A 72,089-nucleotide genomic window follows, 5' to 3' on the forward strand; every position below is an offset into this window, starting at 1 on the left:
CTACTGACCTTGCCTCAGTCGCAGCATGTTGAACAGCCGTCGACCACACTGCTGCCTCCCTTACGCCGCGCTATTCAACAGGAAATCGCGGAGGTCATGCCGGAATACCACCAGCCACCTCCGGCGCTTGCGCCACTCAGTTTCGCGCAAGTTGTAGCCAGGCCACCCCCAGCGATCCCTGTGTCTGCCCCACATCCTTGCGCCGAAGTCGTCGCCAGACCACAGGCCTTCCAGGCGAGTGTGCCGGCTGCGTACGCCGACGTCATTCCTAGGCCGCGACTGCAGCCCACCATGCAGTCCTATCAGCCGCCGCCCCGTCCACCGCGTCTTGGGCCACGGATGGGACCCACCCCGGCGAACCGATGGCGCACTTCCGACAACCGCCCCATCTGCTTTGCGTGCGGTTGCGCCGGTCACGTCGCCCGCTATTGCAATCGCGTGCAGTCGCCTCCAGTCGCCTCAACCATGCCAAGCCAGTCGAGCCGCCCGTATTACGATTCACCGCAGCCTATGTCACCGCCGTCTCGCCCAGCGCCCTCTACCCGCCGTTCACCGTCACCACGACGCCGCTCACTGTCCCCGATGCGGCCACGTCTGGTCCCACGCGACCAGGAAAACTAGTTGCCGCAGTCCACGAGGCAAGGGCTGCGACGCGAACGAACAGTGAAAGCCCTCAGCGAAGCCCATCGAACGTGATAGACGTGTTTGTAGACGGTGTTCGTGCATCTGCCCTTATCGACACTGGAGCCGCTGTATCCGTTATGGACGCAAAGTTTAGCCGAATACTGCGCAAAGTGACGACGCCACTTTCCGGGCTCTCCCTCCGTACAGCCAGCGCCCAACGTATTCACCCTACAGCGGTGTGCACAGCCCGCGTCATGATTAAGGACACTATGTACGCCGTCGAAATGATCATAATTCCTGCCTGCTCTCACGACGTCATCCTCGGATGGGATTTTCTCTCCCGCCACGACGCCGTCATTCATTGCGCACCAGCCGAAATAGAGCTGTCACCATTCTCTAATTTGACGCCGGAAGACAGTCCATCGGGTGCGAGCAAGGTACTCGTCAAAGACGACATCAAATTGCCTGCAAACTCGTCAACGGCGGTGTCCGTCTACTGCGCCAGTCTATCCGACACCGTTGCACTCCTCTCGCCATATGACCGTATTTGCACGAGGAAAGGCTTGCTGGTGCCTTTCGCGACCGTTCATATCACTCAGGGAAGCACCTCTATTTTTGTAATCAACCCCTCCCCGTACAGTGTTACGTTGGTGCGAGGGGAATGTCTCGGCAGCGTGGAACCCCTCGAAGACGCACAAGTTATGGACGAACCCGATGACCCGCACGGCCGCAGTTCCAGTACGCTCAGTGCTGTTTCGACGTCTGGTTCATCACCCGCTGACGTGTTTGGCTCCACGATAGCTGACAACCTTACGCAGGTCCAGCGTTCCCAGCTTCTGGACCTGTTGGAAGAATTTCGCTCTTCTTTCGATGTCGCTCAAACGCCTCTCGGCCGCACCTCGGCCGTTACGCACGGCATCGATACTGGCGCCCACCTGCCACTGCGGCAATGTCCATATCGCGTATCTCCCACAGAACGCCGTGTAATCACCGAGCAAGTCGACGACATGCTTCGACGCGATGTTATTCGACCCTCCAACAGCCCCTGGGCGTCTCCTGTCGTTCTTGTGCGAAGAAGGACGGTTCTGTGCGCTTCTGTGTCGACTACAGACGACTCAACAAGATCACTCGTAAGGACATGTATCTACTGCCGCGAATAGACGATGCGATTGACAGCCTGCAAGGCGCCGAATTCTTTTCATCTCTCGATTTGCGCTCAGGGTACTGGCAAGTACCTATGGCTGACGACGCTCGACCGAAGACCGCCTTTGTCACGCCCGACGGCCTGTACGAATTCAACGTCATGCCGTTTGGGCTGTGTAATGCGCCCGCCACCTTTGAGCGCATGATGGATACCGTTCTGCGCAACCTGAAATGGCACACGTGCTTGTGCTACCTCGACGACGTCGTCGTTTTTGCTCCGGACTTTTCCACCCATCTTCAACGCCTACGGCATGTTTTGACGCGTTTGAGCGACGCCGGTCTGCAACTGAACCTAAAGAAGGGCCGATTTGCAGCACGGCAGCTGACAATCCTCGGCTACGTCGTGTCCAAGGACGGAATTCTCCCCGATCCAGGCAAACTTCGCGCCGTGACCGAGTTCCCGAAACCTACGTCCGTCAAAGAACTGCGCAGTTTCGTAGGACTGTGTTCCTACTTTCGGCGCTTCATTCGAAATTTCGCGACTATCATATCGCCTCTGACGAAGCTCCTCGGAAGTAACGGGCCCCTCCATTCATGGTCGTCCGAGTGCGACGACGCTTTCGAAAAGCTCCGCCGTTTGTTGACATCGCCTCCCATACTACGCCACTACGACCCTACGGCTCCTACAGAGGTGCACACAGACGCTAGTGGTGTTGGCCTTGGCGCTGTCCTTGCGCAGCGCAAACCAGGGTTCCCTGAATATGTCGTGGCGTATGCAAGTCGTACGCTTACTAAAGCCGAAGAGAATTACACCGTCACCGAAAAGGAATGCCTGGCGATCATCTGGGCCCTTACGAAATTCCGACCTTATTTGTATGGTCGCCCATTTGATGTGATCACCGACCATCATGCACTATGCTGGTTGTCGTCACTGAAGGATCCCTCAGGTCGCCTCGCCCGCTGGGCACTTCGCCTACAGGACTACGATATCCGCGTGCTGTACCGCAATGGACGCCAGCATCTCGCGCTCCCCCTTGCCTGACGACAATACCCATAGCTCAGTGCCTCACAATGCCGTTTCTTCTATCGACATTCACACCATCGCTACTGAACAGCGCAAGGATCACTGGATCGCCTCATTGATAGACATGCTGACTGATCCATCGGCAACACCATCCACTCGCGCGTTGCGTCGTCAAGCCCACCATTTCGCCGTTCGCGACGACCTCCTCCACCGACGCAATTACGGCGACGGCCGCCAGTGGCTGCTCGTAATACCCCGCAGTCTGCGTTCTGACATATGCGAATCGTTCCACTCTGATCCGCAGTGCGCACACTCTGGGGTATCGAAAACCTACCACCGCATTCGCCAACGGTACTTTTGGCGAGGGATGTACCGCTACGTGCAGAAGTTCGTTCGCTCCTGCATCGATTGTCAGCGCCGCAAAACAGCAACGCACCTGTCGCCGGCAGTTCTGCAACCTCTGCCTTGCCCTGACCGTCCGTTCGGGCGCGTTGGCATAGACTTGTATGGACCACTTCCTCTAACGTCGGCTGGTAACCGCTGGGCCATCGTCGCTGTTGACCACCTTACGCGATACGCCGAAACTGCCGCCCTCCCAGCGGCTACAGCGCGCGATGTTGCTTCCTTCCTGCTGCACCGATTCATGCTGCGCCACGATCCACCCCAGGAGCTGCTCAGCGATCGAGGTCGTGTCTTCTTGTCGGAAGTCGTCGAAGCCATCCTGAAAGTGTGCAACGTTGTTCACCGGAAAACTACTGCTTACCACCCGCAGACGAATGGCCTCACCGAACGCTGTAAGCGCACGCTCGGCGACATGCTCTCGATGTACGTCGCCGCCGATCACACCAATTGGGATGCTATTCTGCCTTTCGTCACCTACGCCTATAATACCGCCCCTCAGAGCACTACTGGTTTGTCCCCCTCTTTCTTATTGTACGGCAGACACCCGTCGCACACAATCGACACAATCCTTCCATACAAGCCGGATCCGTCTGAGTGTGCGCCTATTTCTGCCTCAGCCAGACTTGCTGAGGAGTGTCGGGAGCTTGCCAAGACGTTTACTACGCATGACCAAGAGCGGCAAAAGAGCATTCGCGGTGACACCACCACTTCTGCGCCCACGTTCCGCCCTGGAGCACTCGTATGGCTCTCAGTCCCTACCACTGCACCTGGCCTCTCTTCCAAACTGCTGCGCAAGTACGACGGCCCCTACCGTGTCGTCGAACGCACATCCCCGGTCAACTACCTGATCGAGCCCATTGAACCATCTTCGGACATGCGCCGTCGAGGGCGCGACATTGTCAACGTGGAGCGCCTGAAGCCCTATCATGACCCGCTCATAGTGACAAGCAGTTAGGTCGCCAGGCGGCTCCCTTTTTCGTACCCGGGGTAATTGTAACGAAGCGTTGGAAGTCTATGTAATGGGTCGCCCTCTCGGGCGCTCTCTAGTGGGTCGTCCCTTTCGGCTCTTCTCGGACAGCACGCTCCTCGCGCTCAGAGTCCGCGCTGTGTCTTGACTGTCGCCGCTGTGCTTCGTCGACTAGTGCCGTCAATAAACGCCTTTATAATGTATATATATATATATATATATATATATATATATATATATATATATATATATATATATATATATATATATATATATATATATATATATGTCGAGAAAAGATGATTCTAGGTCCGGGTAAATACACGCAGTGAAACAGACGCGCGTACGAAGCGATTTATTGACGTTTCGGCCGCGGGTCCGGCCTTCATCAGAATACAATGCATGGCATGAGTCCAGCTTATATACGTGTGCACATCAGAAAGAAGAAGATATGAAACTTACATGAAAGGCGATATATTGGCTTAAACAAACGCATGTCACTGGCTTTGAAGTGCACCTGATACATGTATAAAACGATTGCATTTTGCGGGCACGCGGTTTATAAGTACGCGGTTTATAAGTACATGATCGAATGCGTGCTATGCAAAAAACAGTACATTGGGCAAGCAGAAGGGCCTTTTAGACTGCGTTTTAACAATCATAAATCTCATGCTAACGCCTTGCCCCACCTGCCTATTTCAAGACACGTGCACCTCCCCAACCACTCTTTTGAAAACCTACAAGTCACATTACTCGAATCTAATTTCCGCACAAATTATGATAGAGAAGCCCGTGAATCATTCCTCATTTATAAGTTTCATACCGTCGCCTCTGGTCTGAATGAAAACGTAGGAAGACTGAGTTGCCTATCTGTGTAATCTGTATCACTTTGTCTAGTTACTGCGAGTTGCTCAGTATATCGTTTGTATCAGTTTGTTACGCAGCACCTATTCAACAGTGTCTTGTGTATAGCTCTTTCTCTGGTTATCTTCAAATATTTGTTTCTTTTTGCACCTTGCTATTACCGGTCGTGCTCCCTGCCATGCTATGCGTTTCATGTTTCGTACTTATAAACCGCGTGCCCGCAAAATCCAATCGTTTTATACATGTATCAGGTGCACTTCAAAGCGAGTGACATGCGTTTTTGACGCATGTGACATATATATATATATATATATGACATATATATATATAGTGACATATATATATATATATATATATATATATATATATATATATATGTATTTGTTGAGATTTACCACAACGGTGGTTTCAACACGGCGCTGGGCCTACGTAGCAGACGAAAGCGCGCGAATCCCCGGCGCTCTGACGTCATACAAGCGCCGTTCGCGGCGCCGCCATCGGTCGCCCACCAGGACACACGCTGGTCGGGAAATATGTCGTTGGGAAAGTACCACTCCACTGCAGGGGAAAATGAGGAGGGGCAGGCACGTAGCCAGGGGGGGACGCTAGTCCCTCCCCCGAAATTTTGATGGAGGGGTGTGTTTTACCGAAAATAAATAATGAAAATGGGTGTTTTTTTCTCAAATAGCTTGCACGTGACGTCATGCACGCAGCTTCTGAATGTACTGGTGCTCCACGATGGCGGTTTTGATGACAAACAAAATGCGTCAAAGTGAAAATGACGTGGCAGGAGCGTCTCTGTGCATGAATAACTAAAGAACCTGCAAGTGATGTTTTGATAGCATTAATGTGACATCGCAAACCTCGCGTCTCGAGCCACATGCTGGTGCTCCAGCATGGTGGTTTCAGTTAGGTCAATGGAAGCCAGGGTCAAGATCTTCAGCAAGTGCCCCCTCCCCCCCCCCCCTGAACAAAATTTCTGGCTACGGGCCTGGGAGGGGGAACGCACTTTGATAGAAAAAAAGCAGTCTGTGAACGAGTTACTGGTCTGAAAAAAATATAAAAAAGAAGGAAAGCCTGATATATGCTTAAATTTTAATTTATTTATTTTTTCAAATCGTCAGGATTCGCCCCGGCGTCTGCCTATGAAAGCTCACCGTATACTTGGAGCCTGACATGCCCGATGAGTTGGTAGGGCTTCTGGATCGCAACCTATCGGCAACAAAACCGTGGGCTACGATTTCCTTTTCCAATTTTCCGACAGTCATTGTGTGGGGAAGAACCAAGGTTTTATGGGCCGAACCGGAAGAAAACGAGCATTCGAAGCGATGAGTTCAGTGGCGAAGCTAGTAGGAGGTTTGAGATGTTCAACCCCTCACCACCCCGAAATTATTACATTTTGTATGTGAATATACATGCGCGCACTCATACAAACACACACAAGAACATAGATAAAGGGAGGTGAGACCCCCCAGAAAAATTTTATGGCTGCGCCCTGTGGAGATAGGTTTAGCACAAAGCTTACCCTACGAGGCGACCGTGAAGGGACGCGACGTTCTCCACTGCCGCAGCGAACAAAGACGCTAAGGCCGGGTTCGTCGACTCCGACATGGCGCAGAAAAGGCACTCGAAGCAGGATGTCAACAAACAACACGGGTTTATTAACCCAAGATGCAGCACAGTACGACAGTCACGGGCTTGCAGGCCGTAAAGGGAACTCCGCAAGACCGATCGAGTACGGTTGCCAGCGGCGCTACGACTATCACACAAAGGGCAGCAGTCGAGCACGCGAACGAGAAGCCGCCTGCTAGAGCAGCGCGTCAACCCCTCGCGCCAGCCTGAGAGCATCTGCTCGGGCAAGCCCGCGCCAGAGAGAAGCGAGCTCAAGGGGGAAGGGGGTTGTCACATGTGGCCAATGAGGACCGGCGTTGCGCAGTGACGTAAGCTAGCTTGGTGGCGTGAGCATGTGAGCATGTCGAGGCATGCCCGGACTCGTGCCCGCACGACGGGAAGCCGACGCATGGCTCGCACCAGACAAAGATGCCTGGCGCTGTCGCCGTCGTCGCCATACTGCCGATTAACGGCGGTCCCCGGCGCTCGAGCCGCGCGGGGCCAACACACGCGCTAGCTGGGGAACGAGGCGCCAAAGGGGAGGGCGCGCTCGATCCCCACATTCCCCCCTCCTAAAGACCGAGGCCAGCCTGTGAAAGAGGCTGTCCGAGGCCAAGTGGCAAGGTCAGCTCAGCCGCAAGGGGGCTGGCCAACGAGGTAAAGTCCAACAGGGGGGTGTCGTCTTCCCGGAGGTACAAGTCCATAGGTCGGCCATGGCAACACAAAAGTTCCACCGAAAGTTCCACCACAAGGGGAGAGCCCACCGCCGGGAAGAATGTCCACACCCCAGGAGGAACGGGGGCAAGACTGCACAAGGGCGGGCAGGCAGCCAGCTTGAAGTTCGCCGGACTGGAGAGGTTGACAGCCGGGAACGTACGAGGCGTGGCTTCAAGTTGCGTGCGGCAGCCCACTGCCGGAAGTCGCTGGGGCGGGGGCCACGCAGGAACAGCAGGCCTAAACAGCAGGCAGCCAGCCAGGAACGGAGGCCGGAGCCACCACGCTCGGGCCTGGGCCAAAGCTTGAGTGGGCGAACCAGTCGCCGAGGGCGGCTGCCGAAGCTGCCAGGTGGGCAAGGCAGGATGGAGGTGGCTGCAGGGCAGAAGGCCGCAGACCCCCGCAGGAAGGACCCCCGCAGGAAGGACCAGGGAACAGCAGGTCACTGGTCAGGAACGGGCTGGTGGCGCAGGGAGACGATTGGGCGACGCAGGAGTGGACAGGAGTGCCCCCGGCATAGCCGGCTTGCCAAAAAGGGTGCCTGCCTGACAGTGCTGCCCAACAAAGGGGGCGCTTGCCAGGTTATGGCTTGGACAACACGTCAGAGGGTATTTTCGGCCAAGAGGGCCTTCTACCACTTCCAGACGTGTGCCACCGCACCTTAGCGCTTATTCTCCATTCACTGACATGGTATTGCCACGCCCACTTCTTGTTTCATTTTATGTTTTTTGGGTTTGACCAGCAAGGACGGTTATCAACGCTCGAGGCTGTCCGCGAAGCAGTGTTCGAGAAGCTTCTCGATTGTAGTAGATCGTTTTGTTAAGATTTCGCGCCGCACGCGAATGTTCCAGCTTTATTGAGGGATAACGCCGCCAACAGCGATATCGCTGGAAAGTTCGATAGCGCCTGTATAAAGCCGACGCACTTGGCCGCTGGTCAGTTGATCGACGGTCGACGCTCTGTAAGACGCTATCAGTGTATTGCAGTAGTTTGAGTTTCAGTTTCCCGGCCACAAGTTCGGCCAAATAAACAGTTTCATCTCGGACGTGCTGACTGCTGTCTTCGTCGACGTCACGACCAAGTGACATCTGGTGGAGGTGCTGCTTCATGATCCGGACGCCACCGCGGAGCGCTGACCCAAGCCCAAGCTGCGAAGAAGACGACTCTAAGGACAACCCGGATCCTCGAACCGGTCGCCGGCAGAAGGGACTACAACCAGAGTACGGGCTCCTTCCCGAAAACGCCAGGCAGCCGAAGACCGTCACATCGACCGCCGAGACGATGACAGACCCCCTGCCGCCTACAACGGTAGTGATGCAACAGCCAAGGGAGCCACCAACTTTCCGTGGATCGTCGTTTGAAGACCCGGAGAGCTGGCTGGAGACGTACGAGCGAGTCGCCGCCTCAACCACTGGGACACTGAAGAGAAGCTGCGCCACGTCTACTTCTACTTAGAAGACGCCGCGAAGACGTGGTTCGAAAACCATGAATCGAGCCTTCAATCCTGGGACCTCTTTCGGACGACGTTCCTCAATACCTTCGCGAGCATCGTCCGCAAGGAAAAGGCCGCTGCTTTGCTGGAGACAAGAGCACAGCTACCGAATGAGACGGTCACTATCTACACGAAAGAGATGACGCGACTTTTCCGCCTGGCCGATGCTGCCATGTCTGGGGAAAAAAAGGTGCGCTTCCTTATGCGGGGAGTGAAACAAGACCTCTTTGCAGGATTGGTGCGGAACCCACCGAAAACTGTCACCGAATTCCTAAAGGAGGCTACAACAATTGAAAAATCCCTCGAGATTAGGACGAAGCAGTACAACCGCTCAACCCTGTCGACAGGCTACACCGAAGCGCACTCGCTAGGCACCGACGACCTACGGGAAACCATCAGAGCGATAGTGCGGGAGGCGCTGCGCAAGCTGTTGCCTTCAGCGCAGCCTCAAGTGGATTCGATCGCCGACATGGTCCGCGAGGAAATCCAGCAGTCGCTGGGCACCCCCTATGCAGCGCAGCCGCAGCTGCAAGCAATGAACTATGCTGCTGCAGCCCGACGCAACGCCCCCCCTCCTCGGCCGCGTCAAGACGCCTCGCCGCCGCAGCAGTTCCGCCGCCAGGCACTGCCGCCACCACCAACGACGCCATACCGCCCGCCGACAGGACAAGGATGCGCCCCCCGAAAGACCGACGTTTGGCGTGCCCCTGACAACCGCCCGCTCTGCTACCACTGCGGGGAGGCCGGCCACACGTACCGCCGCTGCCAATACCGACAGATGGGGCTACGCGGATTCGCCATCAACGCGCCGCGCCCGCAGCCAGGCGAACGGCCTCGCGACATTGACGACTACCTCACCGGAACACAGTGGCAAGAACGACGACCTTCCCGATCGCCGTCACCCGGCCGCTACATGTCACCGCGCCGCCGGCAGTACACGGGCCCAAACCGGGGCCGGTCGCCTAGCCCGTATCCGGGAAACTAAGGGCAGCAACCGATGGAGGTGCGGTTGCTGTACGACGAAATGCCGAAGATCCTCCGCGGCCGCCGACGACGACAATGCGACGAGACCTTCAGAACACGACGCAAACCGGACGGAGCCCTCACGACGACATTTCGCGGCCCGAAGAAAACCTGACGACGCAACGTCGAAACAGCGGGACCAATCGACGAAGCCGTGATCCGACGCCACGACCTAACCGCAACGCAAGACGACGGACTAGCGACCTCGATGTTCTTATCGACGGCCACAGCGTCACAGCTCTCGTCGACACCGGAGCCGACTATTCCGTCGTCAGTGGGTCATTCGCCACCAAGCTGAAGAAAGTAAAGACCGCTTGGAGTGGACCCGAAATCCGGACAGCTGGAGGCCACCTAATAACGCCGATTGGTGTCTGCACGGCGAGAGTCACCATCGATAACCGGACTTATCCTGCGAGCTTTGTAATCCTACAAAACTGCTCCAGGGATGTGATACTCGGAATGGACTTCCTAAGTGACCACGGCGCCGTTATCGACCTGAGGTCTGAGTCGATAACACTAACCTCAGACAAAGCGCTCGCACCCCACGCGACGCCAAGGAACCATGCACTGAAGGTGATAGAAGAGCAGGTGACCATTCCGCCGCGCTCCAGCGTCATTATTTCCGTCGGCACCGAAAAACCTGCGAACCATGAAGGCGTAATAGACGGCGATCAGCAACTACTCCTAAACCGTCAAATTTGCGTCGCAAGAGGTATCGCCGAGCTGCATGACGGTAAAGCAAAGGTACTGCTGACAAACTTCAGCCACGAATATAGGCACATCAACATGGGTGCGACGGTTGCCTACATCGACGAATGTGTAGCCGCCAGCGATGCTTTCGCCCTCTTCGATGCTGCCGAACCTGCTTCGACGAATAGAGGTCCCGAACCGGATTTTGACGTCAACCCGAGCCTTCCGAAGATCAAGCAAGACCAGCTCAAAACCCTGCTCCTGCAATACAAGGACTGTTTCTCGTCGTCATCTCGGGTCCGACAAACGCCCCTTGCTAAGCACCGCATTATAACAGAAGAAAATTCTCGACCACTCCGACAGAGCCCCTACAGAGTTTCGACGCGAGAACGTGAGGCCATAAAGAAACAAGTGGACGAAATGCTTCGCGACGACATCATCCAGCCTTCAAAGAGTCCGTGGGCGTCACCCGTGGTGTTAGTGAAGAAGAAGGACGGGACACTGCGCTTCTGCGTTGATTATCGGCGCCTGAATAAAATCACAAAGAAGGACGTGTACCCCCTCCCACGGATAGACGACACCCTGGATCGACTTCACAACGCGACGTACTTTTCGTCGATGGACCTCAAGACCGGCTATTGGCAGATCGAAGTAGACGAAAGAGACCGAGAAAAGACCGCTTTTATACCGCCCGACGGCCTCTTTGAGTTCAAGGTCATGCCTTTCGGTCTTTGCTCGGCACCTGCGACGTTCCAGCGCGTCATGGACACCGTACTGGCCGGATTGAAGTGGCAGACGTGCCTTGTGTATTTGGACGACGTCGTCATGTTTTCCTCGACCTTCGACGAGCATCTCCGGCGGCTTGAGGCACTACTTCAAGCAATCAAGACCTCTGGACTGACCCTGAAGCCAGAAAAGTGCCGATTCGCATACGACGAGCTCCTGTTTCTGGGTCATGTGATCAGCAAGTCTGGAGTGCGCCCAGACCCGCGGAAAACAGCTGCCATCGCCGACTTTGCGCCACCCACCGACAAGAAGGCCTTGCGCCGATTTCTCGGCTTATGCGCCTATTACAGACGCTTCGTCAAAAACTTTTCACGGATCGCCGAACCACTGACGCTTCTCACGAAGGCTAACGTGGAATTCAGGTGGGAAACGGCGCAAGTGCAAGCGTTTCAAGAACTTAAACGACGCCTGCAGACGCCACCCATACTTGCGCATTTTGACGATTGCGCCGATACGGAAATACACACCGACGCAAGCAGCGTAGGACTCGGTGCCGTCCTTGTGCAAAAGACTGACGGGTTTGAAAGGGTTATCAGTTATGCTAGCCGGTCACTATCCAAGGCAGAAGCCAACTATTCCACAACAGAAAAGGAATGCCTTGCCATCATCTGGGCTACGTCAAAGTTTCGCCCCTACCTCTATGGCAGGCCCTTCAAAGTTGTCAGTGACCATCACGCCTTATGTTGGCTAGCTAACTTGAAGGACCCTTCAGGTCGTCTCGCACGATGGAGTCTGAGGCTTCAAGAATTTGACATTACCGTCGTGTACAAGTCCGGACGAAAACACTCGGACGCCGACTGCCTGTCCCGAGCCCCCGTCGACGCGCCGCCGCAAGAGGACGATGACGACTGCTTCCCCGGAACTATAAGTGCCGACGACTTCGCCGAAAGGCAACGAGCCGACGCGGAACTGGGGGGCCTTATGGAGTACCTCGAGTGCAAGACCGCCGTTGTTCCGAAGGTATTCAAGCGAGCACTGCCGTCGTTTTTCTTACGAAACGGCGTTGTCATGAAGAAGAACTTTTCGGCATTTCGAACCGACTACCTTCTTGTCGTGCCCTCATCATTGCGACCAGAGGTCCTCCAGGCCCTACACGACGACCCGACGGCTGGGCACCTCGGTGTTGCCCGCACGCTCGCCAGAATACAGGAAAAATACTACTGGCCACGCCTTGCTGCCGATGTCGCCCACTACGTTAAGACTTGTCGAGATTACCAGCGACGGAAGACACCGCCGACGAGGCCCGCGGGACTTATGCAGCCAATCGAACCACCTCACCGGCCATTCCAGCAAATCGGTATGGACCTACTGGGGCCGTTCCCGACGTCGACTTCCGGCAACAAGTGGATCGTCGTAGCAACTGATTACCTCACCCGCTACGCCGAGACAAAGGCCTTGCCCAAAGGCAGTGCCGCCGAGGTAGCCAAGTTCTTCGTGGAGAACATTGTCTTGCGACATGGCGCCCCAGAGGTGCTCATCACAGACAGAGGTACCGCCTTTACTGCGGACCTAACTCAGGCGATCTTAAAACACAGCGAGACGAGCCACCGCCGCACCACCGCCTACCACCCGCAGGCCAATGGCCTCACCGAGCGTCTAAATAAGACCATCGCCGACATGCTGGCCATGTACGTCGACGTTGAGCACAAGACGTGGGACGCCGTCCTTCCGTACGTGACCTTCGCTTATAACACGGCCGTTCAAGAAACGACGCAGATGACGCCGTACAAGTTGGTCTACGGAAGGAGCCCGGCGACGACGCTCGACGCCATGCTACCGAACCTCACCGACGAAGAAAACCTCGACGCCGCGGCTTACTTACAACGTGCCGAGGAAGCTCGACAGCTCGCCCGCCTGCGCATCAAGACCCAGCAGCACACCGACAGCCGTCGCTACAATCTTCGACGACGCTTCGTGGAATACCAGCCCGGTGACCGTGTCTGGGTCTGGACGCCGATACGCCGACGTGGGCTTAGCGAAAAACTCCTTCGGCGATACATCGGCCCATACAAGGTTCTTCGACGTCTCGGCGCTCTTGACTACGAGGTCATCCCGGACGGCATTACCAACTCCCAGCGACGCCGCGCACGACCTGAAGTCGTTCATGTCGTGCGCCTTAAGCCGTTTTTTGCTTGTTAGCGAACCTGGGGACTCTACTTTTACCTTTGTTATTGTAATTTATTTATGTATGCACTTGTTTTTTTTTCTCTTTGATCTTTCACAAGCATCGGGACGATGCTCTTTCAGAGGGGGGCAATGCCACGCCCACTTCTTGTTTCATTTTATGTTTTTTGGGTTTGACCAGCAAGGACGGTTATCAACGCTCGAGGCTGTCCGCGAAGCAGTGTTCGAGAAGCTTCTCGATTGTAGTAGATCGTTTTGTTAAGATTTCGCGCCGCACGCGAATGTTCCAGCTTTATCGAGAGATAACGCCGCCAACAGCGATATCGCTGGAAATTTCGATAGCGCCTGTATAAAAGCCGACGCACTTGGCCGCTGGTCAGTTGATCGACGGTCGACGCTCTGTTCGACGCTATCAGTGTATTGCTGTAGTTTGAGTTTCAGTTTCCCGGCCACAAGTTCGGCCAAATAAACAGTTTCATCTCGGACGTGCTGACTGCTGTCTTCGTCGACGTCACGACCACGTGACAGTATGGAATAAAGTCCAGCTACCTGTCAGTGGGAGAAAGGTTGCTTACGTGCGTTTCCACAGGTTGTACCGATGGCGTGGCTTGGAGCCAGCCTTCTCACGGTTCTCCTGCGGTTCGGCGACCGCCTCCCCCCCTCCCAAGTCGTTGCTGCGGGCAACGAAAGGTTTGAGGTCGGAGACGTTAACTGGACCGCCGACTTGGCTCCCTTGGGAGTCAGCCAGCTTGTACACCAGAGGCGACACTTTGGTCGGCACTCGGTATGGGCCCAACCACTTGGCCGACAGGGAGGCAGAGATGCCTTTGGCGGCGTCACTCAAGACGTGATTACGCCTGAGGACGAGGTCGCCGACATCGTAGTGCACTTCCCGATGCGACCGGTCGTATTGAGCCTTCTGTCCAGCTCGCGCTTTTGCCAGGTTGGAACGCGCCAGGTCGAGGGCTGCATCCATCCGTGAGCGCAGTTCCGCCGCGTATCCAGACGGACCGGCTTTTGTGGCGGACGCCCCGCTGCCGCCCCGCAGAACGCGGTCCTAGGGGTTAGGCAGCTCTCTCCCGAAGTTGAGGAAAGCGGGCGTGTACCCGGTTGAACGGTTCACCGTAGACCGCAAGGAGAAGCCTATCTCGTTAAGACAGGCATCCCAATCCCTGTGTTGCTGCGCAAAGGCGGTCAGCAAGGGCTTGAGGTTTCGGTTTATCCGCTCAGTCGGGTTGGCCTGTGGGTGATACGTGGTTGTTTTGCGGTGCTTAATGCCAAAGGCAGGACACGCATCCACGAACACCTTGGCCGTGAAATAGGACGCATTGTCCGTGATCAACTCCGCCGGAAAGCCAAAGCGGGTAAAGACCTCGGTCAATTTGCCCCAGATTGCGAGTGCCGTTAGCTTCCGAAGGGGAAACAGCTCGACCCACTTCGTGAAGTGATCTGTGACAGCCAGGAGAAAAACATGGCCTCTCCGGCTTCTTGGCAAAGGTCCCATAATGTCACAGGCCGCGACTTGCCAGGGTTGTTGGCTGTCGATCGGCTGCATGAGCCCGAGAGGCTTGCCACCACGAGGCTTCACGCATTGGCACACGCGGCATGAGCGGGCGTAGTGAAGGACATCGCGCTTCATGCCAGGCCAGGTAGCAGAGCGGCACAACTTTTGAAAAGTCTTAAGGCCACTCGCATGTCCAGCCAACCGCGAGTCGTGGAAATAGCCGAGGGTGGCTTTCCTTAGACTGCGGGGTATCACCATCTTGAAAGACTCCTGAGGAGCTTCTTCAGATGGGACATAGCGCAGGAGAACGCCATCAGCATCAAGCAGATACAAATCCAACGTGCCCGCAGCAATACCAGTCTGCGTCCGGCACTCGGCGCCGACAGCAATACCAGCTGCCCGTTTGCGCCCGGCGGCTTGACCGCCACGCTCCGCTTGGGAGCTCAGCTCTTTGAGCCCGTCAACAATTTGCTGACAAAACGGATCGTCCTGCTGTGCCTTAAGTAGGTCCTCTCTGCTGAAGACGATGCCGGCGGACGTGACAGGGTCTACCAGGTATGCGTCCTCACCCGAGGCGGTCGACTCGAAAGCCGCTTCGCCGTCGGGGTTCGCGCCTTTCGACCAATTGGAGCCAGGGGCCCCGGAGTCTACTTGGTGCGACTGCTCTTGGGAGTGGCGGACCCAACTGTCAGACGCCAGAACGGGGGCACGAGACAAGGCGTCGGCCACGATGTTCGAACTCCCTTTCCGGTAGCGCACAACAAAGTTGTACCGCTGCAAGGTCAACGCCCAACGCGCGAGGCGGCCCGAGGGCTCACGCAAGCGCTTAAGCCAGGTGAGTGCCATGTGGTCCGTCTCCACCACGAATGGCACGCCGTCGACGTAGCAGTCGAACTTCCGGAGAGCAAAGAATATAGCGAGACATTCCCTTTCAGTCACTCTGTAGTTACGCTCGGCGGCGTTAAGTGACCGGCTCGCAAAGGCGACTGGCCGGAGGACGCCGTCGTGCTCCTGAACCCAGGTCGCTCGCGTCCGCTTGGACAACGAACTCCCTGTTGAGGTCGGACAGCTTCAGATCGGCTGTGGCCACTAGAGCTTGAGATAGAGCCTTGAAGGCTCGCTCTTGCTCTGGCCCCCAGCTCCACCGTGCCGACTTTTTCAGCAATGCGGTCAAGGGCGCTTGGAGGTCCGCGCAGTTTGGGATGAACTGTCGGTAGTAGTTCACCATGCCCAAATAGCGCCTCAGGCCCTGAATGTTCGCCGGCGTCGGGTACTCCACAATGGCTCGTACCTTCTCCTCGCACGGCAGAACGCGACCGCTCTCGATGGTAAAGCCCAATAGCGAAATGCGAGTCTCAGCTATTTGAGCCTTCTTCGGGTTCAAGGTCAACCCGGCGGCACGCAACCTCTCGAGGACGTCCTCTAAGTGGCGGAGGTGCTCCTCGAACGTTCGAGAGAAGATGACGATGTCATCCAGGTACGCCATGGCGAATTGCCATTTAGCGGCCCCGAGGATGCGGTCAGTCTCTGGAACGTAGCTGCAGCTCCAGAACAGCCAAACGGCATGCGGGTAAACTCGTACAGACCTCTGTGAGAGGTGAACGCAGTTTTCTCCGCGTCAGCCGGCTCCATCTGAACCTGCAGGTAACCGCGGCTGGCATCCAAGGTGCTGAAATAGCAGGCACCGCCTAGAGCAGCCACGATCGAGTCAACCTTAGGCATAGGATAAGCATCCTTCCTCGTGACCTCGTTCAGCCGGCGGTAGTCCACACAGAGCCTATAGGAGCCGTCTCTTTTGGGGACCATTACCACCGGTGAACCCCAGGGACTGTTTGAGCGTTGGACAACTCCGGTCTCAATCAGCTCATCCAATGCCTGGTCAATTGCTTTCCTCTTGGCCACACTGACAGGGCGAGGATTGCACTTCCACGGTTGTGCGTCGCCTGTGTCAATCCGGTGCCTCAAAAGAGAGGTGCAACCCGGGCGTTCCGTGAACATGTCACTGAAACGAGTCAGCAGCGACGACAGGCGTGTCTTCTCATGTGTCGACAAGCTGTCCGGCAAAGGCGGCAGCGAGCGATCCGAGCTGCTGCTTACCGGGGTGGTCACCGGCGTAGCCGACACCTCGTCCACCACGGTAGCGCTATGCTCGAGAGAAAGCGGTAAGCACGGACCGTTTTCCGCTGCGCCGGCCAAAGGGCCAGTCTTGGCGTCGGAGTGAGAGACACGGGCCGAAGGGGCCACGCTTTGTCTCCTCTCCTCTTGCTCTCTCGTGGCGTCCGGCGACTCACGGGCAGCCGAGGCCACGGGAGGTGTAGCGAATGGCCGCAGGGCGCCGGTAGGGCCGTCCCTGTAGCCTTCGCTCGCGACGTCTATCACGATACCCGTGCGCGCGAGAAAGTCGCGACCAAGAATCACGGGCACGGAAAGACCCGGGAGATGCACGAAGCGCTGTCGGCGCGCGCGATTCTCCCAGCGCACAACCAACCGCGCAGCGCCGCACGACGTGGCGGTACCGCTGGCGAGATGGAAGGCAGTGTCGCAAGCTCGAATGCGGACAGAGCGGTCGCGCAAATGAGCCATAACCACTTCGCCGAACAGCGAGATCGAAGCCCCGCTATCCAGCAACGCCGCAAACTCTCGACCAGCGATCGTAAGGGCGATGAACGGCGCCGGCGTGGCTGGAAAGTCATGTCCAGCGCGACACGCCATCGGTGCCAGAGGTTGGGTTACACCCCCATGCTCTCGTACTGCTGTAGCCGCCGGCGAGGGGGAGCTCACCGACGGCTCACCTCGTTTCCCGACGGGCGAGCAGGCCCTTGCGTCGGGTGGGGCGCGTTGCATGATCGCGCGGTGTGGCCACGCTCATGACAACGGTAGCAGACGACACCTTTTCCCCCATCAGTGAGGGATTTTGGCGACCCTTGAGAGCTAGGAGGCCTCCGTTCGCTAGCTGCAGGGTGGGGCTCCGCGATCGGATCTTTCCTCGTGCATTGGGGCACGGGGGTTCCGTTCTCGTTCGCCCTGCAGTGCAAAGGGGTGTTGGAAATCCGGGACTCACAAATCACAGGATGGCTTGGTAAAATAAAAAAAATGGTTTTAATAAGTTGAAAAAAAGAAATGCTCACACGAAAGAACACACGTACTGAAGTTCGTCGCACGGGGGGACACACATAGCGTGCGCCGAACTCGCACTCACGGTCTCTCGCGCTCACATACGCACAACCGCGCCGTCACACGAACGCGCACACTCTCTCAATAGGACAATTCCACCACCAGGCTAGTCTCAAGCCACACCGCTGGTCATGGCGCACAGGATCGGTGGCGCTAGCTACCCGCTAATAAAAATTGCTAACACTGGGCCGTCCTGAAGCCTTAACGTCCTCGTTAAGGTAGTTGCAAAAAAAAAAGATAGCAGTTTCACAGCACACAGTCGCGTAGTCTGGCAGGTAGTACCCGTTGCCTGCGTGGGCGTGAAACGGCCAAGGGTTATTCGCACTAATCCGCGGTTGGTGCTCGGATTCTTCGTCGTCGTCCACATGAGACGTATTACTTGTTGCCGACCACACCTTCGACTGTGAGATGTGCTTTCGCACGTAGTTGCGCATCCTAGGGAACCAGAACGTCTCCTGGATCTTTGCCACAGTTCGGTCCACAGAAAATGACCAAGCAGATCATGACATCGGACCACAACTGCTTTCCTCATGCACTTCGGTAGCACAAACTTCATTACCGTCTCTTTGTCAGACTTGATGATCCGCATGAGTCGACCATCCTTGAGCACAGAGTCCTTTGTTCTGTTCTTGTCTTCTCTCGAGCGGTCACGTTCCGGCTGTTCAAGTATTCGTATAAGTTCTCGTAACTCTTCGTCTCCTCTTTGAGTGGCAACTATCTGGTCTTCCAGACTACAGGTCAGGCACACCTCAACGCGTCTCTCCAAAAGATCATCCATGGTATCAGTCGGACACTCCACTGGTTCTCGACTCAAAGAGTCGACATGCTCCATCCGCGTACCCGGCCGATGCCTTACTGTGAAGTCAAATTCCTGAATGAGGTCATACCATCGTGCAATCTGTGGTTTCTGTGTTCGCTGTGCATTCAAATAAATCAGGGCCTGGCAGTCTGTGACCACCGTGAAATGTATGCCCAAGAGTAGGAACCGCAGTCGTCCAACACACCACACAATGGCCATCAGTTCCAATCTTGTGGAATGATATCTGCTTTCTGATTCAGTTGTTTTCTTGCTTACACAGTACACAAGGTGCCAATTGTTACCCTTTTTCTGGAGCAACATTCCTGCTAACCCTTTGGAACTGGCGTCAGTGTGCAATTCGGTATCTGCCTTTGGATCAAACAGCTGCAACACTGGCTTTGACGTAAGTTTTTTCTTCAGATCTTGGAAACTGCTCTCTTGGTCCGACTTCCATTCAAATACTGCATCTTTCTTGGTTAGTCTTGTGAGTGGTTCAGCAACCAAGGCGTACTTGTGAATGAACTTCCTGAAGAATCCACTCAATCCGAGGAAACGCCTCACCTCATGCACATTCCTTGGCCTTGGGAACTCGGATATTGCCTTTGTTTTGACCTCGCCTGGCTGTACTAGTCCTCCCATCAGACGGAAACCCAGGAAGTCCACATGGTCGTTTGCAAATGAGCACTTGCTGAGTCTCAGTGTCAAACCCGCATCTCTGAATGCCTGCAGGACTTGATGCAATCGCACGACCATTTCTCTCCAATCTTTTGCCGGTATGAGGATGTCGTCTAGGTAGCACCGCACGATTTCACCCCTCAGTGGTCCGAGCACTCGATTCATAAGCCGTTGGAACACGGCAGGCGCATTTGTAAGACCAAAAATCATTCTTTCGAATTGACCAGTTTCGTCTGGAGTGATGAACGCTGTTTTCTTCTTGGCTTCTTCTGTCAAGGGCACTTGCAAGTAGCCTTGAGCCAAATCCAGAACTGTGTAGTAGGTAGCTCCCGCGAGGCCTTCAAACTGATCATCTGTGTTGGGAAGGGGATACTTCTCCTTCACGGTTTGCGCGTTAAGCCTTCGGTAGTCGATAACCAGGCGCTTTTCCCCATTCTTTTTGTCTACTACGAGCACAGGGCTGGCATAATCGGAGTTCGTCTCGGTCACTATGCCGAGGTCCTTCCATTCCTTGACAATTCTTCGGATTGTTTCTCGCCCTTCGGCGTTTGTTCGATGTGGACGCAGTGCAACAGGAGTGCTACCCGCCACTTCTACAATGTCCATCTTCAACACACTTGTGCAGCCCAATTCTGCTGGGGTCATTGCAAAGCATTCTCGGAATTCGTTCAAAACATCTACGAGTTCTAAATACTGGGACTCTGTCACAGAGGGTCGAACGTTCACGTCACAGCGTCGTATCGGCTGTCGTTCAGTTGGCACAGGCGCCTCTTTCACCGCTTTCTTTCCCTGCTCCGCGTCATCCAAAATGGACCTTAGTGGAGAAACCTGTAGTACATCTACTGGTGTAGCTCGTCCAAACGGTTGACTCTTTTGTATGAAGGCCTGTCCGTCACCCAGTGGGTGCACAGGAACAGTAACTTCTCCGAGCTTCATGTCGAGCAGGACATCTTGACCACAGTGTCTGTATACGACGGGAGTGGTGATCCTTTGCTCCGTGCACAGTGTAATCCAGTTTACGGTGTCCCTCTGGAGTACGCACTCCTCCTTGGCTCTCAATTGCAGTCTTTGGTGACTTTTATCAGGCTCCAGATGAGCAAACGGACAGTCACTACAATGCCAAAACCGCAGAGAACCTCCCATTCTTGCATACGTGATGTAAGGCAACTCTGTGAATGTCCTTCCGACCAATAAATCGACAGATTGAGCTTCATCTGGGACTACGAGGATGGGTATGTCCTTTACCAAAACACCATCGATGCATAAATCGGCCTTGCATTTTCCAATGCTTTTTGCCGCAGGCACGGTGCTATTTCCAAAACCATACAGGGCTGTCGTTTCGGGAACGATTTCTAAGCCACATCGCGCTGCTGCGGAGGCACGCAGGAGACAGCCAGAACTGCCTGTGTCAATGAGCCCAACGACCGTGAACCTTCCATTCACAGTGACTTCCTTCAGCAACACGCTTGGGCTCTTGATTTCACATACTGGCTCAGTTACTGTGTTTGCTTCATTGCGCTGCAGTACCACCTTGCAGTGACGCTGTGTGTGGTCTGTTCCATTGCAGCGAAGACACTTCATCGGCCGTTTTGGTTGCGGACAGTCTTTCGCTATATGGCCGTACTGGCCACAGTTGTAGCACTTTCGTTCTCCCTTTTCATTAGACAGAGGGGGTCGCCTGTCCTTGGTACTTCCCTCGTCAGCTGATTTTCTTGCATGCAACACGCTGGCATTCTGAGCACGTGTTTCGTCGCTCGCCGCTTTACGGTCACGTGTTGAACCGATAAACTCTTGCCTTTCACGCTCAATCCTTTCGAACTCTTGAATGTCGTGCAAGATGTCGTCGTCGTCTTCATGACTTTTTCCGAGCAACATCGTGCTGAGTTGTTTCGAACGTAGTCCTGTGATTATCTGCTCACGGGTGTCCCAGAAATCCAAGTTCGCCTCCTTGCACAACCGCACCTTGGCGTGGAAATAGACCACTGAGCTTTCGTTGCGCTGTTGCACGCGCTCGTGCATTTTACGCCAGCGTTCCGCCGCGCGCGTCTGGCTCACAAAGGTACGCCGAAAGCGCTCTTCAAAATCCCTCCAAGTTTTGATTTCAGACCTCCTCGAACGCAGCCAGTCTCTTGCCGGTTCGGTCAAACGGGACTTGGCGGTCTCAAGCATGAAAGACTCAGGCCAGCTGTGTAGCGTCGCAGTTGTACGGAGATTTTCAATCCAATCCCTTGCTGAGGGTGCGTCCTCGCAACCGTCGAAGCTTGGAATGTTGTTGCTGAGGTCGGGCATTACCTGGAACGCAGCGATTCCACCGGGCGTTCCCGCGGACATGGGCTGTGGCGTCGCTGACGGAGCCAAGCGCTCAAGCAACGCCGTTAAGACGCGGTCCTTTTCCATAAGAGCGTTCAACAGTTCGCGCACGGTAACACCATCACTTTGGCCGGCACCCACGGGAGAATCCGCCTCACGCACAGTCTCACCAGTAACACCACTCTCGTTGTCGCTGTTGGCTCGGGCGTCTCCACTTTGAACGTCCTGGTTGTTCATGGTGCCGCTCAGTTCGTTAGGCCTTGTAATCCAATCCCACTTCTGAGATGTTGGAAATCCGGGACTCACAAATCACAGGATGGCTTGGTAAAATAAAAAAAATGGTTTTAATAAGTTGAAAAAAAGAAATGCTCACACGAAAGAACACACGTACTGAAGTTCGTCGCACGGGGGGACACACATAGCGTCCGCCGAACTCGCACTCACGGTCTCTCGCGCTCACATACGCACAACCGCGCCGTCACACGAACGCGCACACTCTCTCAATAGGACAATCCCACCACCAGGCTAGTCTCAAGCCACACCGCTGGTCATGGCGCACAGGATCGGTGGCGCTAGCTACCCGCTAATAAAAATTGCTAACAGGGGCACGCCCGGGCGTACGATGTACGGGTCGAGCGCGCGGTCAGAAACGTCCGGCGCGTCTCGTTGCTCTCTCACACCGGAGCCACCTCGTGATTAGGGGGATTACGGGGTGACGAGTCACCACCACCTCACGCACAACGAGGCTCGAGAGAAGCGGACGGCGGTGGCGGCGGGCGGTAGGCTCTCGCCGCCAGTATGTCGCCCTGAATACGCTTCGCATCGGAGGCCAGCTCGTTTAGGTTACGATAACGGGCGCTCTGAAGGTAAGCGGCGAAGGTTGGATGAGCCTGGCGAATAGCTCGCTCTACCTTCTCAGCGTCTGATGCCGTAGGGTCGGCAAGGAGGTAGAGCTCCTGCAAAGCTCGGACGTACTCGAGGAGAGATTCGTCGGGATGTTGTGTTCGGAGCTCTAGCTCGCGACGCATGCGGCGCTCGTAGTCAGGAAGAAGGAATTCGCTACGGAAGAGCGCCCTAAACTCCTCCATCGAACGAGCTTGGTGGCCGACAAGTCGGTACCACCGCGCCGCTTGGGCTGTCAGCGATACCGGCAATACCGAGCATAACGCTGTCGCTCAGCCCCATCGCCCGCTGATAGCAGTGCAGCGCCTCAAGGTACTCTGTGGCACTCATGCGGTCCGATTAACTGCTGTACACAGGCACAGGTATCCTTAGGCTACTCGGTGCGCTTGGCTGAGGGGACTCGAGGTCTCTCTTAAGCACAAGGCTGCGAGCGCGCCGCTTCCAACAGGACGTTTAGGAGCTGCGCCGCAGTTGCGTGCAGCGGTGATTGCTCCGATGCAGGCGCGGCCGTAACAGGGTCGCGCGCCTGCTCTCCGGCATGCACGTCAGACCTAAAAGGGCCAGTAAACGGCATGGAGGAGAGTAGGGTATCCGCTCCGACTGGTGCATGAGGCCTCACGCGACTGGCGAACGGATCGACAGTGGAGCACGGTGGCTCACGTTCCCCGAAAGCGTCGCCTACACGAGTCTGAGGCATGCGAGAATCGGGCAACGCGGCGACGTTGTCGGCCAAGCGAGCTGGCTCGCGCACGACGTTGTCAACCCTTTGCGCTCCTGACCAAGGTGGGTCAGTGAGAGCGTGCATGCCGACGCCTAAGTGACCTGGGAAGGAAGGCGCGGGTGCGGCGGTTTGGGCAGTCAACTGCGCTGCTGACAAGGGAAGGCCAGCGAGCGGAGACGACGCATAGGCGGGGCCCGTAAGCGCGTGCGTCTCGAACAGCTGAGAAAGCCCGCAACTGGCTTGGCTAGGACTGTAGTCCACATTCGAGCGGTTAGCGTCACCGTAGGGGGCCCGAAAAAAGGGGTCTCTCCCGGTGACCGAAAGCAGAGGGCCGCCGAGGCGACCGTAGCTCGTGCTGTCGGGTTCGTCCGCATCGAACGAGATCAAGTCCGTCGCCACAGGATCAAGCAGGAACGAGCGCCTCGAGGGGCACTGCTCTGATGCCATGCCGAAACCAAGTTGGGCGCCAGTTATGTGGAGATAGGTTTAGCACAAAGCTTACCCTACGAGGCGACCGCGAAGGGACGCGACGTTCTCCAGTGCCGCAGCGAACAAGGACGCTACGGCCGGGTTCGTCGACTCCGGCACGGCGCAGAAAAGGCACTCGAAGCAGGATGTCAACAAACAACACGGGTTATTAACCCAAGATGCAGCACAGTACGACAGTCATGGGCTTGCAGGCCGTAAAGGGAACTCCGCAAGACCGATCGAGTACGCTTGCCAGCGGCGCTACGACTATCACACAAAGGACAGCAGTCGAGCACGCGAACGAGAAGCCGCCTGCTAGAGCAGCGCGTCAACCTCTCGCGCCAGCCTGAGAGCATCTGCCGCGGGCAAGCCCGCGCCCCCAGGCCCCGGAAAGTCTCAAGTTCCAGCGATCGCCGCAGAGGGCGAAAAAATCGACCGCGGCGAGTTCCAGCTTCAAACACCGGGAGTGGATCTACTAACCTCTGCATTAGGACAACATGGCGACGTTGTGGTGGCCGCCATTCGCGCTATTTGACTTTTTAGGTAGGGGCGCCCTCGTCGGGGCCAAACTTCAAATCAAAATATTCTTGAAATAAGGAAGTTTAGTTGTTTGCTTACTGTTGCACTTCAATAAAACAAATTTCTGTTTATACAAAGTGGCCTTGCCTTGCCAGGTACCGCGTCATCAATCTTTTGTAATAGTTTTTGCTCCAACAGACTCGTAGTTGTCAGCAGCCTATCGGCATCATTATCTTCGTTTCAAAATATACGGCGGCAGAGGCAGCGCAACGGGCAACGGCAAGTAACGGTTCGCGGTGCATTCGGATGGTTCTCGCGCTGTTTCGTTTAGCTGTAAATGTTTTGAGCCACTGCCGGCTGACACACTCGCTTTCGTTCTATTTGTTTTGATTCGTTAAAATGCTTTCGCGAAGTGCATTGAGCTGACTTCGGGGGAACGAAGGGACCGTTGAAGCTTTTACCGGATGACATTCGTTTCAAGCCCGAGAATATGCGTACCGGTGAGTAAAAACCCATTGCTTCAGTTCCTTTACCTATGGCTTGTGCGGGTGTCACACGAAGGCGACGCACTGAAATATTGAATTTTTCAACGTCATACTCTGTAGATGAGAAAACGTGCGTTCCTTACGGCGCGGCTTCACGTGGGAGCGAGTTGCTGAATTATCGTTCGGTTAACATTAACCAGGCCGCAGCAATAAAGAAAGGCAACTGCATCACCAACGCCTCGCATTTATCTTCGTAACTAGCCCGTATATCAGTGCAAAAAACATATTGCCACGCCCACTTCTTGTCTTGTTTTGATGTATTCGGGTTTGACCGGCAGGGACGGTTATCAACGCTCGACGCTGTCCGCGAAGTAGTGTTCTAGAAGCGTCGCGATTGTAGTAGATAGGTTTGTTAAGATTGCGCCCCGCACGCGAATGTTCCAGCTTTGTCTAGAGATAACGCCGCCACCAGCGATATTGCTGGAAATTTCGATAGCGCCTGTATAAAAGCCGACGCGCGTGACCGCTTGTCAGTTGATCGACGGACGACGCCCTGTTCGCCGCTATCATTGTACAGCGTGTATTGCTGTAGTTCTAGTTCTCATTTTCCCGGCCACAAGTTCGGCCCAAATAAACAGTTTCATTGTGCAAACGCCGACTGCTGTCTTCGTCGACGTCACGACCACGTGACATCTGGTGGAGGTGCTGCTTCATGATCCGGACGCCACCGCGGAGCGCTGACCCAAGCCCAAGCCGCGAAGAAGACGACTCTAAGGTCAACCCGGATCCTCGAACCAGCCGCCGGCAGAAGGGACTACAAGCAGAGTACGGGCTCCTTCCCGAAAACGCCAGGCAGCCGAAGACCGTCACATCTACCGCCGAGACGATGACAGACCAACTGCCACCTACAACGGTAGTAATGCAACAGCCAAGGGAGCCACCAACTTTCCGTGGATCGTCTTTTGAAGACCCGGAGAGCTGGCTGGAGACGTACGAGCGAGTCGCCGCCTTCAACCACTGGGACACTGAAGAGAAGCTGCGCCACGTCTACTTCTACTTAGAAGACGCCGCGAAGACGTGGTTCGAGAACCATGAATCGAGCCTTCAATCCTGGGACCTCTTTCGGACGACGTTCCTCAATACCTTCGCGAGCATCGCCCGCAAGGAAAAGGCCGCTGCTTTACTGGAGACCCGGGTGCAGCTGCCAAACGAAAACGTCACCATCTTCACGGAAGAGATGACTCGACTTTTCCGTCAGGCCGACGCTGCGATGGCGGAAGACAAAAAAGTTCGCCCGCTCTTGCGGGGTGTCAAACAAGAACTTTTCGCGGGACTTGTCCGCAACCCGCCCACGACGGTCGCCGAATTCCTCACCGAGGCTACGACTATTGAAAAGACATTGGACATGCGGACGAAACAGTACAACCGCTCTCCGCTGTCTGCAACCTATTCCGAAGTGCACTCACTAGCCACCGACGACTTGCGCGAAACCATCCGAGCGATCGTGCGGGAGGAGTTGCGCAAGCTGTTACCTTCGCCGCAGCCTCAAGTGGATTCCATCGCAGACATTGTCCGCGAGGAAATCAAAGAGTCACTGGGTGTTCCTCAGCCGGCACCGCCGCAGCTTCAAGCAATGAGTTATGCTGCTGCAGCCCGACGCAACGCCCCCCCTCCTCGCCCGCGTCATGACGCCGCGCCGCCCCAGCAGTTCCGCCGCCAGGCACCACCGCCGCCACCACCGACGCCATACCGCCCGCCAACCGGCCAGCGATACACGCCGAGGAAGACCGACGTTTGGCGCGCCCCCGACCATCGTCCACTCTGCTACCACTGCGGAGAAGCTGGCCACACCTACCGCCGCTGCCAGTATCGACGGATGGGACTGCGTGGGTTCGCCATCGACGCGCCGCGTCCACAGCAGGGTGAACGACCACGTGACATCGCCGACTATCTGGCAGGAGCGCATTGGACCCCCCGAGGACCTTCCCGATCGCCGTCGCCAGGCCGCTACGCCTCTCCTCAACGCCGCCAGTACACTGGCCCGTTCCGGGGCCGGTCGCCTAGCCCGTATCCGGAAAACTAAGGGCAGCAACCGATGGAGGTGCGGTTGCTGTACGACGAAACATCGAAGATCCTCCGCCGCCGACGACGACGCCACGACGAAACCTTGAAGACCCGACGCGAACCAGACAGAGCCCTGACGACGAAGCCTCGCGGACCGAAGTGGACCTGACAACGCAACGGGGAAGCAGCGGAACAAACCGGCGTAGCCGTGACCCGACGCCACGACCTAACTGCAATGCAAGACGACGAACTAGCGACATCGACGTCCTTCACAGCTCTCGTCGACACCGGAGCCGACTATTCTGTCATCAGTGGACCGTTCGCCGCGAAGCTGAAGAAGGTTAAGACCGCTTGGGAAGGCCCCGAAATCCGCACCGCTGGAGGCCATCTGATAACGCCGATTGGTGTCTGCACGGCGAGAGTCACCATCAATAACCGGACTTATCCTGCGAGCTTTGTAATCCTACAAAACTGCTCCAGGCATGCAATACTTGGAATGGACTTCCTAAGTGAACACGGCGCCGTCATCGACCTGAGGTCCGAGTCGATAACACTAACCTCAGATAAAGCGCTCCCGCCCCGCGTGACGCCAGGGAACCATGCATTGAATGTGATAGAAGAGCAGGTGACCATTCCGCCGCGTTGCAGCGTCATTATTTCCGTCGGCACCGAAAAAGCTGAAGACATCGAAGGTGTCATCGAGAGCGATCAGCGTTTGCTGCTAGATCGTGACATTTGCGTCGCAAGGGGCATTGCTCGGTTGCATGAAGGAAAAGGAAGCGTGATGCTAACGAACTTCAGCCAGGAATACAGACACCTGAGCAGGGGCACGACGATTGCATACATCGATGAAATCTCGGCCGTCAGCGATGCGTTTGCATTTTCGGATTCTGACGTAGCTACGACGACGATCCCTGAGCCACCCTTCGACGTAAACCCAAGTCTTCCCGCTCGCCAACAGCAACAGCTTCGACGCCTTCTGCAGGAATACAGGGACTGTTTCTCGTCGTCATCGCGGGTCCGACAAACGCACATTGCTAAGCACCGCATCATAACAGAAGAAAATGCTCGAACACTCCGTCAGAGTCCCTACCGGGTTTCGACGCGGGAACGGGAGGCCGTTAAGAAACAAGTCGATGAAATGCTACACGACGACATCATCCAGCCGTCCAACAGCCCGTGGGCGTCTCCCGTGGTGTTAGTGAAGAAGAAGGATGGGACCCTACGTTTCTGCGTCGATTATCGTCGCCTGAACAAAATCACAAAGAAGGACGTGTACCCTCTCCCACGGATAGACGACACCCTGGATCGACTCCACAACGCGAATTACTTTTCGTCGATGGACCTCAAGACCGGCTACTGGCAAATTGAAGTCGACGAGAGAGACCGAGAAAAGACCGCCTTTATAACACCGGACGGCCTGTTCGAGTTCAAGGTCATGCCTTTCGGTCTTTGCTCGGCACCTGCGACTTTCCAACGAGTCATGGATACTGTATTAGCTGGCTTGAAGTGGCAGACTTGCCTTGTTTACTTGGACGACGTCGTTGTGTATTCCTCGAACTTCGACGAACACCTCCAGCGACTTCAATCCGTACTTCAAGCAATCAAGAACTCCGGGCTCACCCTGAAGCCAGAAAAGTGCCGCTTCGCGTACGAGGAGCTCTTGTTTTTGGGTCACGTGATCAGCAAGACTGGAGTGCTCCCAGACCCGCAGAAAACAGCTGCCATCGCCGCTTTCCCGCCACCCACCGACAAGAAGGCCGTGCGCCGATTTCTCGGCTTGTGCGCCTATTACAGACGCTTTGTCAAAGACTTTTCACGTATCGCCGAGCCACTAACGCAGCTCACGAAGACCGACGTCGAATTCAGGTGGCAAACAGCGCAAGTCGACGCATTTCATGAACTGAAACGACGCCTGCAGACACCTCCGATACTTGCGCATTTCGACGAATACGCCGATACGCAGATTCACACCGATGCAAGCAGCATAGGACTCGGCGCCGTCCTTGTGCAGCGGACGGGCGGACTGGAAAGGGTTATCAGTTATGCTAGCCGGTCGCTGTCTAAAGCAGAGGTGAACTATTCCACAACAGAAAAGGAGTGCCTCGCCATCATCTGGGCTACGTCAAAGTTTCGCCCCTACCTCTACGGTAGGCCCTTCAAAGTTGTGAGCGACCATCACGCCTTGTGTTGGCTAGCTAACTTGAAGGACCCTTCAGGTCGCCTCGCACGGTGGAGCCTAAGACATCAAGAATTTGACGTTACTGTCGTGTACAAGTCCGGAAGGAAACACTCCGACGCCGACTGCTTGTCTCGCGCCCCCATCGACCCACCAACGCCCGACGACCAGGATGATGACAGCTTCTTGGGAGCCATAAGTACCGAAGACTTCGCCGAACGACAGCGAGCCGACCCGGAACTGAAGGGTCTAGTGGAATACCTGGAGGGCAGGACCATCGTTGTCCCAAAAGTATTCAGGCGAGGATTGGCATCATTTTCCATGAAAAAGAACGTCCTCGTAAAGAAGAACTTCACTCCGGCCCGAGCCAGCTACCTTATCGTTGTACCTTCGGGACTGCGACCAGAAATTTTGCATGCCCTGCACGACGACCCAACGGCTGGACACCTGGGACTTTCCCGAACGCTCGCACGAGTACAAGAAAAGTACTACTGGCCGCGCCTTGCCGCCGACGTCACTCGCTACGTAAGGACGTGCCGAGACTGTCAGCGACGGAAGACACCGCCCACAAGACCAGCAGGCTTCCTTCAGCCGATCGAGCCTCCTCGGCGACCATTCCAGCAGATCGGGATGGACCTCCTGGGGCCGTTCCCAACATCGACTTGCGGAAATAAATGGATCGTCATGGCTACCGACTACCTCACCCGCTACGCCGAAACAAAAGCCCTGCCCAAAGGCAGTGCCGCTGAGGTAGCCAAGTTCTTCGTTGAGAACATCGTCCTTCGACACGGCGCCCCAGAGGTTCTCATCACCGACAGAGGTACGGCGTTCACGGCTGACCTGACTCAGGCGATCTTGGAATACAGCCACACAAGCCACCGCCGCACCACCGCGTACCACCCACAGACCAACGGCCTCACCGAGCGTCTAAATAAGACCATCGCCGACATACTGGCCATGTACGTCGACGTCGAACACAAGACGTGGGACGCCATCCTTCCGTACGTGACCTTCGCGTACAACACGGCCGTACAGGAAACGACGCAGATGACGCCATACAAGTTGGTCTACGGACGGAGCCCGGCAACGACGCTCGACGCCATGCTACCAAACGTGACCGACGAGGAAAACATCGACGTGACCACCTACCTACAGCGCGCCGAAGAAGCACGACAGCTCGCCCGCTTACGGATCAAGAACCAGCAGACGACTGACAGCCGCCGCTACAACCTTCGCCGACGCCACATGGAATACCAACCCGGTGAACGTGTATGGGTATGGACGCCAATACGCCGACGAGGACTTAGTGAGAAGCTTCTTCGACGATACTTCGGACCGTACAGGGTACTTCGACGCTTTGGCGCACTCAACTATGAGGTTGTCCCTGACGGCATTACGAACTCTCAGCGGCGCCGTGCGCGACCTGAAGTCGTCCATGTCGTGCGCCTTAAGCCGTTTTTTGCGCGTTAGCGAGCCTGGGCACTCTATTTTTTTTTCCTTTGTTATTGTAATTTATTTGTGTATGCACTTGTTTTTTTTTCTCTTCTATGTTCTTTCACAAGCATCGGGACGATGCTTTTCAGAGGGGGGCAATGCCACGCCCACTTCTTGTCTTGTTTTGATGTATTCGGGTTTGACCGGCAGGGACGGTTATCAACGCTCGACGCTGTCCGCGAAGTAGTGTTCTAGAAGCGTCGCGATTGTAGTAGATCGGTTTGTTAAGATTGCGCCCCGCACGCGAATGTTCCAGCTTTGTCTAGAGATAACGCCGTCACCAGCGATATTGCTGGAAATTTCGATAGCGCCTGTATAAAAGCCGACGCGCGTGACCGCTTGTCAGTTGATCGACGGACCACGCCCTGTTCGCCGCTATCATTGTACAGCGTGTATTGCTGTAGTTCTAGTTCTCATTTTCCCGGCCACAAGTTCGGCCCAAATAAACAGTTTCATTCTGCAAACGCCGACTGCTGTCTTCGTCGACGTCACGACCACGTGGCAATATGGGTTATAGTTTTCCGGAGTCGCATTTGAGAAGCCAGGTTTAGAGGTCTCATTTTTCCTGTTGTCAGTTTAGGTTATTTTTACTACACATTTAGTATAACAAAAGCTTCACATAATTATGAGTGTACTTTCACTTTAGTGTGATAAAAACCGTCACTATATTTAGAATTTTTTTTCTGCTGTAGCCTCCTGGCCTGACAAGGAAACAGCTGTGTGCAATGAGCAAGGAACCTGTTACATGACACGCCTTGGTAAAGAAGCTAGCCCGAGCGATACAACATGCATTAAGGTACGTTTACATATATGTATAACAAACCGCTGTTTTTGTTCACTGTGTTTATATGTTTACTTTTGCAAAATTTAATATTCATTGATTACGCTTATGAATATCTGATGTCATTACTTGTTTTTCCAGGATTGCCAGGCAACGACAGGGTTGTGGCGAAGCAATTGGTACTGCTTAACGGTTGCGCTCTCCAGCGGCTCCTAGTGGGTCGTCCTCTTCTAAACGCCGCTCGCGCTCTCGGAGCCCGTGCTTTTGCCTTGACTGTCGCCATAGTGCATTGTCGCCGAGTGCCGTCCAATAAACAGCTTAACAAATTGGTGGAGGTGCTGTGCTCCCATTCAATGCCCCTGGAGCTTCGTTCCCGTACTCTGCCATCTACCATGCCCCAAGACGCCGCTCAGAAAACGCCGCCTCCCACACCGACCACATGTCCCGGTGTCCCACGCATCCGCGATCCACCTATCTTCACTGGCGCCGATGGCACCGACGTGGAAGACTGGCTGGCAATTTACGAGCGCGTGAGCGTACCCAACAAATGGGACGAAGCAGGCAAGTTGAGCAACTTGGTCTTCTACCTCGCGGGAGTAGCAGGCTTGTGGTACAACAACCACGCGTCCGATTTTGCTACTTGGTCGGATTTCAAGACCGCCGTCATCAATGTTTTTGGCCGCCCTGCAGTTCGTAAGCTGCAAGCAGAACAGCGCTTACGCGAACGAGCTCAGCAGGCCGGTGAATCTTTCACCAGTTATATCGAAGACGTCCTGGACTTGTGTAAGAAAGCCAACGGCACCATGTCCGAGTCTGACAAGATCCGGAACATTATGAAGGGCATTGACGACGATGCCTTCACCATGTTGCTCGCTAAAAAGCCTTCCACCGTGGCCGAGGTCATAACACTGTGCCAGAGCTACGAGGAGCTCCGCCGGCAACGTTCGATGACCCGTCGCTCTCCATCACGGGACGAAGAGCTTGCTGGCTTGGCGGCCATACCTGACCATGCCACGCTGCTGGCAGAAATGAAGGCATTCGTGCGCGAGGAAATCGCACGCCAGTTCTCTCTCCTGGCCTTCGCCCACCCGCCGCACGTTCAACAGTCGTCGACGACCCTTCTTCCTCCCATCCGCCGAGCGATTGAGCAGGAAATCGCGGAGGTGATGCCTGAGTACCACCAGCAACCTCCGGCTCCTGCACCACAGAGTTACGCTCAGGTTGTCGCCAGGACGCCCCAGGCTATCCCTGCGGCTGCACCGTTGAGTTACGCCGAAGCCGCCGCTAGACCTCCGTCCTTCGATACGGGCGTGCCGGCTACGTATGCTGCCGTCATCCCTAGGCACCGACTGCAACCCACCTTGCAGTCATTTCAGCAGCCGCCCCGTCAATCGCATCCTGCGACGTGGGCGGGACCTGCCCCGGCGAACCGATGGCGCACACCCGACAATCGGCCCATCTGCTTTGCATGCGGTTATGCCGGTCACGTGGCCCGTTACTGCCATCGCGTGCAGCCGCCTCGAGTCGCGTCAACCACCACCAGCCAGTCCAGCCGTGCATTCTACGACCCGCCTATGTCGCCGACGTCACGTCCAGCTCCATCCACTCGCCGCTCTCCGTCTCCACGCCGTCGCGCACTGTCACCAATGCGGCCACGTTCTGTCGCACGAGAGCAGGAAAACTAGTCGTCGCAGTCCACGAGGCAAGGGCTGCGACGCTATCGAACTGTAAAAGCCCTCAGCGAAGTCCATCGAATGTCATAGACGTGTTTGTGGACGGTGTTCGCGCATCTGCCCTTGTCGACACTGGAGCCGCCGTATCCGTTATGGACGCCAATGTTAGCCGCTTACTTCGAAAAGTGACGACGCCACTTTCTGGGATGTCCCTCCGTACCGCCAGCTCCCAGAGTATTAGGCCTACAGCAGTATGCACTTCTCGCGTCGTCATTCAGGACGTTCTGTACGACGTCGAGTTCATCATAATTGCTGCATGCTCCCACGACGTCATCCTGGGATGGGATTTTCTCTCCCGCCACGACGCCATAATTCACTGCGCACCAGCCGCCCTCGAACTCTCACCGTTCTCACATTTGACGCCGGCAGACAGTCCATCGGCATTCACCAAGACCCTCGTCAAAGACGATACCAAAGTTCCTGCAAACTCGTCGACGGCTGTGCCAGTTTATTGCGCTGGTCTCTGTGACACAATTGCACTCCTTTCGCCATCTGACCGCGTTTGCACTAGGAAAGGGTTGCTGGTACCTTTCGCGACCGTGCAAGTCACTCAGGGTAGCACCGCTATTTTTGTTACCAACCCATCCCCGCACATTGTTACGTTGGTGCGAGGGGAATGTCTCGGCAGAGTGGAGCCCCTCGAAGACGAACAAGTTCTGGACGCACCCGATGACTCGCACTGCACCAGTTCCCGTACCATCAGTGCCGTTTTCACGTCTGATTCCTCACCCGCGCATGTATTTGGTCCCTCCATTGCTGACAACCTTACGTCGGTCCAGCGTTCCCAGCTTCTGTGCCTGCTGGGAGAATTTCGTTCTTCTTTCGATGTCGGGCAAACTTCTCTCGGCCGCACGTCCGCCGTTACGCATCGCATCGACACTGGCGCCCAACCACCACTGCGGCAACGTCCATATCGCGTGTCTCCCACAGAACGTCGGGTAATTAATGAGCAAGTGGACGATATGCTTCGACGCGACGTTATTCGACCCTCGGACAGCCCGTGGGCGTCTCCTGTTGTTCTCGTTGCCAAGAAGGACGGTTCTGTGCGCTTCTGTGTGGACTACCGAAGGCTCAACAAGATCACTAGGAAGGATGTTTATCCACTGCCGCGAATCGACGACGCGATTGACAGCCTCCAAGGAGCAGAATACTTTTCATCTCTCGATTTGCGCTCGGGGTACTGGCAAGTACCCATGGCTGATGACGCTCGACCGAAGACAGCCTTTGTGACGCCCGACGGCTTGTACGAGTTCAACGTCATGCCGTTTGGTCTGTTCAATGCGCCCGCGACCTTCGAGCGCATGATGGACACCGTTCTGCGCAACTTGAAATGGCACACGTGCTTGTGTTACCTGGACGACGTCGTCGTTTTCGCTCCGGACTTCTCCACGCATCTTCAACGTCTGCGGCATGTTTTGACGCGTTTGACCAACGCCGGCCTCCAACTGAACCTGAAGAAGTGCCGATTTGCAGCACGGCAGCTGACAATCCTAGGCTACGTCGTGTCCAAGGACGGAATCCTTCCCGATCCGGCCAAGCTTCGGGCCGTGGCCGAATTTCCCAAACCTACGTCCGTCAAAGAACTGCGCAGTTTCGTAGGACTGTGCTCCTATTTTCGACGTTTCATACGCAACTTTGCCACCATCATATCGCCGCTGACGAAGCTCCTTGGAAGTAACGGGCCCCTACATTCGTGGTCGTCCGAATGCGACGACGCGTTCGCAAAGCTCCGTCGTTTGTTGACGTCTCCTCCCATACTACGCCACTACGACCCTACGGCCCCAACGGAGGTACACACGGACGCGAGCGGTGTAGGCCTCGGTGCTGTTCTTGCGCAACGCAAACCAGGGTTCCCCGAATATGTCGTCGCCTGCGCAAGTCGTACGCTTACTAGAGCCGAGACCAATTACACTGTCACGGAAAAAGAGTGCCTGGCGATCATCTGGGCCCTTACAAAATTTCGACCTTATTTGTATGGTCGCCCATTTGATGTCGTCACCGATCACCACGCACTATGTTGGCTGTCGTCATTGAAGGATCCCTCGGGCCGTCTCGCCCGTTGGGCACTTCGCCTGCAAGACTACGACATCCGCGTGCTGTACCGCAACGGACGTCAGCATGCTGACGCCGACGCCCTCTCGCGCTCCCCCTTGCCTGACGACAATGCCTCCTGCTCAGTGTCTCACACTGCTGTTTCTTCTATCGATGTTCACACCATCGCTACCGAGCAGCGCAAGGATAAATGGATCGCTTCGCTAATAGTCTTGCTCACTGATCCGTCGACAACACCAACCACTCGCGCGTTGCGTCGTCAAGCCCACCATTTCGCCATTCGTGACGACCTACTGCACCGGCGCAATTACAACGCCGACGGCCGCCAGTGGCTACTTGTGATACCCCGAAGTCTCCGTGCTGAAATATGCGAGTCTTTCCATTCTGATCCGCAATGCGCGCACTCTGGGGTATCCAAAACTTACCACCGCATTCGACAACGATACTTCTGGAGAGGGATGTACCGCTACGTGCAGAAGTTCGTCCGCTCCTGCCTCGATTGCCAACGCCGAAAACCTTCAACGCACGTGTCACCAGTCGGTCTACAACCATTACCTTGCCCTAACCGTCCGTTTGGGCGCGTGGGCATCGATTTGTATGGACCACTTCCTCTGACGTCGGCTGGTAACCGTTGGGCCATCGTCGCCGTTGACCATCTAACGCGATACGCCGAAACCGCTGCCCTCCCAGCGGCTACAGCGCGTGATGTTGCCTCCTTCCTGCTGCACCGATTCATGCTGCGTCATGGTCCACCCCAGGAGCTTCTCAGCGATCGAGGCCGTGTCTTCTTGTCGGAAGTCGTCGAAGCCATTCTCAAAGAGTGCCATGCTGTTCATCGCAAAACTACTGCTTACCACCCGCAGACGAATGGCCTAACCGAACGCTTCAACCGCACGCTCGGCGACATGCTCTCAATGTACGTCGCCGCCGATCACACAAATTGGGATGCCATTCTGCCCTTCGTCACCTACGCCTATAATACCGCCCCTCAGAGCACTACTGGTTTTTCACCCTTCTTCCTGTTGTACGGAAGGCACCCGTTGCACACCATTGACACGATACTACCCTACAAGCCGGATCCATCTGATTGTGCGCCTATTTCTGACACAGCCAGGCTTGCTGAAGAGTGTCGCGAGCTTGCAAAGGCCTTTACAACGCACGAACAAGAGCGGCAGAAGAGCCTTCGCGGTGGCACCACCACTTCTGAGTCCACGTTCCTCCCCGGAGCACTCGTATGGCTCTCGGTCCCTACCACTGCAACCGGCCTCTCTTCAAAACTACTGCCGAAATACGAAGGCCCTTACCGGGTCGTCGAGCGCACGTCCCCGGTCAACTACCTGATCGAACCCATCGAACCAGCTTCGGACATGCGCCGTCAAGGGCGCGACATAGTCAACGTGGAGCGCCTCAAGGCCTACTATGACCCACTCATAGTAACGAGCTGTTAGGTCGCCGGACGGCTCCCTTTTCGTACCCGGGGTAATTGTGGCGAAGCAATTGGTACTGCTTAACGGTTGCGCTCTCCAGCGGCTCCTAGTGGGTCGTCCTCTTCTAAACGCCGCTCGCGCTCTCGGAGCCCGTGCTTTTGCCTTGACTGTCGCCATAGTGCATTGTCGCCGAGTGCCGTCCAATAAACAGCTTAACAGGGTGACTACCTCCGAACGTCCACTCTGCAAGTGCGGCCAAACATGTGAACGTCTGCTACAACAGGTCATCTTGAACCTCACGCTTGCAATGCATTATTTGTGAATGGTTTACCAGGCATCTCATGGAGGGGTGCCTACAATCGTGCACAAGTATTAGCTGTCTACTGTGTCATGCAGTCTACACCGCAATAGCGTTGAAATTGAACACTAGCTCCGTGCATTAGTTACGTTACGTGGCACTGCTGAGCTCAACGACGCAGCCAATGTGACCCAGCCACGGTGGTCACATTTCATTGGGAGCGAAATGCAAAGACACTCGTGTGCTTAGATCTGCGTCTGAAGTTCAGGGAAAGACGGAAGCTTGAAGAGATGAAAAATTTGTGAACAAGAGGTGTCGCTGGAGCAAATGTTTCGACAAGCAGTCTTGTCTTCTTCAAGGCTACAACTGCGTTTGTTTAACTCCAGTCAGTTAGAATCAATCTAGAGTTGCCCACTACTGTATGACTCATAATCATATCATGGTTTGCATGTGAATAATCAGAAATTATAAATTTAAAGGTGAATGAATATATAGAAGTCTGTGTGGCTGTGCAAGATTATAAGAATAAAAAGACTCTCGAGCCACATTTAATCATTAGTCTTCTTAATTTAAAAACACAGAGACCGAACGGGTCTCTAAACATGGTTTTTTTTTTTTAATTATAAATCACATTACAAAAGGAACATCACGGCAGTGAGGGGAATTAACAGTCTTTCCAACATCTAATAATATCTGGGGTTTAACATCCCAAAACCACGATATGATTATGAGGGACGCCGTAGTGGAGGGCTCCGGAAATTTCGACCACCTGGGGTTCTTTAACGTGCACCTAAATCTAGGTACACGGGCCTCAAACATTTTCGCCTCCATCGAAAATACAGCCGCCGCACAAATAAATGCAACATTTAGTTGTGCCTAATGACATAGTTTACAAACTACGCTCAAAACCGTTTTTCCTTAATTAACTGTGTTTAGATCATAGAAGTTTACAAAAAGATACGACAAAGCTTTACAAGGCTGTGCTCAATTACATTAGCCTTTGCACATATGTTCAATCAGCTCCTTCAAATTATTTACAGCTAATAAAAAAATTATAAGTGTGACGAGCACTTCTTCCAGCACAGCTTCACCAAGCACGTTTACGTTGTCGTGAAGAGTGAGAGTGTGTTCAGTGAATATGGTAGTGTTTTTTTTTATATAGCAGCGAAACGTCCCAAATTTGTTCGAGCAACCTACTTCTGCTGTTTGAGTAAATTAACATGCCACAGTTGTAGCACCTAGCACTATGAAGTGAAAGTCTGTGAACTACTGTCACGAAAAAAACCTAGGAAATCGAAGAGGTAATTTAAAACATACATGAACTTGGACTTATCCACAGCCACACTACAAGATTTTACGTATTGTCGCGGGGTCGTGACGTCGACGAAAGCAGCAGTCGGTGTGTCCAAGATGAAACTTTTTATTTGGCCGAGCTTGTGGCCGGGAAACGAAAAGTCAAACTACAGCAATACACACTGCACACTGAAATTGGTGAACAGAGCGTCAATAAACTGATCCGCGGCAAGGCGCGTCGACATTTATACCTGCGGCATCGAACATTCGAGCATTATCACTGGTGGCTGCGTTAGTTCGACAATAAACTGAGCTGTTTACAGTTGCACGCTCCAGCCTAACAGAAGATCCTAAAATAATCTGGAATGTTCCCAGACATTCTGGCACGGTTTGCGCAACGCAGTAACTACACGTGCAATTGGCCAATAACATAAAACATAGAAAGAAAGGTGCGCATGTGGCAGTATTTCAAGCCGGAGCTTCTAAAAGTAGCAGGGAGAATACATACTTGAGCTTCCAAGCCCAGATATATTGAAAAAGTAAATAACACAATAACAAGTATGCAATATATATATGAGCTTTATTTATCCAGCATTGGCACAGGTGCACATCATGACCTACCAGTTGATTTCGTGAGTGTTTGCTTGCAATATAGTGCTCAAGTTCTATCGACATGTCTATGTGATACAAAGATTGTGCTCGTGGCTGAGCAGTTGTTTAGTGTTCTGTGAGAACACCAACAAAGATGTACACTGCATGCCTAAAGCTTATTTTCTTAGAATTGTGCTTCTGGAATCTGCAAACACTCGCCTTGTCTCTTTTTCTTTAGCATTCATCTACGCTGCATACTCAGCAGTCCGATTACTACTAGCGCCAAGAAATTCTAGCTGTAGAAACTGTGTAACTGAACTATAACAAGGAACAAAACGAGCCTGAAATATTTTCTTCCACCTATTACTTGAATGGCTTCACGGCCGAGAATTTCGCTGAGAAATTCGTGCCTACCCTGTAGGCACAACGCGATATTCCTTATTTGTAGCGCATTCAAGGTGACATCGCAGAGCGAGAAAGATGCAGAACTGTATGAATCCGCGATTGTTTACGTAAAAAATTTATCAAAACTACATAGCTCTCACTGCGCTAGCTATCTCTCGGCGTAGCGCATGTTTCGTTTCCAACTACACCACCATGCACTCACTTAAAGATCAACACAACCTGGCAAGCGCCGCATAACTAACGGCAGGATAAGACCCTTGTCCTAAAGCTATGCTGTTAAACTTGGACGCTACAACACAATGAGAGCAACGTTCTTTCAGCGATCTCGGTGTTCAGTTATATGCAGATATTTGTCAGCTTTGAGACACATTACACACGCACGGGTTGAAAGCTTTCGACGTGTATGAGTGACTTGTTTTGCTTGGACCTGACTGTACACATTGCTTGTACCACCTTGGGGACTCACAATAAACGATGCAAACCTTACTTGATTGACGCTGTTTTTGCCAGTCGAGGCCAGTTTGGTCACCTGGCGATAACTATTACACACGCGAGCCGCGATTTAGCAACGACAAAGAACAAAATAGCACAGGGAGCAAAAAGCGCAGTAGCGCGACTAGGGCAAACCAGCCGCAAAAATGCGTTTGTTTAACGATGATGATAGTACTTGCAGCGCCATCTCGCCTCGCTCTATTACAGTTCAGTACGCCGCCGCTACCCTTATTTCCGTACTACAGCCAAAGGTACAGTTTCCGTTCTCTAAAGTGCTAGATTGTGGGCACGGCGAAGCGGCTGGAACTATGTCGCTCATCAGGAATTACTTTTTTGCTGTACAGGTTTTCCTGACAGTTGCAACTTCGACGGCAGCCGAAAGCTTCGACGGCAGTGATTACCAGCATGTGCCGATCAGCGACAACAACCGCACGTGTTCTGTGACTACAGCTATATTGGACGACGTCACGGGAGCCTACCAGTGGTATCAACGCAAGTCGACGACGTCACAAGCCTCAGACTGCATAAAAGGCGATCTTCAGCGATTCCTCTTCAGTGGGCACGGCGAAGCGGCTGGAACTATGTCGCTCATCAGGAATTACTTTTTTGCTGTACAGGTTTTCCTGACAGTTGCAACTTCGACGGCAGCCGAAAGCTTCGACGGCAGTGATTACCAGCATGTGCCGATCAGCGACAACAACCGCACGTGTTCTGTGACTACAGCTATATTGGACGACGTCACGGGAGCCTACCAGTGGTATCAACGCAAGTCGACGACGTCACAAGCCTCAGACTGCATAAAAGGCGATCTTCAGCGATTCCTCTTCAGTGGGCACGGCGAAGCGGCTGGAACTATGTCGCTCATCAGGAATTACTTTTTTGCTGTACAGGTTAGTTGTTCTCATTCTAAGGTTAGATCTGGGGATGAACTCTTACTTCTTGTTGTGCCGAGCCCACGCACTTGCATGATGATTGCATATGATTGCTACCTTGTCTGTGTACTATTGTTGTGCGGAGACGTTGAGGAAAACCCAGGTCCCAGTGTTGAAGAGATGTTTCAAACTATCTTGCAGGGACAGAATGACATTCGCACAGAATTACAGGCGATAAAGAATCGTCTTGAATCAACTGAATCTGCAGTTAGTAGTTTTGGGAATCGTCTAGGTATTCTCGAAAAAGATGTGAAGCAACTACACATACAGGTTCGTTCTATCGAAACTTTGCGGCCAACGATTTTGAACGTCGAGAAAAGAATCAGTTCACAACATGATAAGCTGGTTGAACTTGAAGATCGTAGCCGCCGGTCTAATCTGGTCGTGTTCGGGATCCCTGAGACACCTAATGAATCAGAAACCGCATTGCGCACTAAGATTATCACAGAGGTTTTTCAGAATAAAATGGGTGTTAACTGCTCGTCAGTTGCACGAATTCATCGGTTGGGTAAATCAGGCACGCAGCGACCAGTTATTCTTTACTTCCAGGATTTTCGCGAGAAACAAGCAGTGCTGCGCAATACTGGTAAACTGAGAGGGACGCGCATATATGTTCAAAATGATTATAGTGCAGAAACACTTCGGAAGCGTAAACTTCTCTGGCAAGAAGCTAAGCGAGATATGGAAGCTGGTAAACGTGTAACTTTAATACACGAGAAGTTGCGCGTAGATAATCAATTTTACACATGGGATGACGCCTCAAACTCCAGGAAAATTATTTCACCTGTGGCTGCCTCGACGGGAGATAGCTAGCGATCAAGGAACCATGAACTCCGTATGCTATCACTGAATGCAAGGAGCATAGTCAATAAAATAGATAAACTAGAACATCTGTTACTTTTGTATGATCCGCACATCACAGTCATTACAGAAACCTGGTTACATGATGGTATTCGTGACGATGAAGTTGTCCCGCCCGGCTATAATATATACAGACGCGACAGAGGCACCAGGGGTGGTGGTCTTGCCGTTATAACAAAGGATTCCATTAATGTGTATCTCGAGGAGCAAATTGATGCACATGAAAGTTTACTTTTAAAAGTTTCGTCGCATGGTATTTCGTTTTTTCTTTGTGCTGTTTATCGTGCTCCTGATGCCCCGGATTCCTTTATGTCAAGCCTTTATGATTATCTATTCAAAGTAAGTGGAAGAGACATAATTGTAACAGGAGACTTTAATTTACCAAACTTTAACTGGAACTCTTTTGCTTACGGTGTTTCACCCTCTTGCGATTCAATATTAGACCTTATGTTCACTCATAACTTAGAACAGCAAGTAAAAAGCCCAACTCGGGATAGTACAATGTTAGACTTGTTGTTTACTTCTGAAAGATTTAATGAAGCAACTGTGACAGTGGAATCCGGTATATCAGATCATCGATTACTATCGTTCTCGTGGTCTGTTTCCCGTTGCCATAAAAGTGGTCCTCCCAAGGACGCCCTCGTAAGGGACTTTGAGAGGGCAGATGATGTTGCTATCATTGATTACCTGGACAGGCACCTTGACACTAACATAGAAAATGTTGAGACATCATGGCAGCGGTTCTCTGCGGTAATCAAATACTGTATTGAAAGTTATATCCCTCTTCAGAAAATTCGCAGGGAGCGTGCAAACCCGTGGATTAATCGTGAGCTAATACATTTGAAGCGTAGGATTAAAAGACTTAGGAAAAAGCATAAAACCCATTTACCTGAGTTTGTTGAACTTAAAGAAAAGCTCTCAACGAATTTGAATGCAGCCAGGCAAAGCTTTTTTAATAATCGGCTCGCTGAATTCGTTAAATCTGAACCTAAAAAATTCTGGCGTCATTTAAGTGAAAGAAATGAAGAAATTGACAAAATAAAAGTGAATAATGACCTTATAACAGAACCCAGGGCTATCTGTGATACATTTAATAATTATTTTCAGTCGGTTTTCTCTGAGTCCGATGGGGAAGGGCCTACTGGACGCTTTACTGACTCGGAGTGTGATTTAGTAATAACGTGTGAGGGTATAATGAACATGCTGCTTAATTTGAGCAATAAAAAATCTGTAGGGCCTGATGGAATTCCGAATGCTTTTCTTAGACGTTACGCTGAGCAGTTATCACAACCATTAGCTAACCTCTTCAGCCAGTCTATTACTACTGGTAAGGTTCCGACTGATTGGCTTAAAGCAAGGGTTGTACCTATACACAAAAAAGGTGACCGGTTACTGGTTTCGAACTACAGGCCAGTTTCTATTACCTGTTCCTGCTGTAAACTGCTTGAACATGTAGTAGCTAAATATATAAACAATTTTTTAGCAAACAAAAAAATCCTCACATGCCATCAACATGGTTTCCGTAAAGGATTATCCACGATTACACAGCTTATCACAACCGTTCATGATTTTTCATGCGTTTTGGATCTTGCAGGACAAGTCGATGTACTGTTCTTAGATTTCAGCAAGGCATTTGATAAAGTGCCTCATGGGAAGTTGTTGTACAAACTGCAGCAAATAGGGCTACCAAGGTTCATTATCCAGTGGATAGCTGCTTACCTTTCTAATCGTGTGCAGTTTGTTGCAATAAAAAACTCTGAGTCAGCGGTGCTCCATGTCAGTTCTGGTGTTCCCCAAGGAAGTGTCCTGGGTCCACTATTATTTCTAATCTATGTGAATGACTTGGTCGATGTTGTACCCCAGGATGTAGGCATTAGATTATTTGCAGACGACTGTATTTTGTTCAAAAATATATCCTCTACGGCTGATCAAAACATTTTACAGACAGCGCTAATGGCAATAGATGATTGGTGTAGTAGGTGGGATATGGTGCTGAATTCCGAGAAAACTGTTCTGCTACGCATTACGAGGAAGAAACAGCCCGTCATCTTCCCCTATATTCTTCATGACTGTCCAGTGTTACAAGTGGATAAATATAAATATTTAGGCATTACTCTCAGCTGCAACCTTACTTGGACACCACACATAACAGACATTTGCACAAAAGCGATCCGTAAATTATGGTTTTTAAAAAGAAAATTAAAACATGCTCCCTCAAGCGTAAAGCTTTTGGCATATAAAACTTTCATTTTATCTAAGCTCGAATATGCTGCAGTCATATGGGATCCTTTTACAAAAAAGGACATTATGCTTCTTGAAAAAGTGCAACGTAAGGCGATCAGATTTATTTTTAACAAGTATAGAAGACTCGACTCACCTAGTTCACTAATGCAGTTACACAAGATTCCTTTGTTAGAAACAAGAAGAAAGTTGAGCCGTTTAACGTTTTTACATAAAATTATGACAGGAAAAATTACAATAAATGTACCATGTTGTGTCCAACCAGCTACTGCTAGGACAACCCGTCGTAGACATGACCGATCATTGGCGCCCATATTTGCACGAACTAATGCCTACAAACATAGTTACTTTCCTAGAACAGTCACAGATTGGAATTCACTGCCTCAGGAAATTTTTACCGCTGGAAATTTTGTTACGTCACTGGAAAATTATCTTTTTGGTGTCTAGCGTCCCAAGATGTCATAATGTTGTTTCACAGACGTGATACCTCTTTTAGCGTTCTCATGTTCGTCCTTTCTTTTTTTTTTTTTTTTCTTGCTACGTCACTGGAAAATTATCTTGTTGGTGTCTAGCGTTCCCATATGTTGTAATCTTGTTGTTGCACAGACGTGATGCCTCTTTTATCGTAAGAATGATAGTGTTCTTTTGTTTGCAACAAAGTCATGTATTCTTGTTTTTGCTGTAACCATTCACTTGATGTTTTCTTTTGCCACTCCTGCTTGGACCAGAATGTTGGTCCGCAGTATGTTTAAATAAATAAATAATAAATAAATAATAGATATTCTCTGGCGCCCCCGCGCCAGAGAGAAGTGAGCTCAAGGAGAAGGGGGTTGTGACTGGTGGCCAATGAGGCCCGGCGTTGCACAGTGACGTAAGCTAGCTTGGTGGCGTGAGCATGTCGAGGCATGCCCGGACGCGTGCCCGCGCGCCGGGAAGCCGACGCATGGCTCGCACCAGACAAAGAGGCCTGGCGCTGTCGCCGTCGTCGCCATACTGCCGATTAACGGCGGTCCCTGGCGCTCGAGCCCCGCGGGGCCAACACACGTGCTAGCTGGGGAACGAGGCGCCAAAGGGAAGGGCGCGTTCGATTCCCACAGCCCCTGGGTAAGTTCATGGTTAAAATCGTGCTTAAGTAGGAACAGGCTTACACCTACCTTTTTATCTTATTGCTTTTCATGGGCTTGGATAGGAGCGAAGAAAGGGAGAGAACGATGCGTCCTAAGGTCGTGGCGCTGAGACGTTCTCTTGCAATGGCTGTAGAATAGAGCGCCAGCCTCCTCGAGAACCATTTCAGGAAGGAAGATACGTTGAACCAGACGAAAACAGGCAGTGCTGTTTAAGCAGACGAAGCACCGACCAATAGAGTGTCAGAAGTCACAGGCTTCCAGAAGATTCTGTTTCGTTTAGGAAGGGAGCACCCTTTAACCAAGTTTCTAGCCTCACGGGTGGCACCAGGGGAAAAGAAGGTGAGGGATCCGCGGTGGGGGGTGTTACCTTCAGTGTGGGGGCATGCCCCCACTGGTTTTGAACCTGCGGGGATCAAAATAATGATACTCGACATATCAATAGCGAAGCCGGAGAGCCATTGGGATCCGCTCCGCGGATTTCATGAGCAACGGTTGCGTCGTCCGCTATGCCGAGTCTTCTCCGCCTCTCGCCGATCGTCGTGCCGTGACGTTTGCTTCGTCCGCCAAGCCGAGCACCTCTCACCTATTAAGGTTCGCCTTTCCGTGATGTCCTCGTGCCCCTAGCCGATCGTTGCCCCGTCCCTGAACTCTGCTGACCGCACCCCCCTACTCTTTCCTATTATTGTAGCGTCAGCTACACTTGCCTAGCCGGAGCCGATTTTTTCGCGTGGAGCGTCATGAGCCGTGCTGCGCATGCGCGAGGATCAGTGATGTCACACAGCTGGGTCACCGGAGCTGGCATCTCACGCGCTCTCCGACACCGCTGCGCGTGGCTCGCCGCTGCTGGTCTGCGCCGCATTCGAGAGGAGTTAAGTCGTAGACACAGTGGCGCCAGCGCGCGCGCAGCTATTCGCCTTCGCTGCGCAGTCGCCGTCTGACACTGCGCTGGGGCCGCTTGATAGCGCCTCTGACTGGCGTTTGCGGGTGGGTAATGCCAAGGAGAAGGAGAGCGCAAATGCTGCTCGACGGCGCAGAAGAGCCGAGATGCTTATCTGATCGGATCCCGAAGTAGTTGCCTGGAAATTAGCGGTTCAGAGTACGAAGAATGAACAGAAGAATGCTAATAATCATAGACAATCTGGAAAGCTAAGAATAATCAGCTGAACCTTTGGTAACGCTACGTTATCCCGGCATAGCCGAGCTAAGCCACTGGAAAATTTTAATCCTTCAACCACGTTGATTAGTGGGTTTTAGTGCCGGGCACCCCAAGCCGCTTGCGTACGCACGCTCTCGCATTTCTTTGTACTTCCAGCCGCACCCAAGGATCGAGAATACAAGGGAACGCAAAGGCTGCAGAAGAACTGACATTTGGGCGAGTTGGATTCTGTTGAACATATTGGGTGGACATACGGCGCTGGTGTTCGTGTCCCTTCTTCATATCTGTCCTCGTTGTATCGCGCTGAATCCACCCAATATGTTCAACGCAAAGGCTAACGTATTGCCGCTTCGAGGACGCGGTACTAAAGATCTCTCTCTTTTTAACACGTAAGTGTTTTATGCCGGGGTCCACCAAGACTTCAGTGACGTATTTTCGTCACGGAAATGACGTCGAAAAAAACGGACACGATCAGATGGCAAAGAAAAATTACACCATATCCAGCTAAAGGGGACCATGAGGCGATGCGAAGCCGGAGCACTTGCACGATCGCGTCCCGTTGGCGTTCGTTGAGCATGCTAGCGACCTCGCGTCGTGGAACGCGAAGAGGAACACTACGCGCATCGTGTCTTCCCTCTAGCCTGGCCGTTAATTCTCACAGGGCGAGCGGGGAACGCGGTCGACAGGCGCGCGAGAGGGGGGCAGCGTAGGAGAGGAGAAAGGGGGAGGGGCGCGCATGCACTGGCGCTCATCGCGGCGTTGCGCAGGAGAGAATTTCAGCATGTCGAGCCTATACTTCAGGAGTCAACCGAAGCAAGCGCTGGACTGAACGCGCGCAGCGCTCTACCCGCATTATATTCACACTTGAAGCAGAGGAGACGAGAGCACATGCGCCGCCAGAGAAGAAGCGAGAACGCAGGAGAAGCGCAAGCGGGTGGTAGGAGAGAAGTGGAGAGAGTAACGCGCAGCCGTTGGAGAGAGGGAAGGAGGAGAGGCCTATGCGTAGTGTGAGTGCGGACGCCAACGACAACGCCGCGGGACATACCCCCGAGAAAGAGGTGCTTCGCATCTAAAAAAAGTTCTGTCAACTGGAGTTGAACCCACGTACGACCTCTCGGTCGGCGACAACAGATGCCGGGCACTCTATTAACCGCGCACGGTCACACACTACGGAGGCTTTACAAACGCGTCTTTTATATCTCACACTTAGCTCTCGCAGTGCTCTTGGTCGGCGTGGTAGTGTCGGCGTCTGGGAGTGGTAAAGTGAAGTAATGCATGATGACCGTGGCCTCCGCGATTAGTTCCTGCAATGCGTCGTTGCTATGCGTCCGTTTCATTCGGCGCGTTTCAAATAGGAGAAGTGCAAATTTGTGAATGCCCTAACACACCGCGAGGTGGCGATCTTAACCCAAGCCTCGGCTTCGCTCATAGCGTTCATCCATATAACAAGTAGCCCTGCGACGCGCGCCAGCTTCGCCTGGCTGTAACACCGCGTTCCCCGCTTACGCTAGCCCCGAGGAAAATCGCGGCCGGGCTGGAAAAGAGACACGACGCGGGTTGCGTTTTTCTCTAGTCCGGCCGTTACCACAAAGCTACCACAAAGGTTTGTTTAACTTTACGTCTTACTTTCGTGTTATACCGATTCCTATGACGGAGGGATCAACCATGTTTTACAGCGAAAGCTGTTATGAGATCATTTCTCCGGCCGTTTTTGGCGCCGTAGTTGTCCGCCGCCGCCGCCGCCGCCGCCGCCGCTGCCGCCGCCGCCGCCGCCGCCGCCGCCGCCGCCGCCGCCGGTGTCCGTAACCAGTATCGCTCGAAATAAGAAAAAAAACTAAATAAGAAAAAAATTCCAGGATGGAACGAGGTTCGAACCTGGGCCCTCTGCGTGGGAGCCCAGTATTCAACCTCTGAGCCATGCCGGTGCTTGAAACTGCTTTGCAAAAAGGTCCTATACAGGCTTCATGTCGGGAAGGAACCACATTAGCATATGCAATATAGCGTGGTAGAAGATTAAAATAAGCACCAAGCATCGCACAACGCGAATTCTGTAACCAGGCGTCAAACAATTGCGAATTGCGCAACGAGTAGGTTGTTGAATGCTTCCAACCCATTACAAAGGGCTCTGCCATAATTCTTCATCGTCATCAGGCGTAGAATCAACAAAGTGCGCATAATCACTTACATGCGTTTAGCTGGTACCAACGTTCTCTGTAGAATGACGAAAAATGGCACAGTGCCTGCTGCCCTACTTCTAAAAAATTACAATTATTTATAGCGTAGTGGGTTCCTCGCAAGTGCACTTGTATTGGTTGCCAAGGAAGCCCATAAGCGCATGATCCACTTCCTCGGGGTCTCAGTAAGATTACAATGATTTATAGCGTAGTGGGTTCCTCGCAAGTGCACGTGTATTGGTTGCCAAGGAAGCCCATAAGCGCATGATCCATTACCTCGGGGTCTCAATAAAGTTCTTCGCCCCCCCCCCCGTCTCTCTTCCACGTCAACGTATACAGCATGACGGGAGAGGGAAATAGCGACCGGGCGTCACCCAATGCAAATTACATAACTGGTGGGCCGTTTAAAGATGCCAACCCATTACAAAGGGTTGAGCCATAATTCTTCATCGTCATCAGTCGTCAGGTCAACAAAGTGCACGTAATGCCTTACAGACGTGTAGCTGGTGCCTCGCTTCTCCATAGAATGACGAATAATGGCTTAGTGGGTGCTTCCCAACTTCACAAAAATTTTGATTTGTGGCGTAGTGGGTACCTTTCTAGTGTACTTGTATTGTAGCCCCAAGAGAGCTTAACGGGCTCTAGAAACGCCGCTCTTCCAGCTTTCGCTGTGACTGTGCTGCGGTTTCAGCGCAGGCCTGGCGTTTTTTTTTTTTTTAATCTGTCGCCGTCATTTCTGAAAAGGACGATGTCGTCTTAAAGGGACCGACAACTGATTTTTCTCGACACAGTTTTTTACGACGCGACAGGAAGCTCACCCTTTGTAGCGTTTGTAGCTGCAGAGGTTTATCCGAAAAGCACGTAGTTATTTTATAAGCAGTATTTTTCGATCTGAAAGGCTCCAAACACGCATGGAGGCTTGCTCCAGCAACGCTGAGAATTGATAGCGATGCCGCTAGCCCTTGTGAAAGCTGTCGTTGTTCTGCTTTCGCAGAAGTTACTGTAACTATGCTTAACCACCTTTATTTTGAGCTTTCCAACCATTTTTGAAAATAGCAAGCTGTTACAATGAGATGTGTGGCTTTATACACCTTCCCGGTAATTGTACAGAGGGTTGTTTGCCTGCGCCCAAGGTTGCCTGCGCCTGTGTGATGGATGGCTTGTCCCGGCGTCGTTACTCTCTCGATGCACGAGCCAAGCCAAGTCATCGAAAACGTCACTACGCATATGCGCGGCCGCGCCGAGTAGCAGCGCGCGTCATTTCTGAGACGAAGTGTAGGTAGCAAAACTATGTCGCTCCAAAATCTTAGCGACCTGTAAAATGCGTGCGCGGTTGCATGAGCACGCTGAAAAGTTGCTCAAGACGCGCTGACGAGCTTGGTATCATTACGTCACGCGGAGGCAGCGCCACTTTAATGCATACTACTAACGCAGGCCTATATGTACATTATTATGGAGTAATGCCTTTTAATATAAAGAAACGAACAATATTTCAATACTAAGAAAAAATCGTCGACCGCGTACAGCAATCAACGGTCACGTGGCCGTCTTCATCGGATCATTCATGTTTTTGCCGCCAGAGGCGCCACAGGTCATTTTTCGCGACTTTCAATTAAGAAATAAAAATATAAATCCATCTCTCACGAAAAAAAAAACAGGATTGGTTTGAGTCAGTGCGACGGACAATCTTTACATCAGTGGAGTCAACTCATTTCATATTGTGGGCAGTTGTCGGTCCCTTTAAAGGGACACTAATGGCAAATAACAATTTATGTCAGAGTGAAAGCTCAATGTATGACAACTTCTCAAACGGCAATATTATCAACAGCAGTGCCCTACTTACCGAGAAATTAAGCTAAATGTATCACATGATGAGCGCCACGAGTGGGACATTTTCGAAGTGATCCCGATGACGTATGAGAGTCTGCCTACAATAAACCACTAGTAATCCAACTAGCAGCAATAAAAAAAAGAACCTTCCGTGGATCGAAAGATGTAATAAAATGCAGTTTGCTCGTTTCCGTTTGATTCGTAGAAAAAAGAACCTCTGTAGCGTCGCCATGGGGAACGGCGCACGTGGTTCAAAGGTTCCGTTTTTGCCGAACTGCGCTTCGCCCGGCGCCCTGCACTCACGCGGTCGCGTCTCAGTGGTAGTTTCGGGATCGCGTACTGCCGCGTGTGTTTTGCGCGCTCGTGAAAGTCATGTCATGCCTTCGCACACCGCCCCTCACGGTGTGCGAAGGCATGACAAAATTGAACTTCTACTGAAATCAAGCCGAATGGGACGGACGTGTAACGCGTTGCAGGTGCTAATCGCGAAGGCCGCAGTAATGACGAATTACTTTACCGCTCTCAGAGGGCAACACCACCCCGCCGACCGGTTGAGTGGTAGATATAAAAGGCGCGTTTGTAAAACCTCTAGAGTCTGTGACCGAGCGGTCGTGGGTTCGATGCCCATTGACGGAACTTTTTGTCTTGGCCATCTATCTGATCGTGTAAATTTTAACACGAAAGTGTTTTATGCCGGGGTCCACCACGGCTCCACTAACACATTTCCGTTACGGATATGACGCTGTAAAATATAAAGACTAACATATGGCAAAGAAAAACTATAAGAAAAAGTTCCATCACCGGGAGTCGAACTTACGACCTCTCGATTGCCAGCGCGAAACGACTCCGCCACAGACGGCATGTTCTCTGCTATGCTAACGGCGAGCTATTTATGTACACCATCGGCGGTACAGCGTGTTTTCGTTATCACCAGCGAGATGGCGCGAAGGGCTCGAAGAGCGCGCTTTAAAAGTCACCCCACGCAGATTAGCGCGCGCCTCGACAGGGTGTGGTCGCTCGTGCGGGCGCTTATCTCGTGATCTCGGTGGTTTGTACGTCTTGCGGTCTGCCTGCAAGTTTCCGTTGAGAGCACGAAGGTCACCTCGCTCACTGCAGCGGCCGCTTTTGCGAAAGGAGCACGCTGCTCACACAGAAATAAGGTACAACTGTGACAGTTCGCGCTCATCCTGTGTATGTTCGTTCCGCGCGTCCTTTCTGCTTCTGCGGCGCATTGCAAGTTTCGAGCGGCTTGCCGTTCTTCTCGTAACATTACAATTTGATGCTGTAGCATTCATTCCTTCGCGCTTGGGGCGAAAGAATGCACAACAAACGCTCAACTACGTCTGTGAAGACGTTTCACTTTCGTGTTATACCGATTCCTATGACAGAGGGATCAGCCATGTTTTTTTCGACGTCATTTCTGTGACGGAAATACGTCACTGAAGTCTTGGTGCACCCCAGCATAAAACGCTTTTGTGTTAAAAAAGAACAGTGCATGCAAAAGAGAAAGAAGTTAACAATAGTCGGAAAAGAGAGGCCAACAGTGCGTAAAAATGTTCAGGACAAAAAGACAGGATAACTGCGCGGAACTTGAAGCGGAGACTATGGAGGCAAGGCGCAGAGGCACTCGCGCAGACGGCTATGGCTGGAGATGCGGAGAACGGCCGGACGCCCTTTCGGCGTTCGCCAGCCGCAGATTGCGGTAGACACAACAAACGCCAGTCTTGCCTGGCCGATGCCAGGCAACGGGAAGCTTGGGTCTCGCCAACGCCTGACGCTAGAAAGAAGGGTGGGTACGCGCCCAGGTGGGAGCCCGCAGCGGCCTTTGCACGGGTAGTCCGCCGGCCGTCACTCCCGCGCCCTTCTTCACTACGCCACGTCTCGGTCCCGTCTCCTCGCTCTGCCGTTCGATACCCGTGGCGGCTCTTCATCGGACACATGTGGTCACGCCTCATGTTCATCGTCGTCTTGGGTCTATATTCTTTATGTCGCGCACTTTTATATCGCGCACTTGGTCATCACAAAAGCCCCCTTTACTATGAGTTTTTGCAATGAAGAAACTGCAGGTAAATGCGCGTTTCACCACAACCACGGCCGGGCTGGAAAGGCGTGCGAGCGTTCCGTACGGAATGCTCGCGCGCCTTTCCAGTCCGGTCGTGGCACAACATGCGTCCTGCACAGCGTCCAGTACACAACACACTTAAACCAACACACTTATTGTACAATGAACATTAAACAAATTAACCTATCTAGTCCACTCAAGTTCACTACAGTGGCAAAGGCCAACTGCAACGAAATTTTGCACACCTCAAAATGCCGATTTATAGGCAGTCTAGCTGGAGATAACGCTACCTGCCAAATTAAATGTCACCTTCGAAATACAAGTGGTTACCTCAGAAAAAACCCGCCAACAACGCAATTTTTGATACCGAAACTAGAAAAACGACGCCATTACAGCTGACCGGAAGTGACGCAGACTGCAGCCCGACTGACCGACCGATGCAGGCGAATCGTCTGCTCTGCGCTCTGAAGTATTCGCTTCGCGGCCGCGCCACAGAGTTTTCTTTTGTAGCGTTAACTACACTGGCCTAGCCGAGCTAGTTTCGCGTATGTCCTCAAGAACCGTGCTGCGCATGCGCGAGGATAAGTGATGTCACGCACCGGAGCCGGCACCTCGAACGCACTCCGCCGCTGCCGGTCTGCGCTTGCCAGAGGACGACGTCTAGCCTTGGCAGACGTAATGGCGCCGGCGCGCGCGCAGCTATTCGCTTTCACTGTGCAGTCGCCGTCTGACACTGCGCTGGAGCCGCTTGATAGCTCCTCTGACTGGCGTTTGCCAGTGTGGTATAGCCATGGAGGAGAGCGCAAATACTGCTCAATGGCGCAGAAGAGCGGAGAAGCTTAACTCATCGGATCCCGAAGTAGCTGCCTGGCAAAATAAATATACATGGGCCACGTAATACGTATACCATGTGTGTGTCAGTGGAGCAGCAGTAAGCATGATAATCAAGCTAATCCTAGACAATCAGGAAAGCTAAGAATAATTAGCTGAACCTTTGCTAACGCTACGTTATCCTGGCATAGCCGAGCTAAGCCACTTCAACATTTGTTAAATGGTAACGAAAATAACAAAGTATGTAAACATCTACTGTGAAGGAAACACGGATACATGCAATAAGAGCAGCTACAGGGGCTAGTTGGTTTTGCATCTTGGAAATTCGCGCTTTATATCGTACGAGGACGGACTGAGTACGATGAAAAGACAAACGCAGAGCACAAACACACTGCGCTCTGTGTTTCTGTGTACCGAGACCGTCCTCGTACGATAAAAAGCGCAAATTTCCAAGACGGCCCATAAAGCTCTTCTCTAAGCAACGGCTGCACGCTTCGCACCTATCGTCTCGCCCTGCGGTCTTGGAGAACTCGCTGGTTCACAATTAATGATGCTGGTGGTTTACACATCGGGTATTCTCGCTTCGTTGATAGACTACGGACGAAGACAGCGTTGTTTTCGATATCGAAGCTCGGTTTGGCACACTCCCACGGCTACAGAAAGCGTCCCTGCATTTCTGTAAACACTTGTCTGAGTGCACCCAAAGCATTTACATTAAACCTAACATAGCACAATTTGGATGATGATGGATGAAAGAACTTTATTGAGGTCCAGTAGGTCGTTTGTTTTCTTAAAATACGTTTACGTGCTTGAATTTTTTTGAACCGAGCACGACTACATTTCAACTTTGCTGCTTTGACTACTAGCAACAAGAAGCGAGCCGATCAGCTTTTGGAGCTTTCGTTACTCGCGCGTAGATGGCGCAGCTAGTCAAGTGCTTCGCGGGGCGTCGTTTTGTAGCGTTAGCTACACTTGCCTGGCCGGAGCCGATTTCGCGTGGAGCGTCATGAGCCGTGCTGCGCATGCGCGAGGGTCAGTGATGTCACACAGCTGAATCACCGGAGCTGGCATCTCACGCGCTCTTCGACCATGGAGCAACGACACCGCCGCTCGCGGCTCGCCGCTCCTGGTCTGCGCGTTCGGGAGGAGTGGCGTCGTAGGCGCGCAAGACACGCTGGCGCCGGCGCGCGCGGACTCCGCCACCGCCGCGCGCGGCTCGCCGCTGCTGGTCTGCGCCGCATTCGAGAGGAGTGACGTCGTAGACACAGTGGCGCCGGCGCGCGCGGCTATTCGACTTCGCTGTGCAGTCGCCGTCTGACACTGCGCTGGGGCCGCTTGATAGCGCCTCTGACTGGCGTTTGCAGGTGGGTAACGCCATGGTTGATTGGCGGAACATGGGAGAGGCCTTTGCCTTGCAGTGGGCGTAGACAGGCTGATGATGATGATGATGATGATGATGATGATGATGAACGCCATGGAAAAGGAGAGCGCAAATGCGGCGCGATGGCGCAGAAGAGCCGAGAAGCTTATCTCGTCGGATCCCGAAGTAGTTGCCTGGCAATTAGCGGTTCAGCGTACGAAGAATGAACAGAAGAAGGTTAATAATCCTAGACAATCTGGAAAGCTTAGAATAATCAGCTGAATCTTTGCTAACGCTTACGCTACGTATATCCTGGCATAGCCGAGCTAAGCCACTGCAAATTTTTTCGAATGCGTTACACGTTCGAATAGCGTTACGCTATATTTTAGCGTGCGAAACACGCTGACACAAGCATTTTAGACTATATACTTACTGTCTAATATACGAATACATCTTGTCGCCGGTGCTTCCCCAAACACTGGTCGGAGCTTCCCGCTGTTTGGTTTGTAGTGGTTGAATATTGAAGGCACTTCGTCAGGATTCAACATTCTTTTCAGTTTCAACAGTATTTGGGCGAAAAGAGGCCGGTCGTACATAAAGTCGTCGTCATTGAAGTGCGTCGCGTAAAGTACCACGTTCTTCAATAGCTCCCATTCCTTTCACCTCACTGCGATAACCCGCAGCTGTTGGAGCTTTATGTGTTTCGGAAAAGCGTGAAAGCTAGTCCCGTCCGTAACATACGTGTTCCAGCAGCCTACGACCCTGCAATTAAATTTTCTGAATTAGCCGCTCGTAGATGGGCGTGACGCAGAAAAGGAAGGGATGCGGCTGCAGAGAGTTCTGCTCATGAGCGGCCGTGAACTGTGATTTACGTCATTTCCGTTTGTGTCCGATTTGCCCGGGCACACCGCCAGGGCTCCGCACATTTGTTCCGCTTACCGCAATACAAATGAGACGCTTGGTAGTGTTTCCGATCAGACGCGTGTCTGTAAACCTGCACTCTAAGAAAAAAAAGAGTCAAAAGAGGGTCATGGAACCGTGAGTCTCTTCGGGCGTCCATGCGATTCCCCGTGTTCGTGAGACCTACCCGTCGTTGTTGAACGTTCACACTTGCGCTATACCGTTAGCGTTGCGCGGTTGGTTGAATTTAACTGAACTCGGCACATTGTGAGAAGTTCAGCGCCTGCAATTCACGCGTCGGGAAGGCTGCTTTATCACGCCGGAACGGACGTTCGTGTATTTTCAGCATGCTTTGACATCGTTCTGCAGGTTTGCTTCGTTTTTGTCACTTTATTAGTGTGATACATATTTAAGCCGCTAAATATAACTGGCACTTAACACATGCTTTGCAAGTCCAACCTTGAAGTAACCACCTTCTGACTTTGTGCGATTTTGTAGCCGCGTTCGCGCAGCAGGTTTTATACGCCTGTCAAGTCGATATCGTAAAGAGAGACTGCAAGCATGACGCGAGAGCCGAAAAAAACGAGGCGAGCAGTTCATATTGCTTCACAGTGGTTAAAGCTCAGCTAGCTGCCTCGCGTCTTAATCGGCGGGTGATTCTCCAGCGGCACGGAGGACTTGACTCTAACCTTCTCAGGAAACAGGGCCATGGCCGGGTAATTTCTTTTTTTCGCACGCCGCAAGCGTTTGTTCACGAAAGTACACGGCTGCTACTGTTAAGCATGCCATATCAAAACAACAATCATATGTTTCGTAGTCCGCACCGCAGAACTTCCATTTCGCAGTGCATATGGACCATTATTCATGTTTAACATGACAGAATGAGACTTACCTCGAGGTATAAGTCCTACACGGTGTAATCGCGACTTGGGAAATGCATTTCGCTTTGAGTCGAGCGTCGTTGTCGTCTATCGTCTGCTCTTCACCGTTAATGTGATTGACGAGCCTTTCTCCTTTTATCAAGTTCGCTTTTCGGAAGTGCCTATCCAGCTGTGAGATCTTTTTGAATCCGCACTGCAGGCTGTACATTGCGAGGCGCCGCGAGAGCTCTGCACGTGCAGAGAAGCGAGCGGCAACGCGGTGAAGAGAAGGGAATACGCTCGCTGCTTACACCCCAGTTTCTCTTTTTCTGCCAGAGATGGCGCTGCCTGTCAAGAGCAGCAGTCATCAGTCAAGATGATATACAGCGACTGGCAGATATATGCGGAAGGGAGTGTGAGGCTCTAGGACTAGAATTTAGTGCAACAAAATGTGGATTGATGGTATTCAATGATCACGGAGACCATACGGTCTTAATACAGGGCCAAAAAAATACCGAGGGTAAGCGAGTACAAGTACCTCGGAGTATGGGTAAATGAGGGGGATAGATATATGGAGGTACAAGAGAAAGCATCGGTAGCAAAGGGAAAGAGGAATGCTGCAATTATGAAGCACAGAGCTTTATGGGGATACAATTCGCAACTTCCAGGTACCGTGGCGCCGCCGAGCGGTGGCCGCCGGAAGCTCTGTTGAGATTATTGAAATGTTGGACCCGCTTGAGTCAGCGAATGTTGCCACTTGTTTTGTCTCGTTTGCGGTCGTTTTGCGACGGTGTGCACGGTCTCGATACGTGACACTTTCGGTTCCTCAATGTGAACGGAAAATAAAAGAAAAAGGCAACTGATTTTACTGCGGGCCTCGGTGCTCACAGCGTACAGCAGGAGGCAAAGCAAAAGCCTCCCCTTCAGATTAGCGCCTCGAAAAGCCGTGAGTGGTTAAGCGGGTTAAACTTCGCAAGCGAATAACCAAGACCTATGAATGTATGCAGAATCCCATTTTGTGTTTAAGTATATGTCTACTACCTTTCTCGCGCTTCGTTCCTCCGCTCGACACAGTCGCTGTGCAGACAGTACCAGAACTGATGAGGAATGCGTTCCGCCTCTAGAATATAATGAAAAGTCCGCTTTCAAAGCGTCCATTGCACCATTCCACGTCTGAAGTGGCTGTGAAGTGCCTCCGTGACCTTCACATCTGCAGCTCTTTTTGTTCTGTATTACTTGCTGATGGCGCTGTTTTTTCGTCCCTTTCCCGTACGATGTTACTTATTGCACTTTTCATAAACACCGAAAGCGTACGATGATAACAGAAACGTCCCTTCTTAAACGTGAAAATTGCGTCTTGCGCTGGTTTCATTCGCTGCTTGTCGACCCATTGTGGCGTTCCACTGGGTCTTTTTTTTCTCTCTTTTACCAAGAAAGCGCAATAAAATCGTATTTCCGATAATCGCACATGCCTCAAGTGGTTCTTGTGCTTCGGTCTCGAAGGGCAACACATTTTTTTTTTCCTTTACTTACATTACTTCGTGCTTCGAAGGGAGCTGAGCTAGATACGCGGCAGAATGCAATGCAAGCAAAAATGAGATAAAGCATGTCTCCGAGAATGTCTCTGATATTACTGAGACATTTTTACTGAGTCTCCTACTACCATATCGTGCTAACAGCACAGCGGGGGTTGCAACGCGCGATTAAGCGCCGCAAGCAGCGCCACTAGTGTGTTTGCTTTATTTACAATTGTGTGCATATTTATCTTCCTAATGAGGTTCCAATCACGTACCCGACATTCGTTTACTTATTATAATATGTCACCGCAACCCTGCTTTCACTAAAACATAAATCGGAGTGCAGCCGAAGCGCAAAGAACTGAACTCTTCGCCAAACATGTACGTTCCTAAATCGTCTGCAGCGGGCCGATAATCTCAACGACCGCCATGCTGGATATACAGTCGCGCCACCTATAGGCCGTGAAAGTTGCGAATTGTTATTGGACATACGGACCAAGTTGGAGGATCTAATGCTTCAGCTCGGTAAGTACAACCTCATATAGGAGATAGGACATATAGAGGGACGTACGCGCCAGTGCTTTCATACGGGAAGCAAATGGTATACCAGAGTGCGCACTCGATTGTGTCGATGTTGTCCTTGTGATTTATGCATTTGTGAGATCTTATCGCTTGGGGATTGATCATCGTGCCGAGAATCGGGATCCTCTCTACTTCCGGCATTCTATATTTTTTATGCCGACATGCTTATAACCTCGGGCTACTTTGGATGCACGGCAGCCCACGTCTTCCGCCGCGATTCCGCTTCCGCCAGCTGCATCCTGCTCTTGTTCTAGCTAAACAAATAAAAAAAATACTGTGTGCCACTGTCGTTCTGTTCCTAAAGCCCAAATATTTCACGCGTCTGATGACCGCGATGCTTGCAATATCTCTGGCCAGCCATACCAGCGCGACACTGAAGAGCACCGGCGATATTACTTGTGGAGTGATTGCGTTTGTTCTTTGGAGAGTGTCTCATCTTAGCTCTCCCTGCCAAAGCTTCCCGTGAGATTTGCCAAACCCCCGTAAGTGTATACAGTAATGCAATTTCTTTCCACAATTTCTTTCCATATATATGGATGCGTACAACACAAATAAAGATTTCAATATAGGCTCCTCCTGCGACGATACATAGCTTCCAGTGAGATTTCCAGGGGTCGAAGGCGCCACCGTAGGCGTCCTCCGAAATGTCCTTTAAAGCCTTGGTGCAAGCCTCTTTGATTTTGTCAACTATCCCGAATGGTGCCCTTTCAGAGGGGGTTTCAAGCGCGGCAACAAAAGTAAGTCTGGAAAAGCCACGTCAGGATTGCAGGGTGGCTGAGGAACCCTTGGCAACTTTGAATCGACAAGGAAGCGGGTCAAGACGAAGGCGGTGTGGACTAGCGCGTTGTCATCGCTGATGGTCGTTGACGGCCGTCCAGCGCGGGCTTCATCGCTGACCTCTTTACGACCTTCTGAAAAGGCCTTATGCCGCCGGTACACTTGACATTATATGACTAACAATTATCAATCACCAAGTGTCCTCACCACAGGAAAAGCTTCCACTTCGGACAAGTCGAGTTTCACACAAAACTTGACGACAATCCTATGCTCCAACGAGCGCTGCATTGTGGCTTGCACGGGAAATGAAAACTAGTTTCAAGGAAAAGTCTCTGTTTACTGTCCAGCTGGTAGCATACTACAGTGTTACCGCACGTGCGTAAGCTAACTTCCCCCTCTGCCAATATCAAGCGGTCCTAGCCATTTATTGACAGTAGTTTTCCGACAAACCCTGTATATATATATATATGCATGTGTGTTTTGGCAGGCCACTGTGGCACATTTTATGACATGTGTTGAAGCACGTGGTCGCTACATACTTACCCCTCTGTAGTGGGAGCGGTTCAACTTTTCTGCCACTGTGAACGATTCCAGCGAGATGCCATGACTAATCGTGACGGGTTATGTCTGCTTTGTACATGCACGTGTCGAACCGCACCTGGCTGCTGTTTCGCGAAAAGCTGCAACATGATGTAGCGTCCTGCATGGCCTCTTTTTTTGAACAGACAAAGCGGATAATATATGTCTTCTGTGTACTTGCACGTGCCCAACTGCATCTGGCTACCGTTCCGCTGAAAGCTGTAAACATGATCTTTTCACGCGCATACTTGTGGCGCCCCCCAAGTGCATTCATCTGCCTTTGAGCCCCTTTACAAGAAAAAACAAAAACAAGTAAGACGGTGGTACCATCCAAGGGCTTAAAAACGACGGCGCACTGTAACCCTATTGAACTCTGACGAAGGCCGGTGTACCTAAAGTCCCTAGATTTTTCCCTGTTCTTTGGTGTACCGGCTCCAACGTGAGTTGACTCTCTGTGGGTTTGCCTATATTTTTGAAGCGATCATATAAAACCCGGCTGTGGTATATTAATATGAGCTACAAAGAAATGGTATAAAACAAATTTCATCACAATCAAGCCAGTATTTTTCTGAGAAAAAAAAAGTGGGGAGAGTGTTTTCAAAAAGTAGGAGAACACTGTCCCATTGTCTCATGAAGGCACCATCTCGAGATTGCATCAACGGGTGTTTGGGATGTACACGGCCGAAGCAAGTGGCACAGAGTATCACTTCTCAAGTTTTGCTGAGGAAAGTTGTGCGGACCTCATTTCAAGAACACCACCTGCAGCCGCACCTGCGCCTCTTGTGAGCCTTCATAGCACCGTGGTCTGTTCCTGTAAAACTTACTTCACCGCATGCACCCACACTTTTTTTGTTGTTTCCATTTGGCTGGCCTTGCTTTGGCTGTCGAAATTTTCGAGTACGGCTGTTGTCCCTGAATATGTACCTGCTTTTGAAGAGTTATATGTTATCAATAAAAATTATTTCCACGCGCGAATATCCACAATTACGCGAAGGGAAGAGCGTGGCTATTTCGCAGGGGATTGTGTTTCAATGCGTTTATCGGTCAAGTTATTGTGCAAATTTACAAAAACACGTGATGACTGGAAGCTCAAACCGCCTCTCTGAAAAACCAGAAAAAGAGGAAATTATCCGGCATTTAGATTGGTAGGCTCTTTCTATCTGAAGAGGAAAGTTTGTCGAAATCCAGCGCCATGTTAACACTACTTCCGCCCTTTGAACGCGTGGTAAAAGAATTTTCCTCGGCATTGCGAAGACTTGAGTAATATATGAGTGACTTAGAGTTGCGCTAATTGCAGCGGGTGATGTGGGAGACAATATTTCGTGCAGGTGGAAAAGTGGGACGTATAGGTGTCCCACTGTCGCACAAAGGGTTAATAAATTATAAGTTGTTTTTTGTCTGTTAAGCCTGTATATATATATATATATATATATATATATATATATATATATATATATATATATGTGTGTGTGTGTGTGTGTGTGTGTGTGTGTGTGTGTGTGTGTGTGTATGAGAGGTGATCGACACTTCAAGAAAACTTCATTTATTACGTCGACGTTTCGGTCAGAGCCCGACCTTTCTCAAGACGAACTGTTCGTGCATATTTCCGTGTTTATATGGACACCAAATGAGAGGGGAAGGAGGTGAGAGAGAGAGAGAAGGAGTGGGAGGGGGAAGGGCCCATCAGGAGCGAGGAGTAACACGCCGCCGCCGACAGCGGAGTGCTTCGCGACAGAGCCTATACTTATGCGTCGGCTATTACTCATTGTTAAAAGTCGTCGCTCTATTCTGTCCCGGAGACGAAGAGCCGGCTCAAGTTAAAAACAGCCGGTGTGCGATTCAAACCGGCTGATTGTGGAAAAAAAAAGAAAAAGAAATGGGAGGGGGGGGGGGGGTTAAAGTGGTTGTCGGTGAGCACTGTTGACGCGGCGTATTGTCCTTTTTGGGCCATGCCGAAAGAGTCTTGTCTACAGTCTTACTTGCCGAGCCTGCTCGTTTGTCTGATAAACGACGCCCGCTTCCAAAGCGAGAACGAACATGTTGAGTGACATAGCGACTTCCGGTCAAGGACCCACTGAAGGAAAAAAAAAGGTAGGGGCAAGAAGGAAGGAAGAGGGAGGGCGGGGCTTCCGCTTAGAGTGATCGATTGCTGCTCCCTCCTAGAGCTGCACAATACAAAGCAGGGGAAGGTAAAAGACGGCACACATGAAAGGGTGAAAAACACTGCAGGTACGATCACCGAAGGCATTGGCTTACACATGCATCTTTGCTGCGTATTTTGTTGGGTTGATGTTAGTTTCATTTAAAGTACTATTTGCGCTTTAAGGCACGTAAGACAGGAAGAGCACCCGGATGTTCATTTTTTCCGTTGTTGAATTTGTGTATTAAGTACGCTTCACGCTGTTTACGTTCTCTCTGAGAGCGGAAAGTTCCTTGGAGTAGTGTTACTTTAATGGAATCGAAACGGTGACCTTCTGACTTAATATGTTTGGAAAGGGGAAGGTTCGGTGGTGTGTTCACATGCGAGCGGTGGTTGTTGAATCTGATTCGAAAAGGTGTATCAGTTTGTCCAACGTATTGTTTAGCGCAGATTCCACATTCCAATAGGTAGACAACGTTTGGGGAGTCGTAGTTGAGGTCACCATGTATGGTGTGTGTAAAATTACCATGCGTACTTTCAGCTATTGTGGTTGTTTGCATGTATTTGCACACCTGACATCTACTTTTCCCGCAGGGATGACAGCCAGCTTTTTGAGGCGGTCGCTTTGTTCAATAATATTGAAATGCTTTTTTAGAATTTTGTTAACATTCGGCGCGTTACTAGTCAATGTAAGAATTAGGTTGCTCTGTTCCCCTTTACTTTCTTTGTTCTGATTGTGTAGGATTTGGTGGCGGTTCAGATTCGCTACTTTTTGTATTGCGTCGACAATGATTGGAGGTGGATAATGTTACTTTATAAGGACGTTACGTAGGCGGTCCGTGCACCATCTACACACATGCACCATCTACCAAATATGAAGAGACAATGTAGCCTACAACATATGTAGAAGCAATTTTAAAGTGTACGCGCGTTACTGCACGCGAAACCTGCCTTTGGTTTCTGTGCACACAAGCGGCCGCCGCCTGCGTCTCGAATTTGCATAGGCTGCCACGATCCTTGCGAACACTCTCCTAGCAGACCTTTTCATGGAAAAAAGGGGGAGGCTTGCATGGCAGTACAAAAGCCGCTGCCTTCGTGGGTTATGCATATACAGTGTCTCAGAGGGGAAGATAGCAGTCCCTTGATGAAAGGAGTTGTCAACGCGCGGTGCTCACGTGCACAATTTTTTGTTTACACAGAAACAACTCTGGTTCCCACCTCACTCGGTGCACTCCTGAAACCGAAAATGCAACTGGGAATCTCCAAACAATCAACATCGCGCGTTTGCGCAAGTGATATTTGCAGCCGAGATAAGTGGCTTATTAGATACTTATTTCATCGGAAAAAACAAGGTGCAAAGTTTTTGTCGCAGCTTGAAGTGTAGTCCAGTGTTGTAGCCAAACTTTCACCGCTGTTGCTAGTGGCAACAACTGCATCCACATTGCCAAGCTGAAAACCGCTTTCCGTCGTTTCAACTACTCGCCATGCCTTCATCATGCCCGAACATCACTGCTTGCTCAACCTTGTTCCAAGTGCTACTCACATGTGCTGCTGCTGATAAGTGTACCTCAGTGTTTGATAATGGCTCAACCTTTACAACTGTTTCAAGAGCCAATGACAACATCGCAGTGCGACTGTGCTGTAGGTTACGATGCCTGAACTTGCACCACGGTTTCAAATGCCAATGACTTCTTAACGTTCTGCGAAGTGTCTCTCAACTGTACTGCGAAGAGCTCTATAGTGTAGAGCGCAGTATGAGATTATTCCCGAGGTTGTGGGTATTCCTGTTGTGTTTATAATTCCATGTAACCTGTTCAATAGATTAAATGCTGGTTTTACTACGCATATTTTTTTATCGTACTTCATGTTTTAATTAAAACACCTATGCTTAGCTTCATGGGACCACAACTATTTCTAGGAAACTTTTGAATATGCTGTCAAATGTTACGGCATGTATGTGTACAAAAGTTTCGGTTCAAGCTTGCAAGCGCAACTACCTATGCATTGTAGCTCTACACTCATTACTCCGTGTACGATGTTCTGGTCCTCCCTGAGGTTCAACATTAACCTCAATGATGAGCACTCACTCATCACACCATCTACTTGTTTTGACTTGAGAGACTACCAAATTTTCTGACGAAGTTCTAGCTCCTTGTGCACATACAGAGATATTATTTTCACTTTCTACTAGTCAGCGCTTTTGCATTTACGTTACAGGCTAACTGATGCTAGTAGTGCTCAACATGTATTTTGGTGCACCCACTTTTGCCAATGGGCGTTGACAAACATTGAAGGTTTGTGTCATGTGCACAGCGCACAATCCCTGATGGAAGCTTGGGGTTATGAGCAATGTTAAGGAAAAGAGACCTACGGGGGAAAACATTTCTTGTGCGTAAAACTCGTGCAACCACATGCTGTGGTTAGACATGCCCATTGCTATATCTGAGGGTATTGCTTTTCACTTTCACTTCAACCAATTTTTTGTGTTTGTAGCTGCATAATCTTGTTTTCATATGACAAACATTCACTGCAAGTTTGAGAACATTTTGGAAAGTCTACTACATGTACAGGGTGGGTAGTCCACAGTTCACAGGGTGCGTAGTCCGGTGGGTCTACCACCGAAACCCAGTTGTGTAGTAGGATATCGCCTTGGTCGCGTCTTTGATAAATTTGACTGCTCCTTTTCTTTTCTCCAATTGCCTTGTGGGAACATCTGGATCCTCATTGTGAATAACATATACAGCTTCTTCTTCCTCCGAGTCAGACGTCAAAAAGACGTATCTTGTACGTGCGGGTATGATTTCATTTTTGCTGGCAGACGGACTTGCAGTTTCACTTGGGCTCGCTTCATTCTTTGCAAAATGTGTACTTGTACCATATGTCGAGTTTCCTGCCCTTGTTCTCTTTGCTGCTAAACGACGCATTTTTGTGCGGACAGTTTTTGCTCCCTTCACGCGTTGCATATGAACACACATCGAATCACTGCTCTCCGAGGAGCCGCTCGACTTGATCGTTCTCGTGCTTCTACCAGGGCGTGTTGCAGGCTCTTCTTCGTGCATGCGACGCTTGAAGGGTTGCCCCATACAGACACATCGGCGACGCCTGCGTCACGAAAATCTTAATGTAGTGCGTTGGAATGGCTTTTAGTTGGTTTTACGTTTCCCATAATATGTCTCGAAGGAAGGATTAACAACGTGAACACGGGACGAAGAAAAGAAAGAGCACGCGTGCTGTTTTCTTTTCTTCGTGCCGTGTTTGCGCTGTTAATCCTTTCTTTGCAACAACTATAAACTAGCCCGCCTTTTGACGCTTACTCAGTCCATAATATAGCGGGGATAAAGCTTGACAACGCGCCAGTGAAAGTTTTATCTCGACATTCAATCAGAACATGCTCCGCCGTTTCCTTATCTTCCCCACAACATGTGCATTATTCTTCTTCTTTACTGAATCTCGATTTATAACTAAGCGTTCTAAGGCAACCCCATCTCGCTTCAAATAGTAAAGCGCTTCCCCTTGAATTATTGTAAAATGCCTCCCTCCTTACTTCGTTTTTGCCCTTTCGGTAGTTACTCAATACCGTTTTTTTTCTCCATAGCTGCCGTCCAGTAAATCCTCTCCGCCTCTCTGACTTTTCGCTTAACGCTCTTTGTTGACATATTGCTTACACTACCAGCCGTATATTTACTAGTGAGCCTCCTAGTTATTTTTCTCCACTGTGTGTGCACGCTCTTCCTATACAAATAGCGGAACACCTTCTCTGCCCATCTACTCTCCTTCATATGAATTCCTTAGCTTTTCTTCGAACCTTATTTTGCTCTGAGCTTCCCTCACCTCAAAACGCGCCCATCCCATATGGTCCTTTACATCCTGATTTGTCGTCTTCCCGTGAGCACCCAACGCGAGACGTCCCACAGTTCCTTGATTTATATCCATTCCCGATTGCACCTCTGCCCTCGTGCACACCACTGAGTTCCCAATAGTACGCGCCCCTGTGTAAAGTGCCCCTTGAGGCATCGGTGCACCTTGGGGACCGGTTTCCCAGGCCGCTTCTCGCACCTCCCCATTCTACAGTGCACTAGAAAAGGTACTACAGTAGATAACTAGTACGCGCGTTCCCTATAACGGCCAGCATGAAGCTGCGTAGCCCCGCCGCTTGAGGCTGGAGTGTCCCCTCTTGTAATTTGTATGTTATTCTACGACGAGTGGCCCTCGCTTCGATTGGTGCGCCCTTCTTGCCGTATACGTACGAATCCCTTTGTAGGTGTGTTAACGCTTACGTCCTGCGCATGCGCATTGCGGAGCGCACCGCGACAACGCTAAATCGTTCCGTTTGCTTCTTTCCTCCATGCTAAGTCTCACTGACAGGTGAAAAAGCAGGAAAGAGTTCATATTCGTAGTCAATACACACAGTGGGAAGTTGTAACAGACCCTCTAAATGAAGAGAAATTAAACTCGGGAGACAGGCAGCTATTTTTCGCTATCCAGTTTTAACGGAGATGCCCAAGTACGTCACACCGCGGAACTCTGAGATACACTCTCGGTATGCGCCGCCATCACCGAGCGCATGGCAGCAGACCACTCCGAGTCAAGCTGCGCGGCTCTCGCATTTCGCGTCAACGCCGTACATCGCAATGGCGATTTGTGCGATATTTGACTGCCGTACGAGAAGTTATAAGTGTAAATCAGACAAAAAAAGGACGAGATGCGAGGACGTACTGTTTGCCAAAGGTGATCACACACCCGTGCGACCACACGAGAGAGCTGTCCGAGAAGCGGAGCACATGGCTTATGCGCGCAAATGCAGGAACCAGGGGCGTAGCCAGAAATTTTTTTCGGGGGGGTTCAACCATACTTTATGTATGTTCGTGCGTGCGTTTGTATGTGCGCGTGTATATATACGCAAGCAAAACTGAAAAATTTCGGGGGGGGTTTGAACCCCCTTAAACCCCCCCCCCCCCCTTGGCCACGACCCTGGCAGGAACATTCAACAATGTTAGTGTGTGCGGGCGTCACTTCATATCAGGCAAGTTATGTTTCCAAATTTCGTGCGAAGCTGTTTCCCCTCTTACGTGAGACACCATGGACTGTGACACTGCAGACACGGAGGATCCGAGTTCCCCAGTCGACACTGCTTCGCTGTATGCCACATAATGCCCCGAACGATTCTCCTTCGGCATAAGCGCAAGGCAAACGATAAAAACACGCGCACTACGCCAAACTATCCGCCGCGCCCATACGAACGTAAACACGGCGCGGTCACTCAGACGTATGTTAGAGTAGTACACTCTACGTATGTGCTCCGTTGGCTCGGTGATGGCGGACGGAACACAGGAACTGACGTCACTAGCAAGTTATCTATATTTAGGCTTTGAAAAAAAGATATGCCGTTCTCTTAGGATGCCGTGTTAGCGCTTACTTGGGGCAACCTGCAACTGCCGCCAATGTTGCAAGGATTCCAGCGCAGAAGCCCAGGGCGAATAACGCCAGGGGACCTGAAGAATACAAGAACGTCACCAATGGCGCAAGACATTTACTCTGTCGCGGCAAGGCCTTTTGCTATGCTCATTTCTTTTTGTGCTTTGTTCACATTGGGAGTGGTGATAGCAACGGTCTGCCTACGCTATCGACGGGGCCATGATCGACTGATGTTAAAGCAAGCACGAAATAAGCAAAAGGCATTGCGGCACATAGAGAGGTATCCATCTAGGGTCGAAGTTCAACTACGGTACGTGAACCAAGGGAAAAAAAAAAGGTGGCCTTCGTAACATTCACTCGGAAAACCACCCTCAAAACTTAGCGAAGCAAACACTTGTGAAAACACCCTGTACTGCATAACAAATGAATGGAATCTACCCATGCAGATTGTGAATAAACACAGTAAAAGCTCATCAATTCGAACTCGAAGGGGCCTATAAAATTGTTTTTTTTATTTAACGGAGTTGGAATTAGTGGGCGGCTGCTAGAATGAATGGACATCGCGCCACACTGAGCGGGCAGAGCCCAATGAAGCCACCTCTGGAATCGTTGTCGCGAATTAGGCGCTACTACGCGTTTGTTGCAGGTGATTTCGTAAATTAAGTTCATGGAGCTCTAACAGCGAACAGAATTAATTGATCAGTCAGCGGAACGACAGAAACAAGCACCGACATGCATTCATGTGGGCAGTGAGCCTCAATGTCGAGATCAGTAATTTGCAGTTGCTTGCGTTTCTTCTGTTGTGACTCCATGAGCATCGTTTGCAGCCTGCCCAAGAGCTCCAACACAGCGTCCGAATTCTCATCTGCTGAGAAATGCTACTCTTTCGTTATTTTGCATGCATCTCTAGCAAATTTGGTTTGGCTTCGTTTTCCAATACATTGTGATCACTCTGGTCCGACTTCTGCGAGGAACGATGAAAACCAGGGGCTGTATGCGGACGCGTTCGAATTATCGGGAGTTTTGCCACATAGGGCGCTGCCGGGACCAGGGCGTCAGTTGGAACTAGCTGTAAGTTCGAATTAACTGAGTTCAAATTAACGAGTTTTTACTGCCGCGAAATTTTATCATAACAAACATGGATCAAATGAAATAAATAAAGCTGCATCACAATTAATGCGGTGCTACCAGATAGACTGCGGTTGATGTACGAGGTACTAAAATACACTGAAAGGTGCTTCTCGTGCTTACCATACGATCCCCAACAAGCTTGGGATGAGAAGTAGTAGGCTTTTCCTGCGTGAAGAATGCAACAGAAAGATCCAAAATTTTGGAGCACAATATATATATATATATATATATATATATATATATATATATATATATATATATGTTTGTGTGTTTGATGAGACATCTAAGGCTTTAGCGTTAAAAAAAGACAAACAAAAAAAATGAAACAATAACAGCGCAACATCATGCATGCCTCACTTCATGTTACGAGCGATCGCCCGAAAACAAACGTGATTCTCAGTTCAGAGCAGCTGATTCCACGCGTCTGCGGGACAAAAGAGGCTTGCTTTACCCGTCTGGTCATCTCTTCATATTTTATCAAGAGATGAGGAGACTCGCTATTTAAGTACTCCGGAGCTTCAGCACGGAATTGTGGTGGACGCTATATTGAGGTCATCAGGAAAAAGCGGGAAATTGCGGTCGGGTGCCCTGTTGGCGCGCACTCAACTGCCGCAGAAACAATTGTATTTTATGTGACTACTCGTCCACATCTTTTCGTAAAGTCTCTGAACCGGGCGAACGCTAACCTTCGAGAACCGTGAAAATATTTGAAGCTGAGAATGAGTTGCTTGAAACTGTTTTCATTTCGTATGGTGAAGGCTTGAAGCAATACACGCATCTCACGCGAACGATTCCCACTGACGTTCAGCGATGCAATGCAACATGCGATAATATATATTTATATATATATATATATATATATATATATATATATATATATATATATATATATATATATATCTTTTTTTTTTCTTACCGTATTTTTGTTCAGGCAGCTTGTACAGCAAGAATGGGGGCATTTGCAACTTTCTTTCATGATATCTGGATATTTGTAAAGCATTTTCTCTATTACGCCTTTTATGCAAGAACTTCTAGAATAAGGTTAGTTTACCTGGCATTGCTTTTCTTTGAAATGTTTGCGCACGTCGAGATTTGTTGTACGCTACCTCAGACACAAAAATAAGCCAACAGCATTGCGGTCGTATGGCCGTCTCTACTCTTTTTTATCTTTTTTTATTTCCCTTGCGTCTTCCCGGTGTGCTCCGTACATAATAAACAGCTTGTGGAGGCTAATGAATTGTCAAATAAAGCAGTGTGCATATGGATAGCAAACCAGTGGCGACTATGAGTAAAAAGCTCGTGAAGTCACTGCGCGCAAGTATTTCAGCTGACTGCGCGTGCAATTTACTTTTTTTTATTACCCTTAATTCGTTCATGTGTGATGCTATTGCCCGATTACTCGTGCGAATAGGGGTTTTGTTTTCGTTCTTAGCTTGTGCGTGTCCGTTTTGCGCGTTTTTAAACACGCACCAACATTCTCGAACTCTGTGCCCGGAACTAGGCCACGCTTATGCCGCCTTGACACATGATTTTTTGCATTCTGTTGTTGCCCCAGCACTAACACAACGCTTAAAGATGGATAAGCTCCATTTCGCACCGCATTATAAAAGTTAAGTAGACTTGAAGTGCCCTGTGTGGAAACGCGGCGGAAGAAACTGCAGCGCGTAGCAGACGCCCCTCGCTTTCCGCGCGCTTCCCGAGCGCGGAAAGCCCACGGGTCCGGCGCAGCAGCGGCGCGGCGCGGGAGTTCACGGCAAAAGGCACACGCGGGAGCCGGCGCTTTGGACACTCCCCCTGTTCTAGGTCACTCTAATAGGATTGTCATCAAGTTTTGTGTGAAACTCGACTTGTCCGAAGTGGAAGCTTTTCCTGTGGTAAAGACACTTGGTGATTGATAATTGTTAGTCATATAATGTCAAGTGTACCGGCGGCATAAGGCCTTTTCAGAAGGTCGTAAAGAGGTCAGCGATGAAGCCTGCGCTGGACGGCCGTCAACGACCATCAGCGATGACAACGCGCTAGTCCACACCGCCTTCGTCTTGACCCGCTTCCTTGTCGATTCAAAGTTGCCAAGGGTTCCTCAGCCACCCTGCAATCCTGACGTGGCTTTTCCAGACTTACTTTTGTTGCCGCGCTTGAAACCCCCTCTGAAAGGGCACCATTCGGGATAGTTTACAAAATCAAAGAGGCTTGCACCAAGGCTTTAAAGGACATTTCGGAGGACGCCTACGGTGGCGCCTTCGACCCCTGGAAATCTCACTGGAAGCGATGTATCGTCGCGGGAGGAGCCTATATTGAAATCTTTATTTGTGTTGTACGCATCCATATATATGGAAAGAAATTGTGGAAAGAAATTGCATTACTGTATACACTTACGGGGGTTTGGCAAATCTCACGGTAAGCTTTGGCAGGGAGAGCTAAGATGAGACACTCTCCAAAGAACAAACGCAATCACTCCACAAGTAATATCGCCGGTGCTCTTCAGTGTCGCGCTGGTATGGCTGGCCAGAGATATTGCAAGCATCGCGGTCATCAGACGCGTGAAATATTTGGGCTTTAGGAACAGAACGACAGTGGCACACAGTATTTTTTTATTTGTTTAGCTAGAACAAGAGCAGGCTGCAGCTGGCGGAAGCGGAATCGCGGCGGAAGACGTGGGCTGCCGTGCATCCAAAGCAGCCCGAGGTTATAAGCATGTCGGCATAAAAAATATAGAATGCCGGAAGTAGAGAGGATCCCGATTCTCGGCACGATGATCAATCCCCAAGCGATAAGATCTCACAAATGCAAAATCACAAGGACAACATCTACACAATCGAGTGCGCACTCTGGTAACATTTGCTTCCCGTATGAAAGCACTGGCGCGTACGTCCCTCTATATGTCCTATCTCCTATATGTGGTTGTACTTACCGAGCTGAAAAATTATATCCTCCAACTTGGTCCTGATGTCCAATAACAATACCGTGTTAAACAGCTGGGCTGCTTGGTTGAACGCAGCAGCAGCTTGGGCCGCCATCTTACACTACCCGAAAAACGGGCACAGGTGTGATGATGATGATGATGTCCTCCTTTGATGGCGCTTACCCACAAAGGGGATGGGCGAAGAACCGGGTGGCAGTATCATTAAAGTGAAGACCTGTGGAGCTAAAAGAAAACACTGGAACTTTAGACGAAATTAAGATATATATAGTTAACAAATGAACACATCCCTGTGACTATAATCTAATGTAGTGCCGCCAAATGATAAAATAGCTGTAACATTTATTTATAATCCTAACTTTTGAAGTGGAGCGACTGCAGGTATCTTTATCTCTGATTAGAATATCGGCGACAGAATAAATATAAGTGGTCTGTTGTTTTCATTTCCTTGCAAAACTGACATAACAAACAGTGACGCCTTGAGTCCAGCTTCATGTAAGTAATAATTCAACTGCGGAATTCTACAGCGTAATGTGGTGTAAGTAACTTATAAAAGCCGTGCTACACACCACTGTTTATTCCAGCAAAATCTTAGATGTGCGAAGTATCTGCATTTATCCAAAGATAGTTTGCCTATTTCATTATGCAGACAAGCATTCCTAAACCTTATTGCTGTCGCGTAAGCCGTATCAGGTAAAATTGGGATAAGGGGTCCGCTTAGAAATATTGTGGATAATGAGTCCGCCATCTCATTCAGATATATCCCGTGGCGCCCTGGTACCCATAGCAACTGAATTTTTTGCAAGTTTTCCGGCATTAAATGATGAAGCATGCTAATGAGGGTTTTGCAGAACATACTGAAA

The sequence above is a fragment of the Rhipicephalus sanguineus genome, chromosome 2 (genome assembly GCF_013339695.2).
Source record: "Rhipicephalus sanguineus isolate Rsan-2018 chromosome 2, BIME_Rsan_1.4, whole genome shotgun sequence".
In the NCBI taxonomy this organism is placed as follows: Eukaryota; Metazoa; Arthropoda; class Arachnida; order Ixodida; family Ixodidae; genus Rhipicephalus; species Rhipicephalus sanguineus.